Here is a 72,089-nt window from a genome sequence, read left to right as displayed (position 1 = left end):
TCATAGTGCCTGCAATCTCGCTGATGTTTCGATTGAGTCAAACGCCTTCTTGGATCTATGAAAGCTATGTATAGGGGTTGGCTGTATTCTGAAACATAGCATAAATAAACTGGACAAAAAATTTAATATTCAACTTACAGCACCAGGGCAAACCTCCGCAAAATGTAAAGGGCTACCGCCATGTGTTAGCCTTGCTTGTCTGTAAGAGATGTGCAATATTATTTTAATAATACACTCAACGTAAAAGTTGCCGGAAGTGCATGACAGTTATTCTCCTGTCCTTCGGCGACGTTGCTGTCAAAATCATGCAGCCTCCTCGAGGTACAATGTGCGAAAGGAAATCATAATCTGGGACGCAGCAGCCCTGTTTACCCTCCTCCTACAAGCCTCTTCGTTCCTTTATCTTCACATTCCCCCTCCTAACCCGCATTACCCTTTGTCTCTGCTTTGCTAGATTAAACTTTATATGGTTATGCTATGCTTCACTCTCCCCTCCTACTTTCTTTTTTCACCACACTAGCATCTCTGTCTCTCACCCGTAGTTTACCTTTCCAACGTTTTCTGTACCATACCAAACCAATTCAGTGCTTTATCACTTGCCCACCTCTATTTGACTTCTCCTCGGGCTCATGAAGCGCTTCTCACACTTACTTTCATTGCCTTTCTTGATTGAGCAAGGAAGGTGTGGGAGTGGAATAGTTAGTATTCTATTATGTTAACCTCCAGCTCGAAAAGACACAGTTGACAAGAAAACGACGTGGATAGTGCTTGTTCTTGTCGTTTTGTTGTACACTGTGTACTTTTCAGGCAGATGTTTAACCTTCTTGCACTTCATATTGCACATGACTCGGCTACGATTTATGCTCTGTCTTACTTCTGTATATCCTCTTCACATTCACACAATACAATTTTTCACCACCATGCTATACTATACTTGAAAACTTTATGTCATGATACGAGATGTTTCACACCAAGTAGTCGAGCAGTTTATGACACAAAATATAATAAGACGATAGTCCGGGCTCGTCAACTGTTCCACGCTTGCAACTTCACTCAAATATTAGTAAACGAAAATTGGCAGATTCCAGATACAGTGGCAATCGATGAATTGCGAAGCACTAATAATAAATGTTGATATGTCACTTTAAAACCAGCACAACGTTACGAGGTGGATGTAAACGATGCCGCACATGAACTCCGCGTCATGATTATCATGTTTGCATGTGTAGATTACACTCGTCATCTATTCACGTCACGTGATACCAAATTTAGCAAATGTGGAGCTAGCTAAACGGCCGTGAGCACACTATGAGCCTGGTATGTTGTCATGTTCTTATTGACACACGTGTCAGCATTATCATGTTTGCACTAGTCATACATTTCGTCATCTATACACCAAATTAGGGATATGTTGAGCTAACAAAACCGTCACGAGCGCCTGATGAAGGGCCCAATATACTCCAATGTAGCGTTGATGCGCGCGCACACTGGGCACAGCGATGGTACGTTAGCAAAACGCGAGCACTCTATAGTCTGACGCTAGGCGCGACCAGCGTCCGTCGGCGCGGCCCGACGGCAACCGGCACGAAATGCGACATGCTGCATTTTGTGCCGGTGCGTTACCCAGACAACACGGCTGACGCGCGGTGATCGGACGCGACGCTCATCGACTCTGTCGTTTTAAGTGTGAGTACACTTTATAAGCGACCCCAAACCATCCACCGCCGTCGGCGGCGTCCGCAGTCTTCTCTCTATCTTTAAGAGAAAGAGGACTTGGCGGGCCGCAGCGCGACGCTCTACCGAATAAGCCACGGACGCGACGCTGATATCGGTGTCAGTAACGCGCCTTATACCCCCTCCCCCTTCGCTCGCTCCTCCGCTCTCTTTGCTCGCTCGCTCGCTCTCCTCGCGCGCACCCCTCTCTCTCGCGCGCCCACCTTCTCTCTCAGTCTCCCGTCGAGAGCGGGTCGTGCGATGGATGTCCCGGAGGCAACGCTACCATCAACAACGAATGCAGTACAACCGAATGCCAGCACTGCACCCGTCGTTGGAGGTGACGGTACCGCGGTGGTTTCGCCGACGTTGGAAGACAAGGCGGCGCTGCGAAGGGCTCGTGAGACCGAGTGCAAGCGGGCGAAGCGTGCAGCGGATGCCGAACTGCGCGCTCGCGAGGCCGAGGACAAGTGGGCGAGGTGTGCAGAGGATGCCGAACTTGGCGCTCGCGAGGCCGAGGACAAGCGGGCGAAGCGTGCAGTGGATGGTGAACTGCGCGCTCGCGAGGCCGAGATGAGGCGTCAGCATCAAGCCGCGAACGCGGCCCAAGAAGCGGAACGACAACGCAAGCATCAGGCGGAGAAGGGCGATGAAGGCCGGCGTCAAGACGCCGCTCGCAATCGCCACCGGCGAGTGGACGTTCCCCAAACCATTCCAGCCAGTGAACGTGCCGCGCGGGAGAGGGTGCCAGCCCTGGACTTTGCTCGTCCGGACGTGTCGTGAAGTGTAAATAAATAATACTTCGTATATAATGTATCTGTGTACAAACGCTTCATGACAAACAACACTTAAATTCATTAATTACACTTTAATCATCATCATCAGTAATAAAACTCCCAATCATTTCCCCGAGGGTGAACATAGTTAAGGGCGCATGCACGGGGTGGTGCTATGAGGGGGAGTAAAGTTAAAATCCGTTGGCATTCACCAGTGAGTTAACGTAAACTCCCCCGTGTGATCAAATTGCGATTCCCAGGAACCATTACACCAGAAAGGCACCATAGTGTGATTAATAAATATAATAGTGCGAATTAATAAATACCCCTCATATTATCACCCCGTGCATTCGCACTTAACCATGTTCACCCTCGGGGAAAGGTTTGGGAATTTTTTAGGGGCGAAGCTCCTTATAGCGGCACCCGTTCGTCCCGCGTCCCGTCGTAGTATGTAACCAGTCTTACGCTTTGATCTGCAATGTGGTGCCGGTGGAAAATTTTTGACCTCCAAGGTGGTTTCGGTGTGAGATTTCTTGTGTGCGTTGTTGAACAATAAAAGATAGTGCTCAATGCACATGTTAATGGCTGCTAAGGGGGAACGAGAGACAGGAGCATTCGGCCTTTAGGTAACGCGCACGCTGCGATCCCCATTAGCAGCTATTGGCATGTACATTGAGCACGATCTGACAAGAAAGGGTTGCTATATTATACTCGCTGGGTGTAACCTCCTTGGTTTTAGAAAGGTTTAGCGAGCGTTGGGCCGCATAGCCATGATCACAGTGAACTAGTATATACCATGAACTCGAGGTGGTTAAAGGTGGTAAGTAAACCCGAAGCGCAAGCCGTAAGAAAGTGTGCATGTGCCACCTCCCATTTAGTCCTTGAATTGTCCGCTGAATGGCGGTGCTTCTATATGGAGAATATATGATGAAAAGATGCGAGATGGTGGTACATGAAGTGCTGAATAGATGGACGAACGGACACACAGACAGATGCATGGATGGACGCATGAACGGACGCAGGCGCGGATGCATGGACGAACGCAGGGACGGACGCACGAACAGACGCACGCACGGACGGGTGGATGGACGCATGGATGGTCACACAGACGTACGCATGAAAGGACGAAAGCAAGAACGAATGGACGGACGAATGCTTCGCCCCACTTCCCATCATTCACTCCGTGGATATCCTGCCATTTTTTTCGAATGGAACCGTGCTCTTTTCAATGTTGCTGCTTTAAAACTTGTGCGACTGCATTCACAAAGTCAGCAAGATTCTGGAGACACTCATCTTACCCACTTACGCCCAATTTTCGGCCACTTCGAGCAACTTTGCATCACGACGTAGCGAACAAGCTAAGCCTCACGGCTACGGCACCGCCACTGGTAGATGCTGAGACGCCCCTCGGTCAACTCCTCAACTTGGCACTGCCTGAACAACGTGGCTACGACCCTACGACTCTGTCGTGGTCATATATCCCGACAAATCAGTCAGACGACGGCCCACCCACCATTTCGGTGGAGCAAGCCGACATTTTTCAACTCGTCGAGGGACGCGGAAGGAGCGTCTGCACTGAAAACTCCTCTCAACAATTTAACCACTGGAGACGCTCGCGCTCTATCTCCTAAAGCTCCACAAAAGACTTCACCAGTCTCCAAGTGGATGCCGAAACCAACGGTTAGGATGAATTCCGGCGACTACGTGATCGTGCTCAAGCCACGCATCACAGTAGCCCCCAAGACAGCGTTTCTACAAGGTGAGCTCTGCGCCGGCATTTTCCAACTAATCAGAATGCAGCACATGAATGACATCACCATTTCTTCCAATTGGGAGCAAAACATCATCATCTGTGGCACGCAGAATAACGAGGTGGTTCAGAAACTGCTGTCGGACTTTCAAATCAACACCAGCAAAGGACCGCTGCCGCTTTGCGGTCATCTGAAGCTCACCGGTGATGTGTGTCGTGGCGTGACTTCTGTGAACAACCTCAAAACCAGTGCGTCCCTGAAACATTAGTGCAGTGGCGTGGCAGTGAACTAGTCTATGCGCGCAAGCTGGAGAACTCAAACATAACTGTGTTGACTTTGGCGGGAAGGAACGTTCCGCGTTTCGTCCACTATAACGCAGAACTGACTCCCGTCAAGGAGTACAAGAAGACAGTGCCAGCGTGCTACCGCTGTGGCGCACTGGGGCACCAGGCGGATATCTGTCCCAACCCGGTCACCGAAAGATGCAGCCTTTGTAGCCAAAACGTGGGCGCTGATCCTGAGGGGATGACCCCCCACGAATGCAACCCAACGTGCATAGTACGCGGGGGTCCGCACCTCCCCAGCTCCCGCGAACGCACCGAAAAATTCATCAGGCTTCAGCAACAAGGGTGCAGGACATCGGGGACCCCAACAAAACCGAAGCGCCGGTCAACTGGCTAGGCGCCAACCCCTGACAAAGCAGTAACGGCAACGCTACCACCTGGCGCGACGGAGTCTCTAGCTCTCGGTGCTCCATCTGGCAACGCTGCACGCAACCAACCCAAGGTAGGCAATTCGGCGGAGGTCGCGTCCTCTCTTTCCTCTCTACCTTCTTCTCCCACTGGTACTACCAAAACACAAAAACTCTGGCACAAGCTCGACCTTTTGTGATCTCAGAATGAAAAACTAGCCAGCGAACTTGACTCGCTCAGAACCAATCCCGCTACTCAGCCCTCGTTGAGCGACGAAGAGGAAAATATAACAGACAGGGAGATTCCTACTACTGTAGAGAGTCACGTCGCAGCCCTGGAGGCCCAGGTGAATGAAATAGAAACACAATTGGCTGACCTCCCCAAAATTATCCACGACACCATCGGGCATCAGATGGAGACTGTCATCGCACAGGTGACACAAACTGTAACTCACATTATCCAAAAGTGGATACAAGACAATCAACGCGTCCTTAAGTGCGTAGGGCCCATTAGGGACGTTAATCGCCCCTCAAAACTTAACAGGGTCACTCCAGATGAGTCTAACTTTTCTGAAGACTCTAGCACGTCAGCACAGGGTGCTAGTGAACTGAGTAATCTTAGCAACACAACCCCACCTTCCATCTCCAAACATGGCCCCCAACCCTAGGTCACAAGCCAGAGCAAGTCAGCCGGTGTTACTAACACAATGGAACTGTAGAGGTCTCAAGAACCGCAAGAAGAGGGCTCATTTCCGCCTCTATCTTGAGACATTTGAGTTCCTCGTTGCTGTGGTTGCCTTTCAGAAACCCGGCACGGACGTCAAACTCACAAAATACACTACCTTTCAACACAACCCAGAGACATGTATACTTGTTCACAAGCAATATACCGCCAAGGAAGTCACACTCCTCACAATACCACCTTTCCCATACACGACGGTGTTGGTGCTGCCCATTAGGCGATCTGACCCACCTGTTCATATTTTAAGCATTTACTGTCCCCCGAAGCATAAGAACGTCACGTTCAGCGAAACTTCCACACAATCTATGCTGGTGGTAGGAAGGGACCCCCTCCTGATCGTCGGCGACTTCAATGCCCTAAGCAGGTCATGGGGTTACCCGTGAGAGAAAACGCGTGGAAGGAAGCTTGCGGAACTTCTTTCTACACTCGGACTCACCCTCCCCACTGATCCAGCCAGCCCAACACGTGTAGGCAACTCTGTTCAACGAGATAATTGCCCGGACCTCACAATAAGGCCGCGTTCACACTGAGCATTCCGGCCGCCGAAAGTGCTCCGAATCCGGTTTGGCGGCGGCGAGATCCGCCGAAAGGGCCCTCTCCGCGCCGATCGCTCTCGGACCGATTTTTGCGGCGTCTGCCGCCGAATCGGTCACCGCGGACCAATAGGAGCGATAAGAAAGGGATTTTGAAAAATGTCGGCCAAGCCCTACTCACTTGTTATGCCGCAGTGCACGTAACTGAATGTTGAAACCAACGGGAGTTTAACCTACTCTGTGCCTACTTCACCTCCGTATTTCGTGAAAGAGGTTACCGAGCTTGCTGTTGGCGTGACCGATCTTGTTGCGGTATTGCAGAACAAAACGAACGCACCAATGCCGCTGGCGTCGGTGTTTTTTTTGCTCTTCGTGCATTACAAGACAGCCACTTGCCAGCAAAGTAAGCAGTACTGTCTTTTCTTAGTTCTTGCGTACGAGAATCATCGAAGTATACACCACCGGATAGCGTAGTGGCGTTTGCGAGCCGCGACAACAACTGGGTGACAGCGCATCCATCCCGCATTCGTCCCGTAATAGATGGCATATTCGGCGGCGCGGGGCGCGTCCAGTGCGAACGACGCTGCGTTTCGGTGGCAGGGGAATTTAGGTCGCCGTAGAAAGCGGATGTTTCAGTGTGAACTAGGCTTTACACGCAACATACACCATTGCCGACTGGCTGAACACACAGGACACTCTGGGGAGTGATCATTGTGTATTAAACAAAAACGTGTACATGCGTCCCTTAAAACGCCCACTTACACAAGCTCATATCCCAGACTGAACAACTTTCCGCACCTCTCTACCTATCGTAGACCCTCTCCAGTCGGGATACGACACCTGGTCTAAATCAGTGACGTCTACACTGAAACAACAAAAACGGCTCAAACAGCTCACGGAAACTCAAACTGACGTGGACAACATCCTCCTTCATCTTTGGCAGGCCCACCGCAGCCTCACAAAACGATGGAAAAACAGAAACATAACAGACGCCTCAAGAAACGCATCCTAAAACTCACGGACTAAGCTGCGGAATATGATGCTCAGCTAGCCGACACTAATTGTGTGGACAGGTGCAACACGGCTGCATGCCAGATGTCTGGTTGCAACACGTGGCGCCTGTTTCGCGCTCTCATTGATCCAACACAAACACGCACGGAAACTCAACGTCACTCACATAAAGTCATGCACAACTTTACAGGAACGACAACACAGCTGGCACACACTCTCAGGGACCGATACCTGTGCACCACCAAGGACCCCCGGACGGCCGCATAATCTTACGCAGGCAAAAAGAACACGCAGTTGGACACCCCGTTCCAGCTTCACGACCTCCAGGCGGCCTTACGCAAGATGAAGCGTGACACTGCACCCGGGCATGACCAGGTTACGGTCCAACTGTTGGCCAAACTTCCCGACGCAGCCTACGCCACGCTCCTCAAATACATCAATAATATTCGGGACGGAGACACTCCTCTCCCTCTTGAATGTAAATCAGCTCTCGTGACCTTCATCCCGAAGGCAGGTAAACCTATTGACTTGGAGAACTTTCGCCCCATCTCCCTCGCGTCTTGTGTCGGCAACTTGATGGAAACGATGGCGCACGACAGACTCTTCGAGCTTCCAGAAACACATCACACTTTTGCGGACACCATGTTGGCTTTCCGCCCTCAGAAGGCAGCCCAGGATATACTTCTACTGCTCCACCATGACATATTAGATCCTTGTGAATGCCCCCACAATGACAAGGCAGTCCTGGGCTTGGATCTTAAAGGGTCATTCGACAACGTGGAGCATGAGGTAATCCTTGACCATCTCAGTCAGACCAACTATGGTTATAAAACATTCAATTTTAATAGCAAGTTTCTCACAGACCGTCAAGCCTACATACGCATACAAGATGAGGAACGTGGGTCTTACGTCATCGGCTCGAAGGGAACTCCTCAAAGCGCGGTCCTCTCTCCCCTCCTATTCAATATAGCCATCCTTCATCTTCCCCCCAAATTGGCTTCTCTACCAGGGATATATGACGGTCTTTACGCGGATGATATCACGATGTGGGCCACGCAAGGTAACCTGGGTCACATGGAGTCATGCCTGCAAGCAGCAGCAACTGTAGTCGACGACTACGCAACCTACTGCGGACTCCAGTGTGCCCCGGCTAAGTCAGAATTTGTGCACGTACGTCCCTCCTCTCAGGACACAACTTGGCTCCATATCAGTCTTCCCTCGGGACCGATCCGTGAGGCCAAGGAGATCCGCGTCCTTGGCCTCTTCATACACCACCAACGCAAGGCTGACACCACAATAGCCAAACTTCGCACGGTGGGAGACCAGATGGGCCGTATGGTCCACCGGGTCTCCAACAAGCGGGGCGGATTGCGAAGCAGGGATGCAATGCGGCTTGCCCATGCTTTCGTAACGAGTAGAATACTATACTCGACTCCCTACTTGCACCAACGCAAACACGAGGATGAACAACTCGAGGTCATCCACCACAAAGTTACCAAGCGGGCTCTTCACCTCCCTATCACCACGTCCAATGAGAGACTTCTGGCCCTAGGCGTGGTGAATACCCACCGGGAGCTTCGAGAAGCCCACCCCGTTAACCAATACACGCGCCTTGCACAGACCCATTCCGGTCGCCGCCTCTTGGACCGAACACACATCAAACACAATTACTATATTGAGAAAAGGGTGAGAGTGCCAGAACCTTGGAGACGCGCCCTCCGGGTCCGACCCCTTCTCCGCAACATGTCCAAAGAAAACCACAGTGGTCCCCGCCAGGCGCGCGCGGAAGCGTTGCAGCGACACTTTGGTCAAGAGGAACACGTGTGCTACGTGGACGTTGCCGGCCCGCACCATGGGGGATCGCATACGGCCGCAGTCGTACACAACACAAACACCGTTAATGGGCTCACTTTCAAATCCTACAGCGCAACACAGGCGGAGGAGAAGGCCATCGCTCTGGCTCTCGCCTATCCCTCTTCTAAACATATCATCACCGACTCACGAGGGGCCTGTCGGAACTATCAGCTAGGGTGGGCTTCGCCGTTTGTTCAGCGCATACTGAAACCTAGCTGCCGATACGTTAATCCAACTCCGCGAAATCTGGTTTGGGTACCCAGTCACCAAGGACTCAGGGGTAACAAACAGGCCGATCAGGCCACCCGCGCACTCTCTTTCCGGGCTCCCCTTTCTTTGGAAGTCTACTCCCAATCAGACAACTCGGCCCTTTCATTCAAAGATATTACCAAGTACTACAAGGAGGAGCACCGACACTATCCAGACCCTTGTAAGGGACTGCATCACGCTTACGATCGCCTCCTTTTAAAACTGTTTACCAATACTGTACTGTGCCCGGCGGTGCTGAAACACTTCAATTTATCTTTTGATGGCACGTGCCAGTTCTGTGGTGAGGTGGCTGACACCTTCCCCATCATCTGGGCGTGTCAGTCTAATCCATGTATATCCCCCGACCTCAACCCCACGAGAGAGTACTGCGAGGTGGCCCTGCTCGGCTGTGAAGATCTGAAGGCCTCAAAGGCCCTAGTTCAACGGGCGCGGGTGGCGTTGTTTGCCAATGGAGATCCGGAATAGGGGTTTCGCATAGTGCTGCGAGGGTAGGAGGCCAATAAGGCCCCAACCCAATCACCTCTCTGAAACCAATTAATGGTTATTAAATGTTTCACCACCACCCAGACAACACAGCATCTCCCTCTTTTTGTGACGGGGGGATGCCGGACGCACTGAAACGCGCATGCGTAAAAACAACGCAGCGCGGCGCGCGCCTGCCAGTATATTGCAGGACCGGCGCCTGGCGTGGCAAAACCGGCGGGACGCGACGAAATGAACGCCGGCGAGCATGCGCACTGTGTCATGTCGAAATGTATTGGCGGCTTGACTGTGGCATGTTGTAGTGCTTACACATGACACGCATCTCATGACTGTCATGTTTGCGCCAGTCACATACCTTCGTCATCCATTGGCGTCACGCAATACCAAATTTGGCAAAAGTGAAGCTAGCGAAATGGCCGCCAGCGCATCATGAGCGTGAAATGTAGTTGTTCGGTTACATGACACGTATCTCATGATTATCGTGTTCGCACTAGTCACATACCTTCGTCATCCATTCACGTATTGTAATACCGAATTCAGTATATGTGACGCTAGCGCAATGGCCGCGAGCGCATCATAAGCGTGGCATGTAGTCATGATGTTACATGATACACATGTCATGATTTTCATGTTAGGGTCTGTCGCTTGTGTTTGCCATGCAAATACGATATACCATACCAGTTTTTCAACATGCCATTAGAACGAAATAAACACAACAGCTGCAGGACCATGAAATGTAAATCATGACATTCAAGATATATATTTCATAATTTTATGTTATGACTAGCCGAATAGGCTCTTCTTACAATCATGTTATACCATTTTAAGTTTGGTATCGATACCATTATCGAAATTGCCAGTACACCTAAAAGTCGTAGGCGGCTGGATAGATAGATGGATAGATAAATACGCCCAAAGTCGCCGACGTTCGCTAAGAAATGCTACCCATTTAAAAGCCTCCCCCCTCTTCCCTCGGGGGGAAGTCGAGTAAATGCGTCGCAGAGAGGAGTATCACGACAATGTTGCGTAGTGGGCACGGTTTGGGAATGCCTATATGGTATACCGTCTTTATTTCTTTATTATTCTCATTTATTCAATGAAGGAGAAGCGTTGCTTTCAACGAGTGGCGGGACAATGATGTTGGGTAGTGCCCCACTACTGGTTAAAGACATAGAGTTTCCAAAAAGTAGTCAGAGGAGACGCTGCCGCTGCTATAGTTAAGCGACCATGGGAATTATGGGTATGATATGAATTTGTCTAGTCTTCGTGCATGGGGTGGTGCGTAGCACTTGTGGCTTCGTTTGTTGCTGTGTTTCGGTTTTGCTTCAAACGTAAGAAGCCGTTTTTCACTTCGTGACCCTATTTGAAGTTCTAAGCCTAAAATATTAAGGTAGTGAAGCGTAACTACTGAACAATTGCCGATTGTTTTTTTTTTGTAACAAAGCAGCTTGAACAATCGTATAGTACGAGGACAGGGCGAAGTTTTGTCATCCCCTTAATTCCCATGCTCTCGGAACCACCATGTGTAGCGGCTCCCGAAGGGAGCCTTCATGTGCACGCGTGTTCGTGTTTTAGTTTGGTGTCAGTTTTTGACCCACCACTTGCCGCCACCCGCTAAAACATAATGTTGCCAGTCCCGGCTTCTATGGAAACAAGCGCCATGTTGGTTCTCGCGGCCAGGCATTCCTGCTGTGCCGCATTGCACCAGCTGCTTGTTGGCGCAGGTGTGAAAGCTGCAGTATACGAGCTGCGTTTGACTACACTGTAGACCTAGCTTCCGGTAAGACACCATCCTCGGGCTAAGCGTGCCTACAAGAATTTAGAGCATTTTATAGCGTAAATGGCAGGGTGCTGCGTGCAGCACTACAAAACCCTCTGGTGAAGGTCCCGCTTCCCGACCTGCTCTAGCCAACGGAAACGCTGGAAGTGAAGCGAGATTGCTTGGAGCGGCTACTTCGCCCCGTGTTATGAGGTGAGTACCCGTTGTATTGCGAATGGTTTGAGTATGTAACCGCATATTTAATGAAATGGCTGAATTAGTCATTCGATGAAAAGCAGTTGAGAGCAAAGTGAACACGACAACTTGCATAGTAAAAAAATAGCAGCATATCCACGGAATGAATGATGGAGAGTGGGGCGAAGCATCCGTCCGTCCATTTGTTCTTGCTTCCGTCCGTCCATGCGTGTGTCTGTGTGGCCACCCGTGCGTCCACCCGCCCGTCCGTGCGTTCGTCTGTTCGTTCGTCCGCACGCCCATCTGTGCGTCAGTCCCTGCATTCGTCCATGCATCTGCTCCTGCGTACGTCCATGCGTCCATCCGTCCAAACAGCCATCCGTGCGTCCGTTCATGCATCTGTCTGTGTGTCCGTTCATCCACCTATTCAACACTCTAAGTACCACCATCTCGCAACTTTTCATCATATATTCCCAATGTAGAAACACATTGCCATACAGCGGACATTCCAAGGGCTAAACAAGAGGTGCCACACGTACACTTTCTTACGGCTCGCGCTTCGGGTCTACTTCCCCCCTTTAACCTGCTCGAGCTCATGGTACATACTAGTTCACTGTATTCATGGCCCTGCGGCCCAACGCTGTGGCCCAACGCTCAATAAACCTTTCTAAAACCAAGGAGGTCTCACCCAGCGAGTATGACGTTGCAAAAAGTTCTTGTCAGATAGTGCTCAATATACATGCCAATAGTTGCTAAGGGGGAAACAGAGACTGGAGAATTCGGCTTTAAGCTAACGCGCACGCTGCGAATTTTTTATTTTTCAACAATGCACAGAATAAATCTCCCACTGCACCACCTTGGAGGTCAAAATGTGAGACTGGTTACACACTACCACTACGACTACGAGGAGCGAACGGGTGCTGCTATAAGTAGCTTCGCCCCTAACAATGGGTCAAGCTTCATTCAGCTACACCTGGTTATGCGAGCGAAAGCTGGCTAACTTTATTATGCTTGTTTATCCTCGTAGTCGAAGCGTAGTTCGCCATCGAGTTATATGACTGGTCGAAAATGTGGTCCAGCATGTATTCACTGTTTCCATTTTATTGGTTTTCGAAGCCGTCGCCGCATTCGTCACGAGAAACGCCAAGCCCTCAAACCACCAACAAGTGCTCGCGTTCCCCCCTTTCTGTGTTGGCAGATGTTCGCGTTCGGGCACTTTCACCTCGATCGCTGATGAACGGCATTTGTGGAGGTAGACATACAAGTGGACGAACGTGTTCCCTGTAGACTATTGTGTGGGACGGTATCGAGAAGTTTATTGAAGGCCTGACGATTAGTCCAGGACTGATGCTGGCTGCTCCCACGTCGCGACAAAGAAGTCAAGCTCCCTGCCGCCACGCGAGCTCTCTGAACAGCCCTGAGTTGGTCCGCCAGCGCGTCACTGTGCAGCATTCGCTGCCCCGGCTATTCACTGTGAGAAGCTGCACCGGCCATATCCGAGCAGCGTCAGAGCATGTGTTTAGAACCAGGCAAGTCCCCACACTTACTACAATAAGTTGAAACCCCACGAAACGTAACAATTTTATTCTTGACGACCAGTTTGAGGCACGTCCGCGTCTGAAGGTCTCAATGTGATAGCCTGTGCCCTGTTTAGTCTAGCATGTGGCAAGGGGAATCCCCCACGCTCTAAGTAGTAGTGTTTGGTTATATCTTTGTACATTAACAGCTGGTCCCTAAACACCGGAGCGGGAAATTCCGCTGCCTCAGGAATTGCATGGCACACTAACCCTCGTGCTTCTCTGTGCGCTACCTCATTGAGGTTACGTGGGGCTTCATCACTGACCCTATGTGCACCAGAAACCAAGTAATGCTACGCGGATTGATGTCCTTACCCTGCAGCAGTCTGTAAGCCGGTCCGCTATAACTCCCCTCAAGAAGGCCTCACTTGCAGAAAGAGAGTCCCTAAATGCGAAATCTCTTCCTGAATCAATGAGTGATAGGGCAATAACCACCTGCCCAGGGACCCTCGCATTTTTCGTATAAACAGATGCGGCATTTCGAACTCTCCCTTTCCCATCTACCACCACCACCGAGTAAGAATCGTTCCCGTTTCTCTAAGCTGCGTCAACAAACGCAGACTCTCCCTCCTGATCCTTGGCCTTGCGCAACAAGCTCTCACCATCTGCCTCCCTTTCTTATGCACAAGGCGCACATTTTGCGGAATCGGTTGAACCAGGATATTAGCCCTGATGTTCAATGTAAACTCATATAGGTGGGCACCGTCACGAGTCGCCACAATTCTACGATTGACTCTAAGACATACCTACCAGCTGGCGTACCAAGCAACCCCTCACTGTGTGCCGTACACTGATCCTCGGCACTTTTATGAAAAGTATTATGCAAGCCCAGCCGCAACAACATATCATTTCATGTACCCACAGGCAAACTGAGCGCCGCCTTAACGAATTTTTGAATGAAAGCTCCCAATTTGTCTTCCTCCCGTTTTTTGAACTTAGCACAGCAGCTACGTACAAAAAATGGCACAAAATAAATACGTGAGCCAAGCGCATCGCACCTTATTCTCATCATCCTCTATGCCTGTGAGAGATCCTCCGGATAAGTCTTATGGCCACGGGTGTCTTCTTGGTAATGCGCTGAATAGTTATATCATTCGAACCATTTGCTTTAATTACAAAACCAAGGACCGTAATTGCATCGGCCTTTGGTACCAATGATTCATTTTTAGTACGAACTGTGTCTTAACTTCCGATACCGAAGTCTTCGGCCTAAGACCTAACTTCTTGGATTCGAAAAATAACTCCGACTTTTCGGAGAAGCACTTGAGTCCCATACGAGCCAAACAGTTTTCCGTAAGCGTCATCACTTCCTGCAATCTAACCTCAAGCTCTCCGTCACTACCACCGACACTCTACATCGTGACGTCGTCCGCGTAGATAGAATAGCCAATACCCTCGACAGTGTCCAGTACGTTAGCTAACTTTGACATCGCCAGATTGAACAACATTGGCGATATTACGGATCCTTGTGGTGTACCACGACAATTTAATTTGAAGAGTAAAGAGTTGATTTCGCCCAACCTGAGACATGTCCTTTTAACCTCAAGGGAATCCTTAACAAAGAAAAAACGCCATTGCACCAGATTCAAGTCTCACACCACGTGTAGAATGAAGGACTGAAGGAGATTTTCGAACGCTTTTTTCACATCAAGAGCAAGTAGCACTTTAGTATCTCTTGTCTGTCGGTCGAATAGGTGATGCTTAACCCTAAGCATGGTATTCTGAGTAGACAGGCCGGGACGAAAAGCTATCATCGTGTGCAAAAAGAGCCCATTTTTCTCAACATAACGCGTTAGCCTATTAAAAATCACATGCTCAGCGACTCTCCCCAAACTTGATGTTAGTGAAAGTGGTCTAAGATTTTCCAGCCCTAAGCTCTTGCCCGGTGTTGGTATGAAAACAGTAGTTACAAGTTTCCCCTCTTCTGAGAAATATATTTTCTTTCATCGGCTATTTATCTCCCGTGTAAGAAACTCAATGGACCCCTCGTCTAAATTCCGAAAATTTCATTAGAAATGTCATGCAGCCATTATGTCATTCGACTATTAAGATCCTGCAATGACATTCTTATATCACTTTCAGTAATTTTGTTATTTTTAAACATATTCTCATCCCCAAAATATCCCATATGAACGTCAGGTATGTCCTGCCAGGTTTGCAGTGGAAGGTATCTCTCAGCCAAATTTGTCAGCACCTCTTTCTCTGATGAGTTTCAACACGCCTCATAGACCAGCTTACCTATAAACGTCCTCTGATTAGACATAAGATTAGCCTCATCCAGCAAATGTCTGAATAAACTTCAGGCACCCCCCCCCTCTTTAATATCACCAGCCACAGAAATACTTAACTTATCCTACTGCTGCTTGCACAATACGCGACAGGGACGACAGAAAATAGCGCAAAGAAACGGGGACACATGACGAAGACACACGGCACAGGCGCTAACTTAGTTAGCGCCTGTGCCGTGTGTCCTCGTCTTGTGTCGTGTCCCCGTTTCTTTGCGCTATTTTCTGTCGTCACAATGCACCAACAAGCCCAAATTTCGACAGTGTTGAACGCGACAGTGGTCTTCAATTTCTTTATTAATCATTGCTATATGCTTTTTAAGTCTTCTGTTCAGCCCGTCACCCTTCCATCTCACCAACAGTGACTGCTTTGCTTCCAACAAGTGCCCCAGACGACTATCCATTTTATTCGTGTTAATATATGTCTTAAGTTCCTTAGTGGTTGCCTGAACGTCACTCTTGAGCTGACTAGTTCATTGTTAAAAAATAAACTCTTTCCGCTGACCCCCGTTTCTCTGTTCTCTCCGTTTCCCAAATGCATCCCAGGCAACAAGATTAAATGTTCACTCCCTTATAGGAGCCACCTTTAAATTAAACATAAGTATGTAGTGATCGACGCTAAAATCTGAATAAAAATTTCACCAGGATGAATCCACCACCGCACCAACAAAAGTAAGATTTAGTGTCGAATCTTTACATGTCGACGTGCTGCAACCAGTAGGATACGAAGGGACTGTAATGAGAGGTTAATTTAAGTCTAGGGTCTGTTGCCCTAGTCTCTCACCTTTTGTTGTGCTATAGACATACTTCCACGCATCATAGGGTGCATTGAAATCCCCTCCAATAAGCAACGGTGCATCCTTAGCGAGATCGGCTACCTTTCACAAGAGACCTTTGAAACTCTGCTTCGTGTTGTTGAGGCTGCTGTACAAGTTAAGCAGGTAAACGCTCATCTGACTTTTCCCTTGCCGACCTAAAATCACCTCGACCATAATATATTCAATCCTACAATTCACTATGTGAAGATCATGCCTAACGTACGCCGACCTTTTGCTGATGAGTGTTGCGAGCCCTCTGCTTCTCTTATTAGCTTTAACCTCCGCTTTGAAACCATTTAAGGTTACGCTAGATGTCAGAGTTTCCTGCAACATGATAACCCGAGGTTTCACATTGCCCGTTCTAAGAAACTGCTGCTTGGGCACCTTCTTATGATTGAACCCCCTATTATTCTACTGCCAAATACTGAATGAAGGATTTAATGAAGCCGCCATATTGGCTGTGTAGGTTTGTCTTGGACACGTTGAGCTTATTTACACTAGGGGACTTGTCCTGCTGGGCCAGCGGCTGAGAGCATTCCTGCTCCATAGCAGGAACCTCCGTCTTATTAAGGTATACTTCAATTTTACCTAATGTCTTATCCGTGAAGTTTTCTCTCTCTTCTATCCGCTCCAATCTAATAATGATCTAATTCATACTTGCCTACATTGTCCCAATCATTTGTTTAAGCTCAGAACCGACATTGGCCTGGACCAGCGCAATGGAGAGCAACCTCTTTTTAGGAGCCGGTATCTTTTTGTCAGCCACGTTCTCTTTGGAAACCTCCACAGACCTTGGTACCTCAACTGAACTATTAGGTTTAATACCCTGGCTAGTGCTGTTACCGGACTGTAAGTTTCTCTTAAGGTCAGGTACCTCTTTTACAAGACCTTCAATGGCTATTTTAAGCTATGATTTTCTTTCTTCAATTGTGCTATCCTGTTCTTATCGCGATTACAACGCACATGCTGTTGGTTCTTCTTGCGTGTTCGGCCAGTGATGGGTCCACCCTTGACCTTGTCAGCCGAGATGATCCACCTTTCAGATGCACTGCCGCCTCCACCAATAGAGGCAGAGTGGTTCATGAGGCTGGACTCCCATACGATGACCGTCGTGCCGACTTCAAATGGCTCCGAGAGTGAGAGCGTCTCCCAAAGCGTTGAGAGATGCTTGCCGGCTGCACCACCTCGATTGCTTCTTGTTCCACTTCTACTTCCGCCCTGAAGTGCTCCGGGGTCGCTCAGTGGCTAACGCTTCGCCTTCACGACACAGAGTTCCACCCTGTCTCTCTCCTGTAGGCGAACACGCACGACGTAGGAAACTTGGTACCTTCGTCTGCATTGTTTATCCGACGTCAGGTGTCGACCCCCACAAAGCTTGCAAGGCTCACAGTTATGGTCCTCTGCAGGATTCCGGGCGCCGCATTCCTGACATTCAAAGCAATCGGGCGCAGGAAAGACAGCCGCCCGGTGTCCAAGCTTCCCACTCACGTAGCATACGTCAATTCACTTGCGGTACAAGTAACAATAGACCAAAGTTGGCCCATACCTTACAAACATTGGGACTCTTAAGCTGACGAGCACAATGATTACCGAGCCGGTATTCTTGATTCTTTTGACGGCCAGTGTTATAGATTACGATCGTTAACGATGTTCCGCTCAAGTGCAGCAGGTCCATTCATAATGTCCACATGGCAAAAGACTTCTTTAAACGTAGAGTGTGGGGCAGTCTTGTGTGCACTGACTTCAGTCCTTGTCCGCCAATCTTGCTGAATTGATTTTGACATAGCGTTCGTCGTTGCTCCTTCTGGCATACTAGCCACCAAGATATTTTAACACGATAGTGTTAGAGAGCTCGTATTGCAGAAAACTCACCACTGGCATCGGCCCCGTTAGTTGTGAGCGAAAAATCGTCTGTGCGTCTGTGACCGAAAAATCAAGTTGCTGATATAGCAGCGGGAAGGCGCTACTTGTCCACGTGTGCACGCGACATCACACTGAAACAACTGTAAAATCGATGAAAAAAAACTGTTCAAGGTCACGAGGCGCGGTAGTTTCTTTGCCCTGCCAACCCTCCCTGCTAAGCCTCCAGCGCTTTCGTTGGAACGAGAGAAGAGAAATTGTAAATGCAGGATGTGACAAGCCTTTTTAACTACACTCGCAGCGGCCGGATTCTTAAAATTTTCTCAGCGTTGAATTAGTGAGGCATAAACTCTTGTAATGAATTGATTCCATGGTTACTTGATAAAGTGTTTCAGGGCTCCTTTAACGCATTTTGTTCGACAGGTGTGACGACGAAAACGAGCTCGTTTAGCGATAATAGCGCGCTGGCCCAATCTACTATGTGCGTGTTTGAGTGCGTGCGTGTGTATGTAACAAAACATATTAGAAGTATGCACTTAGCTGTTGAAAAGAGCACTAGGAGCCGGATTTCGCTATCGCGTTCAACTCTTAAAGGCGAAGCTTACGGTTCCCCCGATTTCGTTGTTTGAAGTTTGGGCAAATAACGTGTTCTTTAACCTGCTCAGTAGTGAGGCCTGCCACCTTGACGATAGCCTTGCCTACAGTTGTGCAACCGACTTTCTCCGAATTCACTCCACCCCATGAACGAATCATAATCGTAATATGCTCTTTAGGAATCGGTGGCACTCCAAACGCCTTCACAATGCGTTGCTTATTTGCGAAGCCTCTGTGCCGTCTATCTGTGCCCCGTCGTTGAGCCAGCTCGCCATGTGAACCATCATCACCTCGTGCAGGCTTTGTCGTAAGTCTTCATTTTCAGTTGGACACCGTCCGCTATCCTAGATCTTCAGTAAATTCTTCTGCCGACAACGATTCTTCTCCTAATTGCATAGCAGCCTTGCCGGACGTGAGCATCCTGTCAGGTAGGGCTGCCAGACGCTGTGCCGAGCGCTTGATCAAGACGGCGGCAGCACAAAAGTTGAGATAATGTCCAGAAAAGCAGCGGCCCACCCCAAGTTTGGTATCTGCCGAGTACTGTCTCTTCACGGATCGGATGATCTCAAATATGCACAACACAGTGACAAAAAGTCACAGCTTTGCCGCAAAGGCGAAGCAATGAACACAATAGCAACAATTTGAAATATCACGCAGAGAATTAAAAGCAGACCTAAATGTGCCCCGTGTTTCTCGCACACAAATTATGCAAAAAACATACTCACAGGTACAGATTCACGCGAATTAGCGTCTTATTTGTTCGCCGAGTCTGTAACGTGCGCGCTTTTCGCAAATGAAGACTGCATTGATTGCACTGAACTTTGTGCGCCCGGTAACATAGAGTTTCCCACAATACTTACTAGAGGGAACTCTGGCGTTAGTGTCTATGGGAGTTGCAACACACGGCGCTTCAGCGAGCATGGGAATGATGGGTAGTACACACATTTGTCTAATTTTCATACTTCTGGCCTGCTTCTGGCTCCATGTGTGATCGTGTGGCTTGGAGCTGTTTTTTCACTAAAACAGAAATTAGCAAATGTTCACCGTTTGTGCTTCACAACCTTATTCTTTTAAGCTTACTATTTCGAATCAAGTACCAAAGTTCAAAAGGGTTTGTTCTTTCTTTCAAAACAAAACCGTAACCAGTAATAAACAAAGCCGCAAATACGATTTGCCGCCCACAAGTACGAAGACTAGGCAAATGTGTGTACTACCCATCTTTCCCATGGTCGCTGAATGATCGCAGCGCCAGAGTGCCTACGAGTTAATTTTGGGAAACTCTATGCCCGGTAACTACAGCAGAATTATTCCACGTAAAGCGCGAGGCCAGCCAAGGTGTACAATCCTCCCCTACTCACCACCGCGAGACTAGAGCGCGTGAGGGAGCGTCGGTCCCCTTCTCCTAGCCGGGCAAAGTACGCGCTGGAGATTAGAGCGGGTGCCGCTAGGTGATGTGGTGACGTGCGCTCATTGCGCCATTTTTTTTAATGCCGAAAACACAGCAACTGTAAGTGGTAGAAATAAATAGCTTAACGTTTGAACGGTGAGAAACGTCCTCCGTGGTAGCTCAGTGGTTAACACCTCGCTCTCATGACGCAGAGGTCCCGTGTTCGATTCCGTGTGCCGTAGTGCTTTTTTCTGGATTTTATTTCTTTCTTGCGTTTTCATCTATATAGATACGTATAGATACGGGAAATGACATCAACGCCGACGCCGGTGGCAAAATCCAGCCGAGAGTGTTCATAAAATTGCTATCGAAATACAATGCTGCGGAAACAATTGCAAAAAACGCAGCCGTAGTGGACCCGTCCGCTCGCATTGGCGGCCGCAGCGTCTCCCCTCTTGTACTCCTGCATAGTTGCAACACAACTAAACTTTGTGCAGCTTGCCATGGGGTATTCGCTCTTACCTTCAATGACACGCGGAAACACCGAAACTCACTCAACAATGGCATAAAAGATATACCTTTATTATTACGCTGTTACTCATTTTACCAACGATCCTTTTCGTGCTTTTGACAATAATTTATTTCCGTATAAATATTGTTATATTACGCTAAAGCCTTCAACACGGTTTTGCATACTCTTCTTTTTATAAAATGAGGAAGCTCAGTATAGGCCCTAACATCCTGAATTGCATTCAATGTTTCCCTAATAACCACTTATATTATGTTTGTGCTGATAATTATAACTCTCCTACCGTTCCTGTTTCATCAGGCGTACCACGATATTTTGTTTTAGGCCGATTACGTTCTTCAATTTCTGTTATTGATATACCGGTAGCAACTAATTCTACTACAGACGTGTCACTGACAATTGCGTGCTGTATTGTGTCATGTATAAGACGCATTATGTTTCTATTTACAGTCTGACATCGATGCTGTTTTCAACTGGTGCGACAAGCGGCTCAATAAACTGAACATTAGTAAGTGTGAAGTAATGAGAGCAGTACATGATTATAGAGCTAATAACAACTTTTCTTACACCATTAACTGTTTTAATCCCGTAGCCAGTTATCGTTATCTTGCCGTGCATATGACCCACAACCTCTCTTGAAGTGTGCACGTTCAACATGTAATTATTAACGCTCATCGCAAGCTAGCCGCTACTTTTCGCCGTAACTTTTCATCCGTACCTCTATATATAAGGCTTACACTGTACACAATACTCGCTGGATCTACATTGCAATACGCCTCATCTATATGGGATCCATCTAGTTCCATGTTAACCACAGCCCTTGAGTCTGTTCAGAATCGTGCACGTTGTTTGATGCTTTCTAATCATTGCCCCTGTGCCAGTGTTTCCGCCATAAAAGGTACCTTAGGTCTACAAACATTTAAATAGCGTCGTAAATTCTTCCGCTTAAACATCTTTCACAGAATTGTTTACATGAATCCAACACCAGAAATGAGCTTTTTCTTGCCCCAGATTACGATTCACCACGTTTAGACCATCATCTTAATAATAAAGTACCCTCACACCACACTAAAACTTGTTATGCTTATTTTTTGCCGCAAACAAGTAGTGACTGAAACCACCTTCCTGTCTTCTTTGCTGCAAACGAAAAACCTGCCGCCATAAAAATTGCGATCAGTGATGTATTGCAGTTACACCACTTTCTATATAATGCCCCAAGCACTGAGAGTATTGAAATAAATAACTAAATAAATAATGCAGCGGCTTTGTTCGTCCTTCCTTCTGTCTGGCTGTCGATCCTGAACGGTGCAGTATATTTACACTAAGCAAGTCGGTTGTAGTCCCATAACTCAAATATGCCCTATGAAAAAGTGGTGCTGCGTCAATATTTTGGTCGTTCTTTCGTTTTACAACAAGACGCCCTATGCAAGATTGGCCAAGTTTTGCGAAACTCTAGATATTTACGAGCTCTGGCGACACCCCCTTACGAACGAGCCAACAGGACGAAAAGTCAAATCCACCTCTTAGTGCACTGAGTTTCATTGGTTACCATGAAACCAGTCATCGTGTCAAGCACGGTCGACTAAGTTGGGCGATGTTTTCAAACCAGAGGCATCTTCGTTTATTTGTTTGTCGCTCCACTGACTGCAGAAGTGCACCTATGCAATAAATGTGTCCGAAATTTTCGTTATGATAATTTTAGAGGCAGGGGTGCCTAAATATATTTCGAAGCTTGTAATGCTTGCACTAAGTCTATTTTAGATAATCAGCACGGTGGCCTCTAAAATCAGTACTGGCCGAGCATCTTACAACATCACGATCACAGCTAAATTCGAGGCCACGTGTCAGTCTGTACATTCAAGCGAGGCCACGTATCAGCTTGTACTTCTAGCGCACTGCTCGGCCGATGCACGTGTCGTCTTTGTTGTTGTCACCTGCTAGCACCCGAGCACGTGCGGCTGGCTAATTAGCTTTTTGGCTGGGCAGTATACGGTAATTAGGGACATGCTCTGACCAAGCTAATTACGCCAAGTCATCTATCTATCTATCTATCTATCTATCTATCTATCTATCTATCTATCTATCTATCTATCTATCTATCTATCTATCTGTCTGTCTGTCTGTCTGTCTGTCTGTCTGTCTGTCTGTCTGTCTGTCTGTCTGTCTGTCTGTCTGTTTATCTATCTATCTATCTATCTTTCTATGTATGAATGCCCTTGTGATGACCCCCTTCACAATGGATAATCGAAAAAAAAGTATAAAAGGGTAATATCACTTGACAAATATGACTCGATAGTGATAAGACAAATATTGATTGAATCCCGTCGCATTAGTGTCAAACCCTTATCGCCAGATATGTGTGGCACATACACGCATGTCACGGGGGACATGTGCCGCAGGTATGCAGGTGTGTGCCGCGAGGAATCGGAAGCATATATCTACCGCGGGTCAGTGAGAACAAGCGTTTGTAGTTTTAATGCGAGAGTCTTCAGCAAAAGCGAGAATCGGAACCATTGAATCTACCAATGCAATGAATAAATATCAGAATTCCAGCAGGAACCCAACCCAAGCATTTCGCGCAGAAATCAAGTGTTCTACCACAGAGCTGTGCTAGGTATCCGAAGTGCCTTTGAAGTGAACGCTAATATCCGTGAGATGACATTTTGCTTGCAGGGATGGTTATACCACTTTATCAGCAATGCATGTGTACTCCTATGATACAGCCCTGTTACTTTAACGTTAATTGTAGCTAAGCGCCATCCAATCACATCGCTTTAGGAAGCAGTGTCGAGGGCTATCATGCTTGCCAGCACAAGCGCTACATATCAGCCTACCACTCCGGGTGTTGTGAATACGAATGGTGTAGTGAATATCATTGGGCATATTTGTGAACAACTGGTTATATAAAACATATACAATAGTTAACATATGTCTGAGCATTGATTCGTACAAGAAAAGAGATGATGATGATTGGTATATACAAGTGAGAGCGATGAAGTGCCTGAAATCTGCTTACAATATGTTTAGCCCCATTTCATAACATTTCACTCAGTACAAAATTATTACACAAGTGCTTCCCTTCACATGCTTCGGATAACACGCATTTTCGTATTACGGGTAGGGACCGAATTCTTCACAATCACGCTGAAGCGATGGTCAAGAAAGCACGTTGAAGCAGTGAGATAGACGGCGATTTACACGCGATGCCATCAATTGTAATATATGTCATTCACGCTTTCATATCCTGATAAAGGAAGCTTGGTATACATTAAGTCCACAATAAGGTATGTGAGCGACAAGGCGTAGGCGACTAAGCTACTTGTTACATGCCATGCATAATGAAACATCCCTGTCATGACCTATCGGTCACGCTGCTCATACGCTGATGCCATGATATGCAAATTTAGTTTGGAATGTCAAGTTACTGAAACGACCATTAGAGCGAACAGAGACAAAAGGCAAGTTCAATTTTTGTGCAATGATGGTCAATATCGCTTCACGATGCGTGTGCTTTGTACGCTCCAGCCACGCTATTCTTTTATGCACACATTACGTTAAAAAAGGCCATAGCAGCAAGAAGGTGCTGACGCCAACCTCAATATTGAACTGTGTGTCACGTATGTCATACGTTTTTAAAGAATTGACATGCATGCTGCTGATAGGCAGCTTGCATGCTCTACGTATTTTATAGTCGAGTGTATAAACTTTATCAAACAGCCATGACAGCCCAAAGGTAGAAGCGGCTAGATCATAAATTATCAGACATCCTTAGCATAATTGTAGTCAACTCATTCTCATTTGTGTTAACTACGCTACAAAACTTTCGGCACACAATCCCTTTAAAGCCCACGAGTTCCCCAAGAAGTAGACAAAAAAATATGTTTTACATGGCATGCCTTTCTTGGTTTTGTTGCTGTAGCATGTCGTTTAGGTTCTTCATAACTTCAAAAGATGCATATAAGGTTTCCCATAGTTTAAGCTATCAAAGTAGCCAGATAAACACAGTCACTGGCGGAGATGTAGATAGATAGATACATAGATAGATAGATAGATAGATAGATAGATAGGTAGATAGATAGATAGATAGATAGATAGATTGTAATCTTTTCTTAACTAGAAAATAATCGCGGTGAGCATCAATTGGTTAACAGCTCAACCATAACTCACCTTACTGACTTATTTTGTAGTTGCACTAGTTGATCTACAATTTTTAATCCTTTGTGCTGTAAGACAGTGGAAAAAGGCTCTGTGAGAACTAGCAGACACGCATGTTTCGAACATGTTTTTGTGAGGGACACAGTAGTTTTGTGTATGTAGCTCAATTTTGTCTCTCTTGTTAGACTGCATTCAATGTCGAGATAAAACAGTAGCCACTCAGATTCATGGCTGTTATCGCCAGAGCTGTTTAAACTCGCCATTAGTCTACCATTGGTGAACCAAAATAAGTATAATGATGAGCCAGCATGGTCCCTACAGCAACTCCGCTTCGACTGCACTCCAAAGACACATGCGCCTACTTGTAAGGTATTAAATGCATTGACTGTGATGAGTGAGAGCACGAGTACAGAGAGAGCGGGAGAGAAAAAACACTTGAAAATTAGAGAAAAAGTCACAGCATTGCCGGAATGGGAAAGCAATGAAGGCGATAGCAACAAATTGGAAGGTCACGCACAAAATGGAAAGCAGATCGAAACACGCTCCGTGTTCCTTACGCACAAATGACTGACAAAACGTACTCACAGGTACGGATGCAAGCAAATCAGTGTCTTATTTGTTACTTTGCTGTGCCTGAAAAGCGCGCGCTTTTCGCAAACGAAGACTGCAATGATTGCAGTGACTTTTGTGCACCCGGTAACTACAGCAGAATTGTTCCAGGTAAAGCCCAAGGACAGCCAAGGCATACGACATTCCCCTTCTCGCTGCTAGGAAGTAAGAACACGTGAGGGAGCGACTCCTTCTCGCCCACTTATCTCTCCGGGCAAAGTACGCGTAGGAGAATAAAGTACGCGTCGAGGCGCGATGTGGCAACGCGTGCACTTCGCGCCATTTTGCTGGTAGTGCTGAAAGCACAATTCGCCCCCGAAATACTCGTGAAAAGCGGTGAGCGGTAGATAGAAATAGCTTGCCATTAGAACGATGAAAGTTGTGCTCCGGGATGGCTCAGTGGTTAACTCCTCAACTTCAAGACGTAGAGGTCGCACGTTCGATTTCGCATGCCGGATTATTTTTTTAAATGCGAAGCATAACTTAGCGAACTTCAGCAGCATTGAGCGTATCTATCTACCTATCTAGCCGCCTACGACTCTACAGACCGTTTGAACATTGGCATCGATACCAAACTTGCTACGGCATATATGAATGCATGAACAGCATACCAGTCATACATTAAAATAATGACATGTATGTCATGAATATCATCATATACATTTCATGGTCTTGCTGCTCTAGCGGTGGTTTCGTTCACATGACGTGTTGCAAAACTGGTATGGTATGACATGATTGCATGGCGAACACAAACGAAAGATCCTAAAATAAAAATTATGACATGCGTGTCATGTAACAACATGACTACATGCCACATCCAAAACTTTTGTTTGGAGTATAAAAAAATTGGCAGCATATCCACGGAGTGAATGATGAAGAGTGGGGCGAAGCATTCGTCCGTCCATTCGTTCTTGCTGTGACAGCATTGCTGTGACAGCTCGTTCTGGCTGTAAGAGCATTCGTCCATCCATGCGTCCGTCTGTGAGGCTTTCCATTCGTCCATCCGCCCGTCCGTGCGTGCGTCTGTTCATGCGTCCATTCTGCGTTCGTCCATGCATCCGCCCCTGCGTCCATTCATACATCACTCCGTGCATCTGTCTGTGTGTCCGTTCTTCCATCTATTCAACACTCCAAGTACCACCATCTCGAATCTTTTCATCATATATTCCCCATATAGAAACACCGCCATCCAGCGGACATTCCAAGGACTAAACGAGAGGTGGCACATGCACACTTTCTTACGGCTTGCACTTCGGGTCCACTTCCCCCCTTTAACCACCTCGAGCATATGGTATATACCAGTTCACTGTATTCAAGGCACTGCGGCCCAACGCTCACTAAACCTTTCTAAAACCAAGGAGGTTACGCCCAGCGAGTATAACGTAGCAACCTTTTCCTGTCAGATAGTGCTCAATGTACATGCCAGTGGCTGCTAATGGGAAATGAGAGACAGGAGAATTCGGCTTTTACTTTCTTATGACTTGCGCTTCGTATCTACTTCCCACCTTTAAGCACCTCGACTTCATGGTATATACTAGTTCATTGTATTCATGGAACTGCGGCTCAACGCTCGCTAAACCTTTCTAAAACTAAGGAGGTTACACCCAGCGAGTACAACGTAGCAATCTTTTTAGGGGCGAAACTCTTTATAGCGGCACCAGTTCGTCCCCCGTAGTAAGTAACAAGTATAACATTTTGACCTCCTAGGTGGTGCCGGTGAGATACTTCATCTGTGCGTTGTTGAACAATAAAAAATAGTGCTCAATGTACATGTCAATGGCTGCTAATGGGGAATGAGAGACAGGGCATTCGGCTTTTAGTGAACGCGCAGGCTGCGATCACCATTAGCAGCCATTGTCATGTACATTGAGCACTATCTGACAAAAAAGGGTTGCTACGTTATACTCGCTGGGTGTAAACTCCTTAGCTTTAGAAATGTTTAGGGAGCGTTGAGCCGCAGTGCCATGAATACAATGAACTTGTATATACCATGAATGAACTCGAGGTGGTTAAAAATAGGAAGTAGACACGAAGCGGAAGCCGTAACAAAGTGTGCGTGGGCCAAAGCCGAATTCTTCTGTCTTTCATTCGCCATTAGCAGCCATTGGCATGTATATTGAGCACTATCTGAGTAGAAAAGGTTGCTGCGTTATATTCGCTGGGCGTAACCTCCTTGGTTTTCGAAAGGTTTAGCAAGCGTTCGGCCGCAGTGCAATGAATACAGTGAACTAGTATATACCTTGAACTCGAGGTGGTTAAAGGTGGGAAGTGGACCCGAAGTGCAAGCCGTAAGAAAGTGTAAGAAACACCGAAGTGCAAGCCGTAAGAAAACCGTAAGAAACACCGCCATCCGCTGGATGGCGGTGTTTCTATATGGGGAATATATGATGAAAAGATGCGAGATGGTGGTACTTGGAGTGTTGAATAGATGGACGAATGGACACATAGACAAATGCATGGATGGACGCATGAACGGACGCAGGGGCGGCTGCATGGACGAACGCAGGGACGGACACAGGAACAGACGCACGCACGGACAGGCTGATGGACGCAAGGACGGTCACACTGACGGACGCATGGATGGATGGAAGCAAGAACGAATGGACGGACGAATTCTTCACCCCACTCTCCATCATTCACTCCGTGGGTATGCTGCCATTTTTTTTTGTCAGATAGTGCTCAATGTACATGCCGATGGCTGCAATGGGGGTCGCAGTATGCGCATTAACTGAAAGCCTAATGCTCCTGTCTCTCTTTCCCCATTAGCAGCTATTGGCATGTACATTCAGCATTATTTTTTATTGTTCAGCAACGCACAGAAGAAATCTCCCACCGGCACCACCTTGGAGGTCAAAATGTAACAATTGTTATACACTAGGACAACAAGGTGCGGACGGGTGCCTCGCCCTTAATAATCTCTCAGTTTTGTACCCAACCAGACAGACTTCTGTCGAATGTTTACATTCAAGTCACGCTCATGACACTCAAGCCCATTTTGCTAGCGTCACATATACAAAGTTTGGTATTGCAGTACGTGAATGAATGACAAAAGTGTGTGACTGGTGCAAACATGTTAATCATGAGATGGGTGTCATGGAACACCATGACTACATGCCATGCTCATGAAGCGCTGGCGGCTGTTACGCTAGCTTCACTTATACCAAATTTGGTATTGCGGGACGTGAATGGATGACGAAGGTATGAGAGTGGTGCCAACATGATAAAAACGACATGCGTGTCATGTAACAACATGAGTACATACTACGCTCATCATGCTCTCGCGGCCATTTCACTAGCTTCACATGTACCAGATTCGGAATTACGTGACGCGAAAAGATGACGTAGATGAATGACAAATCAAAACAGGATAATCACGACGTGCGTGTCATGTAACAACATGACTACATGCCGCACTCATGATGCGCTAGCAGCCGTGCCAAAGTCGGTATTACGTGTTGTCAGTGGATGGTAGTATGTGACGTCAACACATGCCTAATTCGGTATTACATGACGTCAATGGATGACGAAGTTATCTGCCTAGTGCAAACATGATAATTATGAGATGCGTGTCGTGTGACAACATGACTACATACCACAGTCAAGGTTCCAATACGCTGCGATGTGACCCGGTGCACGTGCGCGCCGCCGTTTGTTTCGTAGCATCACGCTGGCGTTGCCACGTCAGGCACCGCTCCTGCCAAATACTCGAAGGCATGCGCCGCACTGCGTTGCTTTGACGCATGCACGTTTCAGCGCGTCCGATGTCCCTCCGTCACAAAGGGGACAGACGTAGTGCAGTCTGAGGAACGCATAGGCGCGAATTGCAGCATGTCGCATTCCGCGATGGTTCACAGCGGACCGCTCCGATTGACGGTGGTCGCGTCGGTCGCGCCTGGCGTGAGACTATATAATTCTCGCGTTTTGCTAACGTATAGTATCACTCTGCCCTGCGTGCGCGCGCGTCAACGTCGCATTGGAGTAAATTGAGCCTTTCATGATGCACTGACGGCTTTTCGCCAACTCCACATATACCAAATTTGGTGTTACCTGATGTTAATGGACGACGAAGGTATTAAGACGATGGCGTTCCAGACACTGCTATCAGACTCAACTCCGTCTTTAAGGTATAAGGCAAAAAAGATACTTGTTTATTTAACTGCGTTCGTAAGCGCTCTGCTGTCTTTTGAGCATCCCCGCGTTCTTCGCTCGCGCTCTTTTTCTTTCTCGTTTCCTTGTCCCAGCCCAGAACGTGAAAATCAATCAACATTCCCGGCCGCGCAAAGTTAAACACATAGTTCAAGTGGGTACAGTCTTTGTATCGGCCGGATCGCAAGGTGACTTAATCTTGCAAGAACGAATGAGACCGTCTGCACTGCGGTACACTTCCGTGACCCTTGGAAGCTTCCATAGCTGGCGTGGCGTGTTGTCCGCATGCACGAGAACGATGTCCCCTTGCTTCAATGCTGTATTTGATTTCGTGTCGGCAAAGTGTGCAGATCGTAAGTGCAACAGGTATTCTTTTTGTCAACGCTTCCAAAAACTTTCAACCAGCAGCTTCCTGTAGTTGTGTCTGCGTATGGCGTCTGATCGTTTGGAATTACTGTTCACTTCGTCAGCGGTCGCATACGGTATGGAAGTCAACCTTCGTCCAAAGAGAAGTTCGGCTGGCGTCAAAGTGCAAAGTTCTCCTGCATCTGTCTCGATGAAAGTCAGAGGCCTAGAGTTTACCACTGCTTCGACCTCCGCCAGCACTGTCGATATTTCTTCTTAGTTCAGGCGAGCTTTGCCAATCTTTTTTCGCAGCGGAAGCTTCACTGATCGTACAAGGTGCCCCCACCATCCACCCCACCAAGGAGAATTTGGTGCTATAAATTTCCACGAAATGCCGTTGGTGCTGAGGTGACCAGCGATGTCCTCTTCAGAGAACATTCGGTGTAGCCGCTTTATATCCGCCGATGTCTTGTGAAAGCTTCGTGCGTTGTCAGAATAGATCACCCTAGCTAATCCCCTCCGAGCTGAAAATCGTCGTAGGCACAGCAGGAAAGCCTCGGATGTCATTTCCGAGACAAGCTCGAGATGCAGGGCTCTAGATACGGCGCACGTAAAAAGTGCAACGTAGCACTTCGTGTCCCCTTTCTCCGTGCGTGCATACAGAGGGCCCGCTAAGTCGACTCCTACAACTTCGAACGGGTACGTTGGTGACACTCGATGACTTGTTAACGGAGCAGTCTCAGCACTTTCTGGGCCCGCACTGAAACGCTTGCATATATCAGCCATGCAGCACTCTTGTTAGAGCGAGCTCGACAAATCCAGTAGCGTTCCCGAAGCTGCATAAGTGTATCTCTAACTCCTCCATGTAGGACTTGAAGATGGGCTCTCTTTGCCAAAAGTGCCGAAAAGTGGAGGCATGACGGCATTATGATTGGGTGCTTGACATCTTCTGTGGAATGCATGAGGGATAAACGGCCTCCAACCCGAAGAATTTTGTCTTTGTCTATGTAAGGGCGTAGTTCAGCGATTCGAGATGTAGACTCGACTGGTTGGCCGTTGGTCAAAGTGGTGAGTTCTTCAAGAAAGCCTGGCTCTTGTGTACATCTTATCCAATACTGTTCAGCGTTCAGGATTTCTGTTGCCACGAGATGTCCTGTATGATTACTTCTTTTTCTGCATCGGTCAGAAAATCTGAAAATCCACGCAGTGACTCTGAGTAGGTGCTGAAGCCTGCTGTACCGTTGAATATCAATTATCGGAACTGAGAAGCGTGTCATTAGTGCGACGTGGGCTGTTGTAACTTCATCTTGGGTGGCTTCCGATATGTCTAGTTTACTGAACTGTAGGGGCCATTCAGATATCGGTTTAGTTAGCCACTCGGGACCATGCCACCATTTTGAGCTGCACAGCAGTCTTTCAGGCATCGCGCCACGTGTGAGTAGGCCAGCCGCGTTGTCCGTTCCCGGACAGTATCTCCACTTTGATGGATTTGTAGTGCACCTGATTTCATTGACTCTGTTGGCTACAAACTGTTTCCACTTTTTGACGTCACCTTTAATGCATGACTACACAGTGGCGGAATCAGTCCACATCGTGTAGTCAACTTGAACACTCCTCAAAGTGCCTTTCACGCATGCCAACATTCTTGAGCCGATTAAGGCAGCCAGCAGGTCCAATCGCGGCAGCGTTGTGTCCTTAATGGGTGCTACACGGCACTTCGCAATCTACAGTATCGGCTCCTCAGGACTTGATACGACGTATATTGCTGTTCCATATGCCGCTGGACTGGCATCGCCGAAAATATGTACTTGAAGCACAATGGGCTTCCTTGCTTCGCAGCCCAGATAGCGAGGAACGACGATGTCTTGCAGTTGCGGCAGCTGGAGGACCCAATTATTCCATTCTTTTTGCAGGTCATTGGGTAGTACTCCATCCCAGCCAATTCCTCGTATCCACAGTCTCTGAAACAATATTCGTATGGCAATAGTATATGGTCCTACAAATCCCAACTGGTCAAATATTCTTGATGCTGACTGCAAGACAAATCGTTTTGTATCCGTCTGTGCTGTCAAAAACCGGAGTAGATTTTCAACCGAAATGTTGAATTCATCCTTTGCAGGATTCCAAACCAAACCCAGGACCTTGACCGACGTTTCGTGAAAAATGACCATCTCATTACTAGTAGATTCCGCTTGATTTTCAAGCGTGCGCAGCAAATTTGCTGAATTTGTTGTCCATTTTCGCAATGTCATACCGGCCGATTTCATTATTGTGCGTGCTTCTCGGCATAGTTTAGCGGCTTCCTCTTCTGTGTCGGCACCAGTGACGAAGTCATCCACGTAAAACGAGTCTGAAGAGTTTGCGCTGTTTGTGCCATGACAGCCGGTGCTCTTTTCACGTGGTAGAGAATAGTAGTTGTGAGCAAAACTGGGTTACATGTAGCTCCAAAAGGCACTCGTGTCATCCTTCAGTCTTGCAGCTTGCCCTTGGATAAATCTCCTTCTGCAAACTAGAGAAAGGGAAAAGAGTCTCTGTCATCCTCCCGAATGGCAATCTGAAGGAATGCCTTTTCTATGTCCGCGATAACTGCCACCGGGTGCGTTCTGAAGCGTAGCAGAATTTGCACGAGGTCTTGGTGTAAGTCGCCACCCTTTTCAAGGCAGTTATTAAGGGACTTGCATCCTTTGGCATGTGACGAAGCATCAAATACCACTCTCATTTTCGTCGTGAGTGCTTGTTCACGCATGCCTTCCTTGTGCGGCATGTAATATAATTTCGTCACCTCTGCAGGTACGTCACTGATTACTTCGGCGTGTCCTGCCCTCAAGTACTCCCTTATGGTACGGTCATACGTTTCGAGCAGTCCTTTTCTGGAGTCGAGACGGTTGACAAGCTTGTCCAATCGAGTAACGGCTACTTGCCTGTTGCTTGCAATTTCAAAATTATCCTTCCAAGGGAGGGTCGTTTCATATCTTCTGTTTATAAAGCCAATCGTTTGCTCAAAATGCCTCATGGTCTTGCTCATTTCAGGTGGCTTGTTTATCGTGTCCGTAGTTCCTATGTTTTCAAGTTCCCAAAAGGAACGCAAAGTCTCGTCGGATTCGGTAGCTTGGGCTTTTAGCACGCACACCATCATTTGTGAAGTAGTTGGTCGGGACACCAAGTGCGATGTGCTTCCCTGGAAGGTCAATCCAAGCTTGGAGTTCACTGCGATCAATGATTCGTTGCTTTTGCACCGTGAAACTTCGCTGGTCAACACTTTCCACATCTGATCGGACCCGATAAGTACGCTGATGCCACTCTTAGTTATGATAGATGGATGTTGGAGCTCATCGGCAACATCGTTTCCCAGCTTCTTGAAAGGCGCAACGAAGGCTATGTCCATTGCAGTCTCTGCGATGTCTTGGCAGATGCTTGGGATTTCTATTGCAGTAAAGACAATTTCCGCGTCAGAAAACTGGCTTCGCAGTGGTAGTTCTACTATGCGACGCCTCTTAGCCTCTAGGTCCGATGTACTTGCGAAAGTATTGAAGGCTATTCGAGTTGCTCCCACGCTTTTCAGCTTGAGGTGCTTGGACAGATCTTCAGTTACGAAAGTACTCTGACTGCCACCATCAAAAAAGCCTCGTATGTAGCGGCAGGTGTCATCATTCATGGCTCATGCTCTGACAGTCTGAAGAAAAACGCAAATGGTAGGGCCTTCCTTGACGGGTCTTCTTCCAAGTGATGCGCAGACTGTCGTAGTTTTTTCGTAGTTCTTGTTAGCATAGTCTGACTTCTGCGAACACCTATCGGGATCGCACATGTTTGTTGTGTGTCGAGCTTGGCATCTGGAGCAGGAAATCCTCTTTTGGCAGTCCCGTGCCCGATGTCCTTTGGTGGTGCAGCGGAAACACCTTTTGTCGTTGGAAAGCCGTTGCTTCTTCTGCGTCAGTGACAAGTCAGCTGTGCTGGCTTCCGATCCGTGTTGGCTGAACGAGCAGAATACGCAGTTGTCCTTTTTTTCTCGTACCGAGTTGCTGTGAAGCACAGATGACGTCGGTTTCCCACGCCGAGAGTACGTCGACTGACTGGCCACGGGGAGTGTTCCATGTTCTCGTTCTTTGGCATCCTTAAAATCACTCTTCCCCAGGCTTTCCAGCTCGATACACAGGAAGTTGAGCACACGGTCCAGTCCCACAGGTGTAGCTTGAGCTCTCGAGTCATATGCCAACTGGACGGCACATGATCGATGATACTGCACGACTATATCCCGTGGAAGAGCACGCAGTAGGATGTCGCAGAGCATTGACGACAATGACGACTTGTGACACCCAAAGTCCCTAAGCCTCGGATATTCACGAGAACTTGGCCGTACCAGCTACGTAGCGCTTTGGTGTCAGTCAATGAACGGACAGGGCTTAACATCCGTAGCTTGGCAAAATATTCTTGCTCCAGGCGCGTATTGTCCCCAAATCGCTTCTGTAGCATTTTTATGGCGTCACTGTAGCAACTTTCTGTCGTCGGAAGGCCCGCAGTTACTGATGCAGCATCTCCTTTAAGATACAGTCGCAGGTAATGAAACTTCTCTGTGGCAGTGATGCGATTGTTACTAGGAACAATTTGGTAAAATTGTTCCCAAAATTCAGTCCACTTGCAAAGGTCTCCAAAAAAAGGAGCTATTGTCAGTTTAGGCAATTTAACTCCTTTTCCGTCTGACGTGCTGCGACTGTCTGGGCAACTATTTCTTGAGTTCCGGTCGATGTCCTTAGCATGTGATCTTTCTTGCTGAGACTCTCTGCGAGAATGCGCGTAGCACTGTCCTCGTATACTTGACTTCGAACTCCTCGTCAGGTATATGCGGCTCAATCTCCTTGTTCAGGTTTTTAGGCTCTTCGTTATTAGCATTCAGCCTCTCATATATGGAGTTGAGCTGGTCATATAAGGCAGAGTCGTTAGCGAGGAGCTCACTTGCTTCGTTTATAATCCTCGTGTTCTGTGCTCGCCGCGATGTCCGATTTGACTTCAGTCGCTCCATGCCGCTGCAGTTGACTGGTAGCCATCCGTAGGGTCCTGATTTTCAATTCCGGTTCTTCGGCACCAATATTAAGACGATGGCGTTCGAGACACTGCGATGAGACTCAACTCCGTCTTTAAGGTATAAGGCAAAAAAGACACTTGTTTATTTACCTGCGTTCGGAAGCGCTCTGCTGTCACTTGAGCGTCTCCGCGTCCCTCGCTCGCGCTCTTCTTCTTTCTCGTTCCTTGTCCCAGCCCAGAACGTCAAAAATAATCAACAAAGGTATATCACTGGTGCAAACATAATAATCATGACACGCGTGTCATGCAAGAACATGAAAACATACCACGTTGAGTTCATGCCCGCGGCCGTTTCGCTGGCTTAAAATACACTAAAATTGACATGACGTTACGAGATTAGATGACGAAAGTGAACGACGCACCCAAACATGATAATCATGACACGGAAGTCTTGTACGGCATAATTTACTTCCGCCTCGTAGCGTTGTTGTGGTTTCGAAGTGACATATCAGCCTTCTTAAATTGTGCTTCAAATAGCATCGATTTCTACTGTACGTGTGATCTGCCAATTTTTTTTATCTGGATTTTTTTTCTTGTTTTCATATATATATATATATATATATATAAATTGTAGGGTGGATGACATCGATGCTGTCGACAGTTGGAAAATCCAGCCGAGAGTGTCCATTTATTACCTGTCGCATTAAAAAAAAACAAAATATCGGAGCGGTGACTGCATGCATGCAGATGGAAGGTAGAACAGAAAAACAACGATCGCGGGTGCGCTCGTGACACGTGGCTGCCGCTGGCAGCGGGCAGTTGGAACAGAAGCTTAGAGGAATGAACAAGGTTTCTGGTCTGGCTCCGCGTCTTCTCTGCAGGTTCCGGGCCAAGCCGCCTCGAAACCCCTACAATTGGCGGCCGACGGGAAGTTCCCCGCCCCGGGTCATGGAAATTGAGCCCAACAATAAGGACGCAGCTGCAAAATGTGCTCGTCGACATCCATCAGGCAGTTCTACTCGGCTTCCGATATTAGCCTCTTCGAATATATAGCAGCTGCAAGGAGCTCTGACAACTAGAGTCGGCCTGCTGGATATCCCGCTTCGTAACTTGCGACCAGTTCCGGCTGCACCGGCTGGTTCAGATACTTCATGGCCTTTATTACTCCTCGGCGATGATGCCCGACGAGATGCGGCGCGTCTCCGTGGCGATGCGATACATCGCTCCTTTCATCGGCGTCAGGCTACCCGTGCAGGCATTGGAGGACGTGGCAAGCTCGTCCACCCGGGCGGGAGACAAGCGAAGTGGTGGTGAGGTGGTCGCAAACGACTACAAAAGTGCGCGCCGCTGAGTGCTCGTGGCTGCGACAATACCAGGCGCCATTGCGCCACGACAAAAGGCGGCACAATAATGAAACAAGCATCAAAGGTACCGCGTGTGCGCCTTCTCTCTTCGTCGAACGTGCCGCCTCTACAGTGAACAACCTTCTTTCACCTATCGACAAGCGAACTCCTTGAACATAGAGAAAAAGGCGCGAGTCACTGCCTGTTTCTGTCACGGGTCGCAGAAGGTTCGAGAAAAGTCTTGCCCCTTTTCTAGCGTTTGCTGTGCTGCGCACCGACAAAACTTACACATCCCAGGTTGAACGTATATATAAGTGAGCAGCTGATGACGGTGATCAGAAGATGAGTTTCGCGCCAGCGTGCGAAAAAAATGAAGATATTTTCCACCCGCGGGTGAAGGCTTTTATTACAAGCAGGAGAAAAGTGTGGGACTTCACACTAGTGGGTGAAGGCGTGATCTGCAGTCGCAGCACATGATTGGCAGATGTGTTACGGCTAAGAAGTTTCGTATAGTAGAGTGCCGAGATTTACGACGTGAAAGTTTCCAGAAAGAGAAGCCTTGGGCACAATGGGTCAACAACAAGCGCTAAAATTTGAGAGTTTTTCCTTTAAGAAAAGCATTCAAACTTATGGAACTTCTAGACGCGTAAAAAACACCGCAAGAAGACACACACAGAAAGAGCGTGAACACGCAGCTGATTTCAAGAGTTCGACGACTGCCACATGGAAGAATAACCCCCACCGATACGCAACCTGTCTGGATAGCTACAACAGAAACGACACACAACAGTTTAGGATTCGTTGGGACCAGCGCTGCACCATGAGCATCGCTGTTATGTTAAGCTATCGCCGACGACTATGTTCGTCAATCTGAGCGAGTCCTGCTTGCCGCTATCTTTAGGTGGCAGTGGAGTTGGCCCCTCTGTGTGGACTGACTGAGCTGGCATGTTGTGTTGTGTGCCACGTGCGGTCCGTCGTGGCCAGGGCTAGCAGCTACCACATCACCAGACTTTCTCCACTTTCTTCGAAAGGAACAGGACAGTATAAGAGCGGCAACAGCAAGTGCCGATCGGGGGGAATAGAGAAGAATGACGATCGCGGGTGTGCGCATGGCAAACTTTCGCCGATCAAATCATTGAATGATTTGCTCGAAAACCACCTCTATAGCCCATTGATAAGTTCAGTCATAGCCACAAGTGCTTCCAATAATGCCGAGAAAGCAGGAGAGGGCATCTATTCAACAGCTATAAATCGGTCTTATTCACTGCGACTGCCCAATTTTACGCTGGTATTCCAGGCAGAATTAATGGCAGTGAGTCTGACCATACGCAAGCTCTCAGCTTATATCTCTTCAGTTGTTACACTAACCGATCGTACGTTTGTTTGCACTGCCCTGACAGTACGAATGAGATCGCCTTGTTTAGTAGAACTTTACACAGATATATCCAATCAAGTTCTTCTTGTTCGTTTGGTTTGAGTGCCGAGTCACACTGCACTTACACGAAATGAAGCCGCGGACACACTGGTGGCAGCGTCAATTCAGGGTCCCATCCTGAATATTTTAAGACCCTGCTGCCTATATGTAAATTTCTGCATACGACACGAACACACGAACTCTTGTATACGGCGCAAATTTTTAGCACCTTAAATTTTTTTGGTACTGCGTATGATACGCAACAAGACAATTTGAAGAGATATTTGCTGAATCGTGATCAGAATTCCACCTTTAAATATTTATTTATACAGACCCACCTTTGTATGTTCCCCCAATCATACTATTGTACACAAACGCTAGCTAAAGAGCGCTAAAAATGTGGCAGATCCCACATAAGTGGCAATCAATGATATGCAAAGCACGAATGAGGAAGGTTGGCATGACACTTTAAATTTACCACAAAGTTACGAGGTGGGGGTAAATTATTCTGTACACGACTTCCATGTCATCGTTATCATGTTTAGATGTGTCGTTTACCATCGCTATTTATTCACGTCAAGTGATGCCAAATTTAGTGTATGTGAAGCTAGCGAAACGGCCGCGAGCACGCTGTGAACGGGGTATGTTGTCATGTTCCTGCATGACACGCGTGGCATGATTACCATGTTTGCACAAGAGATGTACTTTCATCATTATTTATCGTCTTGTAGCACTCAATTTGGTATATGTGGAGCTCACGAAATGACCGCGAGTGCATCATGAAGGGCCCAATATACTCCAACGTGACGTTGACGTGCGCGCAGGCTGGGCACAGTGACGTTATACATTAGCAAAACGCGAGAACTCTATAGTCTCACGCCAGGCATGACTAGCGTCCACCAGCGCTGCCCGATGGCAACCGGCGCGTAATGCGACAAGCTGCATTTCACACAAATGAGTTACCCAGATAACACTGAGTCGGCCTCTTTTCGCGACGGAGGGACGCTGGACGCGCTGAAACGCGCGTGCGTCAAAGCAACGCAGAGCGGCGTGCGCCTGCGAGTATATGGCAGGACCGGCGCCTGGTGTGGTAACGCCCGCGTGACGTGACGAAACGAACGCCGAAATGTATTGGCGCCTTGACTTTGGCATGTTGTGATGTTCTCGCATGACACGCACCTGATGATTATTATGTCATGAGTTAGGCACGTAGCCATATCATGAGTGTGGCATGTAGTCATTTTGTTACGTGACATGCATGTCGTGTTTATATCATTGGATGTGTCATTTACCTATGTCTTCCGTTCGCGTCACGTAATACCGAAATAGGTACATGTGAAGCTAGCGAAACGGCCGCGAGCACATCATGAGCGTAGCAAGTTGCCATGCTGTTACATGACACGCATCTCATCATTAGCATGTTTTGACCAGCCACATGCCTTCGTCATCCATTCAGGTACCGTAATACCAAATTTTATGTGGCGCTAGCGAAACGGCCACCGGCGCATCATGAGCGTGGCATGTAGTCATGTTGTTATAAGACAACGCATCTCATGATTATCATGTCTGCACCAGTCACATACCTTCGCATCCATTCAAGTCCCGTTATACCGAATTTGGTGTATTTGACGCTAGCAAAACATCCGCAAGCGCATCATGAGCGTGGCATGCAGTCATGTTGTCACATGACACGCATGTCATGATTTTCTTGTTAGGGTCTGTCGCTTGTGTTCGCCATGCAACCATGTCTATCCACACCAGTTTTGCAACATGTCATGTGAACGAAACCATCGTAGGAGCAGCAGGAATATGAAATGTGAGTTATGACAATCATGACATACATGTCATGATATTCATGTTATGACTACTCAAATACGCTCGTCATGTAGTCGCGTTATGCCATACCAAGTTTGGTATATATACCATTATCTAAACGGCCAGGGGGGGATGAACAAGAGAGAAGGCAGAGAGGTTAACCAGGCACATGTCCGGTTTGCTACCCTACGCTGGCGGAATGGCAAGGGGGCAAAAAGAGGAGAGAGGAGAAGAAAGAAGAGGAAGAGAAAAAAAGACGAAAAAAAGAGAAAAAAAAGAGGATGCAGCGGTGGCACTACACAAAAGTTAAAGTTTGTCAGCTAGGCCTGTAGTCTTCAAAAAGCACAAGACAGCTTTTACTACTTTCTGAGCCGACGAACGGCGAGGACGGTGTTCCGGTAGCATCTGCATAGAGATTGGCCAATCGTCCGATTGTTGCGATGCGTTCGAAAGCTTCTGTCTTTCGGAGGCTAATCGAGGGCAATGGCATATCAGATGGTGCATGTCTTCTTTGGCGCAGCAGACGTCGCATTCCGCATTTTCGGTCAATCTGATGAGGGTTCTATATGCTTTTGTGAAGGCAACCCCCAACCAAAGGCGACAAGGAAGCGAAGCTTCACGTCGACAAAGTCTGGATGGAGGTCGAAGTTCCAGCCAAGGGTTTATTTGGTAGAGTCTCGTATGTCTTATGCTTGGGGTGTTCCACTCCTGCAGACACAGACTACGTGCCAGGTGACGAAGTTGCTTTCCAGCGTCAGTCCTTGACAATAGAATCGTAAGAATGTGCTCTTCTTGGTGTGATGTGCGAGGCGCGTTGTCTGCAGAATCATTGCCACTGATCCCACAATGGCCAGGAAGCCACTGAAAGTTGACCTCGTGGCCTGTTTCTGTGACGTGGTGAAGAAGCTTGACCACTTCGTAAGTTAACTGTTCATGGCAACCTCGTCGAAGGACTGACTGCATGCTCTGTAGGGCCGGTTTTGAGTCGGACAACGCAGCCCATTTACTCGGTCTCTGAGATTTGATGTACTCTAGGGCGCCACGCAAAGTCGCAAGTTCTGCCACCGTAGACGTAGTGACGTGTGACAGCTTGATTCGCAAAGCGATTCCTCTAGCTGGAATCACCGCCGCACCGATAGAACCAGGCGCTGTGGTTGAGGCATCGGTGTATATGTGCACGTGGTTATTTTACATTTCGTGCAGGAGGTTCAAGCTCAATTGTTTAGGGCTGATGAAGGCAACATTGATTTTTTCTGTATTCCTGCAATTGAAACACGTACTTGCAGAAGTGTCAGGCACCACAGTGAATACACCAGTTTCTCAGCAGAAATTTTAGCAGGAATACTAGGATTTCTTCCCACCACTTGGAAATCCTCGCTACTGAGAGGCCCGCGCGAAATTTAGTGCAATTATCTGTGCACATCGTGCGTCGTTTACGTCAGGTTTTGAAACGGCCAGGAAAACTAAGAGTCCTAGGCGTCTAGATAAATAGGTAGATAGATAGATAGAAAGATAGATAGATAGATAGATGGTTAGATAGATAGATAGATAGATAGATAGATAGATAGATCTTCGCTCAAAGAAGCAGAATATCACTGATGAATGTTTGGCAGATGAATCGCTGGTATGCTACACTTCAATATTTGTCGAAAATGTATATTTAGTGACAACTTTTTCACAGCTTTAACATTTACGAATGTGTGGCAGCTCAACAACAAAGTCGAATAATCAATCGTGAGCGGGTAACATTGACTACGGTTAGATAAACTTGGAATAGGGAAGGACTGTCTGCGAATGCGCAAGTCTAGGAAGCATCTCGTAATATCAACTCAGGGGTGCAAAGAAAGAGTGACTCTCACGATTTCCCCACTTATGGCTTCGTTCAATAACTCTACTGAATGAGAAAATGCGTAAGAAGCCACTCACATCAGAAAAAGTAAGTAAGAACGATGCAGAGGTTGACATCAAAGCGAAGTCTTTAACGCTTACATATTAACCACCATGTAGATTTAGCGGTTCGCGTGCTCCACTGCTCACGGAAGGTCACAGGATACCGATTCAACGGTAGAGATATGACAGGACCTAACTAGTTCAATTTTGGTGCGAGGTAAATAAAAACATATTGTAAAAATTCGCATTGGCTGCCGGTACTGCGTTCATCAGAGTCAAATCATAAATTAGAAACATAAAGCCCCGACGAATTACTTCGATAACTCTGACATGCAGATACACCTCTTGACGTGCTGGTAAACAACCCATATTACGCCATCTAGAATGTCCAAACATGATTGCCGCCTAATTAGCACGCACATGTGCCGATCTACGAGATAAAAAAGCCTTAGATCATGTTATGAGGAAATTCCAGCTCTAAGGGAAGTCCAGCTGCAGGAATGCCTGATCCGGCTAAGAGTTGCTTTTTCTGCCGGCTGCAGCACCGAATTTTGCTTTGCCATATTTGTTTGCCAAAAACAAAATGAGAGCAGTATAACAGGATATTTTTTGAAGCTATTTGTTTACATCTCTATTTATGCACTCAGTATAGAATTCTTGGATGCTTTTGTCTTTATTCCAACACTATTCACAGCATGAAGTTCCCAATGCGCGAAAGCGTTTGAAGAACACAGACAATGAAACGCAAAAATGATGTGATGTGATGAGCTTATCCTAGTTTCTAATTGCTTTTTAGTAGGTCAACTTATGCCAAAGTTCTGATAGCACATTTACTTGCTTGAATTGGCAGTTCCGCAGCTAAATGTCACATCACTAAGCACGGGCGCATGTTGAGTAGAAGGCGAAGGTAGACCCATTACCCCAGCGACGAAGTGCTAACTGAATCATGTAACTTGTTTAGGCCAGTGTTAGAGAACCCTGCCCAATAAAAAGTATGCTGTGGCATCGACATATCTGCTTCCCTTATACGAATAGTTTAAAGCTTTTTTGCGTAAAACCCAGTAATAGGTGGCAAAGAGTGATTAGGTTCGCGGCAGTCTAAGACAAACCAAAACAGCAGCAACTGTATATATTAGCCGCACACGTCCTCACTCACTGAGTAATTTGTGTATCCAACAACCGGTATGAGTTGTTTGCTGCTTTTCTCATCAAGAAACAAAACATTAAAACCGCCGTGCCTGGCTTATACGAAGTTGTCGCTTCTCATCTACGCCCGCCGATGGGGACAAGCCCCGCAGCCGCCGCGCTGAGTCTGCCAGCTGCACGAGCAGAGTGCGAGCAACAAAACTAGGGAGGTGCGAAGCATGTCGGGAGTGCATGTCGGGAATGTCACACCACCATTGACCTTACAACTGGGGATGAACGAATAAAGACGTCCGAAGGACGTCGTACGCACAAGCTGCGGATTTTTATTGTTCAACTACGCACAAAAAATATTCGAGTAGCACTACACAGAAGGTCAGCATCTTGTGCCTATATATACGGGGCGGATGGTAAAAGGTTGTGTAGTGTGTAGTCTCACGTGGGTGATGGAACGTTACTATAGTGGACGCGCATCGTTCCTGTCTCTGGAAACGCGTCGAATGTTGAGTCGAGAGAGAGAGAGAGAGAGAGTGAACCTATTTCTTGGTGGGACAAAGTGGCCCCTGTTTTGCGCTCAAGTAAATCGACGTCACCGCACCAGAGGAAGGATAATGCATGCTGACATGCTGGGACTCAAAAAAAAACAATACTGTTATCTACTCACCTCGCAATTACTGGCTGCAACATTCGCACTTTTATTGTCCCCAGCCAACAACAGGCATCTGTGACGGAAAACAATGCTTTGACCAGAAATGCCATGAATTCCTTTTTCCATTGGAAGTGCTCTTCGTAAGAAGTACATGTTCATGCTCGAAGTAATGTTCCGCTATTCACAAGCAACTATCCCCAAAATTTCACAGGCGTCCTCCTTTGTTGTTTGTCATGGTGAATGTGAATGCGCTTTTGGTTAAGTCTTGTAGTTCCCTTATACTTGTGGCTATCTTGTGTGTTAATTCTGTTAAAAAAATCGAAATGAATATAATATTTCCGGCTACCAAGGTTGATATCTGGGCTCTTTGGTATTCAAGCGTTTATTTTATGAAATATTCGTCTAATAGGCCTTGCTTTATGATATTTCACTGTAATGATTAAGCACAACGGGTGCTATCTGAACTAAACAGACTAATTCTTCTACCAACTATAGTGTTTTGCAACGTATCGCAAAGCGCAGTTCTCTCACGAGACTGTTCCTCGTTACTACAATTTATGCGTACTTATTCTGAGGTCTGTTTTTCTGATTTTTATATCTAATGCAGTTATTATAATTTGTTTTTTCATCTCCTCAGTTGCTTATCAATCCAATTTCACCAGTGAATTGCACTTTACAAAAGTACTCTCCATTTTCTCCTATCCCTTACTCTTCCCTCTCTAGAGCCCTCAAAACTTGCAAACATGCGGTTAGTAGAATTTTTTAGACCACGTCTCTCTGCCTTAAATCCTTTATTTGGATTTTGTCACTTTCTTAAATGAAAAAAACTTCGTTGGTTGTTCATCCGTTCTAGGACTCTACCAATGTATTTATATGTCTTTCGTGGACGGCCTGATTGTAATGTGTGTCCATGACTGCTAAGGTATGACTATTAAAGTATTTGTTATTATAATTTGTTTAGGGATTTTTTTAATCCCGTCTGGGATTCCACAAGAGTGGTTTTGCAAAAATACAAACATAGTGGTGCTTACTCAGAAAGGTTTAAATTGCATCTATAGGGTTACAGAGTTAACAATAAGGCGTTACATCATTATCCCTCTATTTGTTAAACAATGCAAAAAGTTAACGCAATAGCATTGTCTCAGTTTCATAATCAGCGTAGTAATAGAATAAAATTTGAAAAAAAGCCAAACATATGATACAAAAATGATAACTGTATCAGTTTGCATCACCAACATTAAACACGCAGCTCAGAAAGACAATGATGAACACAATAGTTATAGCGTAGCTTACGTGTTGCTGATAGAACGGCTTCACCAGCAAGTTCCGCAAATTTTTAAAAAGAGGGCTCTGTGACCGCCGTTTCGGATAAGACGTTCCACACCCTAACAGTCACAGAAAGGAAGAGAAACTAAGCGCATTGTTGGAGCAAACGTAGTCTGGGAGTTTGAAGTGCTTCTTATGACGGGTTTCGTTGGAACTGTTGTGGAAAATCAAGCCATTTTAATTTATTTTATTTTTGTTATGCATGATGAGGTACTTAAAATTTGAGTCGGAATAGCACTACACGACTAGATATTGTATGAACAATCAGCACTGATAGCATCTGCATAGGCTTGTCAGTGCCTCTGCATCTGATAGAGATAAAACGCATATATTTTTGTTGCAAATACTCAATAATAGCATTGTGATTTTAGGTGGATGCGAACCATGCCACAAATCCATATTTTAAGATATGATCGTCTCGTAGGGCAAAAGCTGGTAGATAAGTAGGTTGATTGATTGATTTGTGCGGTTTAACGTCCCAAAACCACGATATGATTATGAGAGACGCCGTAGTGGAGGGCTCCGGAAATTTTGACCACCTGGGGTTCTTTAACGTGTACCCAAATCTGAGCACACGGGCCTACAACATTTCCGCCTCCATCGGAAATGCAGCCGCGGCAGCCGGGATTCGAACCCGCGCCCTGCCGGTCAGCAGCCGAGTACCTTAGCCACTAGACCACCGCGGCGGGGCGTAGATAAGTAGGTTGTATTATACCAATTTCTTTATACTTTAATGATATTATTAGTGTGATCACATGTAGAGATAGCCTGTATGAAATCCATGAACAGATCAAGGTGTTAGGACAGCGCACCTGTTAGTCAAATCCTGAATAGGACTCTCATTTGGAGAAAGCCTGTTTCATGCATGTCATTTCCTCTGTCCGTGTGTGACTGTACGCCGTCCCATTATGAAGTGTCATTATCTTTCAAGAGGTTGATGGCGTCTTGCTGACAGTTACATGAGACGCCGGAAACTGGAAAAGGTTTAACTTAAGCTATGAATGTCCCACCCACTATGTTAAGAAAATTTGTAACCTTGAGTGACAGAAAGAAAGAATAGCGAGTCAGGAAACAATCCGGCTTAAAGATATCACAGCTGAAATCAAAAGCACAAGAATTGCACCATCTTCCGCTCCAGCAATCTATGTGTAGATGCGAAGCAGTGGACGCTGACGCTAACGCTGACAAATGTAGTGGCGTTAGCGCTGGGGCTCATCGCAGCGTCGTGCAGGAGGGAAACCTAAGTAGGGGCAAAGAACTCAGTGATTGACCTGTGTTTGCTACTCGAACATGCCAATCGCTACTAATGGGCAATGAGAAAGAGAATACTCCACTTGGACACACAGATCCACAGTCCGTATTTAGTTAACGCGCATGCTGGTAATTTTTAATCCGAAGCATTTCTTAGCGAACTTCGGCGACTTTGTGCCTGCCTATCTATCTATCTATCTATCTATCTATCTATCTATCTATCTATCTATCTATCTATCTATCTAGCTAGCTAGCTATCTATCTATCTATCTATCTATCTATCTATCTAGCCGCCTATGACTTTTAGCTCTTCTCGCCGTTCTGATAATGGTATCGATACCAAACTTCGTATGGCATAACGTGACTGTATGTAAAACATTTATGACAAGTGATAACAGGAAAATCATGACATTTGTGTCATACATAACATGATTTACACTTCATGGTCCTGCACCCCTTGCGGTGGTTTCGTTCACATGGCATGCTGCAAAACTGGTATGGTATGGTTTGATTGCATGGCGAACACAAGCGACAGAGCCTTACTTGAAAATCAATGATTGATATCTGGGGTTTAACGTCCCAAAACCACTCTATGATTATGAGAGACGCCGTAGCGGAGGGCTCCGGAAATTTAGACCACCTGGGGTTTTTTAACGTGCACCCAAATCTGAGCACACGGGCCTACAACATTTCCGCCTCCATCGGAAATGCAGCCGCCGCAGCCGGGATTCGAACCCGCGCCCTGCGGGTCAGCAGCCGAGTACCTTAGCCACTATACCACCGCGGCGGGGCTTACTTGAAAATTATGACATGCCTGTCATGTAACAACATGACTACGTTACACGCTCATTACGCGCTCGCGGCCGTTTCGCTTGCGTCACATGTACCAAATTCGGTATTATGATACGTGAAAGAAAGACGAAGGTATGTAACTGTTGCAAACATTGTAATAACGACATGCGTGTCATGTACTAATATGTCAACATGCCACGCTCATGATGCGCTTGCGGCCGTCTCGCTAGCTTCACATATACCAACTTTGGTACTACGGGACCAGAATGAATGACGATGGTATGGTACTGGTGTTAACATGACAAACATGAGATGCGTGACACGTAACAACATTACTACATGCTACGCTCATGATGCGCTCACGGCCGTTCCGCTAGCTCCACATGTAGCAAACTCGGTATTACGCGATGCCAATTGATGACGAAGGCAGGTGACATGTGCAAACCTGATCATGAAGTGCGTGTCATGTGAGTGCATGACTTCATGCTAAAATCATGACGCCAATAAATTTCAACGTGACGCGGTGCGCGCCCTCGCTGGCCGGACTACATAGTTCATATTGTCGTGTCGCGCCGGCGTTGCCCCGCCAGGCGCCGGTCCGGCCGTATGCTCGCAGGCGTGCACTGCGCTGCATTGCTTAGACAGATGCGCGTTTCAGTGCGTCCGGTGTCCCTCTTTTCGGAAAGTCAGTGTTGTCTGCTTAACGAATCAGCGCGAAATGCAGCAAACGGCGCGACGGACACCGGTCACACCTATAGCGCCACACTATAAATGCTCGCGTTTTGCCAACGTAGCGTTATTTGCCCAGCGTGTGCGCGCGTCACCACTATATTGGAGTATATTGGGCCCTTCATGATGCGCTCTTGGCCGTTTTGCTAGCTCCACTAACTTTGGTGTTACGTAACGTTGGTGTTACGTGGCTTTAATGAATGACGAAATATTTTACTGGTGCAAACTTGATAATCTTGACACGCGTTTCCTGTAGAAACATGACAACATACCACTCTCATAGCGTGCTCGCGGCCCCTTTGCTAGCTCCACATATACTATATTTGGTACACACATGGTGTAAACAGATGACGAAGGTAAAGGACTCATACAAACATGGTAATCGTGGCACGGAAGGCAAATACGGCATCATTTACCTCCGCTTCGTAATGTTGTGCTGATTTGAAAGTGACATATCAACATTTCTCATTCGTGCTTCGCATATCATCAATTCCCGCTGTACGTGGGATCTGCCAATTTTTTATTGCTTAACAACGCACAGGAGTAATTTTCCGCTGGCACAACCGTTGAGGTCAAGAGCTAGTGCCTATAAGTACGATGTGGCCAGTGAACGGTTGTGCAGCGCGAGCCGTCGGTTTTTCTAATAAATCAGAACTCGCTAGAAGACGCTGGCAGAGTCGGTGGGTACACCCTCGTTTGCCGCGACCCTGTCGATGCGCCCGCTGCGGTCCTTTCTGTAGTGCCACTGCAACCTGCTCGCGCAACGAGTGCTGCCTCTGTTATGGTGGCAGTCACCGTAAGGCACCATGTACTACGACATCGCTGCGCAGTCTCAACTGAAGCGGCAATCACTCAGCAACGAGCCGCGCTCCCCCTCCTGGTAGCCCAAGCAAAAAAATTGCCCGCAGCTTCCCTCGGGGGAACACTGAGGAGGATGCGGACCATATAATTGGTTAACGGGGTGTTAAAGTGCGACTTACTTGGGTCGATGGCTAAATTGGTTAACGTGGTTGTGAAATGGGGTGTTAAATTGCGACTTACTTGGGTCGATGGCTAAATTGGTTAACGTGGTTGTAGGAGGGGGTGTTAAATGAGTGAACACGTACACACGTATGCGAAAGGGCGGCGCTGGTCGAAGGGACGTCGATCATTGTGTTTGTGGATTCGTTGGAATTCATTTCACCGCGACCTTGGACGTCGACGCGCCGTACAAACCAACCGACGAGCGGCAACTGAGCGAGCGAGCGCCGACCTTGAGTATATATACAGCACGACGGCGCATGCACTGTCAGCTGTTGAATGTTCTCGAAGCGCGACGCCACATGCGCGTCCACTGGAGAATCAGGAGAATTGTAGATGTCGAATGCGGTGTGTAGAGGAGGAAGGGTGCACAGATGGTGGAGGAGTGAAGCGCACGCGGTGTGTAGAGGAGGAAGGGATGCACAGATGGTGGAAGAGTGGGCGACGGCGCGACGGCGCATGCGCGCGCGTCAGCTGTCGAATGTTCGAGAAGCGGTGCGGACGGCGCGGACGGCGCGGACGGCGCACTACAAGGCGCGAATATAAGATGCTCCGCATCTAAAAGCCGCCGTTATTCTCGCCTCCTCAGATGGCTCTATGACCCACTGCCAAGCGCTGGAGTGTGTCGACACTTCAGTAAACAACACCGACAAGCGGGATGGTGCAGCTGTACTTAAGGTCCGCTCTTTCCGCGACGCTGTCGCCGGTGGCTGCCAAATGACCTCAGATACCACCTTGCACCCTTCCTCGAGTGCGCACGCCGCCTCCTTGAGTCCTATGACCACCTCCACCTCTTCTTCACATCCACCAGGCTTCGTCGTCGACCCGGCATGGTGTCGTCATCTGCGGCTGCTTTTTAACGAACTGTCTCGCAGTCTCAGATTGACCAGTGCTACGTACTCAGGCGTGTGCTTCGCACACTGCTGTTTTAGTAACGTGCCACTCTGTCCCAATGTGCTTCTTCTTGGATGAATATTTTCCTTGGCCTACTCGGAGCCTTCACTTCTGCTGCATCTGGTGCGTTGCGACTCAACCCTGCATAAGGATGATTGGTTCCTTTCTTTTTAAAGATGATAGTGTTTCTTGGGGACCTTCGACGGGAAAAAGTTGGTCATCCTGTCTGTCTATCAATCTGTCTGTGTATTAGTCTGTTTGTCCGCCCTTAACGGTACCCCAAATGGCACCAAAGCGCCCAAACGATGCTCCAAACGGCCGACCCCATCCGCAGCGCCCACCAATATTGCTCAAGGTTCAGCGTGCATACTTGTGTGATGGTCAATTAAAAGCAATGATTGTGTACATCTGAGGCACCATAGGAACCGCTCAATATTCTGTATGTGTGTCTATTACTAGAAAAGGCATACATAATACTTCTAAGGATTGTAGCATTTATCACGTTGCGCTGATCATGCAACGCTTGCACGAAAAGGCAAGTGTTTCCAACGCTTTGCTAAGAAGACATTGTGGTGGCACCTACCTGTAGCTTGCTTCCTCCACCTTATCACCTCTGAGACGAGCGCGTAGGGCGTGCGCGCTTCGTTTTCCAAGATAACTGCTAGTTAGCGCTAATGTCTCACGTGTGACGTGACTTGAATCGCTAGTTCGCCTCCACTGAACGCTCGATGCACTCTAACGCAGTGCCTCCAGAATACCATTTACCAATTTTCTTGCACAGGACATCAAACAAACGTTTTCTCTCTCTCTCTCCAGATGCAAGACTATCGTATTTCGTCGACATTTGCAGTGTAACATCCAGATACGGGGCCAATTTTCAATCTCTTACCTTTTCTCTCTTTACATGTCGATCACTCTTCACACCCCTACGCCTGTGCACTACTGATAACATTTCCTTTCATGCAGAGACAGTTTCGGGGTGCACTTTTGTTTTTATAACCCTATACAAAACTACTTCCTCTTACCCGCAATCAGTGAGTGGTGAATGTAGAAGAGAAGGAGGAAACGAGCATTCGCATTGAACGTATAAAGCCTCTGGGAGGAATGTCTAGAGGAGATAGAGGGAGAGCGAGCGAAGACCAGAAGACGCTGCTTGCGTCAGCGTTGCGAGACGAGAGAGAGATGAGAAGTATACGCATGCGCAGTGGAGCGTGGACGCCACCGGATGAAGCTCACTCAAAAGATGCATCAAAATGAACATGGGCCGGCCACGCATAACATAGGCGAGATATCCACTCCTCATAAGGGTAACTGATCGGACTTCAAAGAAAGGCAAACATGTGAGAGGACGACATTTTTAGGTGAGCAGAAAGCGCAAAACCCGACTGTTGGCGGAACCTGGGAGAGACATTTGCCGTGCAGTTTGCTCACTCAGACTGATGATGACGACGACGATGTTGATAATGATTAACATTTGTGTTCTGAACGATTCGTTTACATGAAAAAAAAGTAATTGTAATAGCGCATACTTCAAAAGTAATCTTTTTTGAGGTAGATAACAAAGTTCACACAGACGTATACATGAGCCCAGTTGGCAAACATTGTATTCAGATTTTTAAGAACATTTGCGTGAATACATACCGCAAGACAATGCTTAAAAATGTGAAAGATAATACAGCTTTCATTATGAATGGTACGTGATTTCCACAGGTCGGCAGTTATTGGGGGTTTTAGACGTCGATTTATTTGCTTAACCTGCAAAAAGATTGATACAATATGAAACAAAACACTAAAATTCAACTCATTTCATTCACAAGCAATTCATACTTAAGTTCAGTGACTCACTATTGATTGACAGTTCATTCACTTGCCTTATTGATAAACGGCAGTAGAGTGTGTTAGGTGTCTATTGGTAGTTCTTTTTACGTACGTTTTAGTTTGCCGTGTTCACTCTCTGCAGCCTTAGCTTGTTTTAAGAGAAAAGCTGTTAGTTAAATCATGAAAAGGGCTGATGCGCAGAGAAATGGTTACCCTATCGCTGTCTTAGCACCAAGCCATACATGCACTGACGATATACCATCACCATCGAGTCGACGAAGAAGTACCCACACCTGAATACCACAATTTTGTCTGTTCGCTGTCTCACATGGGCCCTAAACATTCTTCTAGGATATTCTGCAAAGCACTCAACGTTGCACTCTGCGTTCCTCCTCCTTCGAATTCTTGATTACTATGTGGGGTTTAACATTCCAAAACCACCATATGGTTATGAGAGACGCTGATGTGGAGGGCTACGGAAATTTCGACCGCCTATGGTTCTTATACGGAAACGTAAATCAGAGCACGCCTTCGAATGCTTGCATGTGTATTTGTGTCACGCCCATTTTACAGCGAAAGCTGTTATGAGATCATTTTTCGGTTCAGGCGCAGTTGCATCTTTGTCCACCACCGCCGGTGTCCGCAACCACATCGTGCGAAATGAGAAAAATCTTGCACCAGTGCTTGTAACTTGTCAAACTTGCCTTAGGGCAGGCTTGACCTAGCACCAATGGCACAGTGGGGCTAGAACTCGGGTCCACTGGGTGCCAGCGCAGTATTCTACCACTCACCTACACCGGTGCTTGAAAGGTTTGCCAAACTTGCCTGAGGAAGGCTCGATGTCGGGAAAGCAATTGCGTTATTACGACTTATGAAGCGTTTTACAACAGTGAAAGAGCAACCAGTCGTCGCACAATGCTAATGCTGTAACGAGTGGGCCGTGTAATGCTCATACCCATTACAAAATCTTGTTCTTGTTTCCCTTTTAACTGTGGTGCATACCCACTTCAGCCTAAACTTTTTAGCTTCGTCAGCACCTGCGTGTACTATAGGCAGAAAATTCCTTGCAAGTGTTTAGCGAATACCACGCTCCTCAGAAGAAAGACGAAAAATAGCATAGCGAAAGCCAGCTTACTACCCAAAAGCTTATCAATAATGCCCTAGTGTTTAACAAGCAAGTGTGCTTGCTGTAGTGGCTCAATGAGTGTTTTGAAAAAGCTCTGAAAGGCCGCTCTTCTAACTTTTGCAGTGACTATGCTGCGCCTGCCGCACAGACCTGGCGTTTTTTGGAATCCGTATTTCTGTATCGTGATACGTTCCAAAATGCATTTGTATCTCTGTAGAAAAATGCTTTAAAGATGCTTCTTTTATAATGCGATACTTCACAGGACAGAGATGGCTCGTTACTTTTTTCTCAAAAAAGGGCTCACCGCTTTCTAAAGGTAAAGGAATACCTCTGTGCTACACTAAGCAAGGATACGCCGTTGGTCACCGACACAGTGAGAAAAAGCTAAGGGTTCCCCACAAGCAGAGACTGGCCTATGTGATAATGCACCTGATGCTGTGATATAATAATTGCGGAGGCCATAGTCGTACCCTATCGATAAATGTTACAGCTTTTAGAGGTAAATGAAACATCTCCAGGGCAGCTGTTTGGAATCGTTAGTTTGACATGATACAAGGTTAAAGCGCATAAGACCGGGACAGAGCAGAGAAATGAGACTTCCAAGCACTGCGATGGTATTTATTCAAGCTTCTTCCCAGTCTTTGTGCTATGCGCTCTTACCCTACGTTATGACACAGACATATATTTGCTGAATGACAAGTCATTTCGGAGCCTTGTATTGACGTTGAGCCGACGTTGTCTAAACGACAGCCTATTTTAGAAGCTGCTGCTCAATAAAAAAACAATCATCTGAGCAATAATAAAATTGTGCGAAGAAAAATTGCATGATGTTTTCTAGCAACACTTTCTCTGCTAGCACTGCGCAGCAGCTGTGTACAGACCGCTTGAGATTTACTACTGAAATCGCTTAGCAAGCGCTATTGTCATAAATACGTGGCCTATGGGCCAAGTAGCCGTCAACGACGGAAATACTTAGTATAAAATATCATTATCAAACGCCGGAAGAAGAAGAAAGAAGACTGCTGCCTGGAGCGAGCTCGCGCTACTTCGCTTCTTCTAATAAACCGTATTCGTTCGAAGCAGTCCCTGGTCTCGATCGTCTTAATAATGGTGCCGTGAACCAGGATACTACCTCTTTGCCGGCAAGAAAGGTCAACCTGCCACGGAGCAGCAGGAAAGAAAACGGCGGAGGAGCAGAGGATCGACCTGGATCGAGCGACGAGACCACGGTGGACAGTACGAGCATCAGAACGAACGATTGACAAGTAAGGAGTCATTGTTAACCGCCTCAATATGAGCAAAAAAGTGATAACGAAGAAAAGGAAAGCGCTTCGCTCCCAGATCACGCGACTGATTAACGCAGCCGAGCAGCAAATTAATGATGGAGCTAACCGGGAGCAGCTGCTTACAACGCAAGCGCAGATTAAAGCAATAAGCGACAGTCTCAAGAGCGCGATCGAGCAAATGGAAAAGTTTCTAACAGAAGACAAAGCCGAAGCTGAATTCGAAAGCGTCATAGACTACGACATGAAATTAACGACGATCTTATCTGCAATAGAAGTGAGACTTCGACCGCCTGAACAATCGGATTCAACCGATAGGACAAGGCAGGTGACGCCCTCAAGTACGGGACAAGAAGCAACGGAACTAGTTAAGCTACCAAAGCTCGAAATGATAAAGTTTGGGGGAAAAACTTTGGAGTGGAACCGTTTTTGGTCTCAGTACGAGTCGGCAGTTCACCTGAGACCGAACATGAGCAAGGGACAGAAGTTCAATTACTTGTTAGCATCACTAACCGGAAAAGCTGCGGCTGCTATTGAAGGACTTCAGTACTCGGCAGAGGAAAATATGATAACGCAATCAAAATACTGCAAAAAACGTTCGGCAATCGAGAACATTCCATTGAAATGCACATGAATGAGCTATTAAGTTTGGAGAAAGTGAGGTCTGTTCAAGATACCGATGAATTAAATAGGCTAGTACAGAGAGTGCAAGTTAACATATTGGCACTCAAGTCACTAAAAGTAGAAACTGGGAGTTATGCGCCGATGTTATTACCGGTATTGAAAAGAGCAATTCCACCAGAATTATCAGTGCAGTTCAAGTCAAAAGAGGCTATGAGAAACAGCTCAGCTTCAGAAAACGGCGAGCAAAACAACGCAACGGGAAAGGCGTGCGAGGAAAAGCTGGACAGGCTTATGTTATTCTTAAGAGAGCAAGCGGCTTTTCGTGAAGAAACACAACGTGAACAAGAAAGGATAACTGCAAAACCAAGAGAGAACCGCGGACAGATGCGCACAACTTCAAGCTTCTATAGCTCAGCGGACAGAATATGCTTATTATGCAAGCATAAATCCCACGCAACCGAAAACTGTCGTAGGAGCACTCCAATGGATGAAAAGAAAGCTATGCTTACCGAAAATAGAGCATGCTTCAGATGCACGCGACCAAACCACACTGCACGCATTTGCAAGGCCCAAGTAAAATGCAAGCAATGCAAGGGACGACATGCCACGTCAGTATGTAGAACGGTGATGCAGAAAACAAGGGCAGAGCTGGTCTCAACAGCGCAAGCCGAAGCGACGACGTCTACGCTACAAGCAACCGAGAATATCAAGCATAAGTTTGTGCTTTTGCAGACGGCTGTAGCGTGCGTAGAAGGAGAAACATGTGGCCGACATTGCCGTTTGTTATTAGACAGCGGAAGTCAACGTTCATTTATTGAAGCGAGATTAGCGAAAGAAATAGGTGCGAAGGTGTTGCGACAGGAAAGGCTGACGATTGGTTCATTTGGAGGAGACGAAAAGGTCAAACTAATGAACGTGGTGCAAGTGACTGTAGGATCACGAGAAACAAGCACGACAACAGTGATTGAAGCGTTACAAGTCGACGTTATCTCGCACAGTTGTATACCCACTCCAACTAAGAAACTCAGCGAGAAAATGAAACAGCTAAATATGCAAGTGGCTGATCACAGGACCGTGACGACTGCAACAGATTCTGTAGAACTACTAATTGGCTCAGACTATTATTGGGAATTCTTTACTGGTAGAACTCAAAGAATCGAGGACAAACTGATGGCTGTAGAAACTATACTGGGATGGGTACTGCAAGGGCCGTCAGAGCAAAGCAAGACAAAACTAACGCATAATCAAGCAGTCATGGTTCTGAAGGTAGAAGCTGCGGAGACAGAACTCCAGCAAGAGCTACAGAAGTTCTGGAGCCTGGAGTCAATGGGGATCACAAGAAATAGTTTGGATAACACCGGAAATGAAGTGGTCGAAGAATTCGAGCGCAAGATTGTACAACAAAACGGTCGCTATCAAGTCAGCTTGCCATGGAAACAGAACGTAAACTTGGAAAGCAACAAGGAAAATGCGATAAAAAGACTACAGCAACTGACTAAAAGGCTGCAAAAAAATGAAGGCATGCTGTATCGCTACGACAAAGCTATATCAGAGTACATGGCATTAGGAGTCGCAGAGGAGGTCCAAGAGCAATCGGAACAGCTAAATGCACTTTGCTACTACATGCCACATCATGCGATCATTAGAGAAGACCGAGCCACAACAAAGGTTAGAGTAGTGTTTGACGCCTCATCACATTCTAGAAAAGGCATGTCTCTAAACGAGAACCTAGAGGCAGGACCCAATTTGAATGAGGACATGCTATCGCTGCTCATTAATTTCCGAAAAGAAAAGGTGGCGTTAGTTGGAGATGTTGAAAAGGCATTTCTACAAATCTCTATACATGAAGAGGATAGAGATGCAATGAGATTTCTGTGGTGGAAGCATGACGCTGAAGGAAGGTTAACGAATGAAGTGCAAACATGGCGCATGACAAGAGTAACGTTTGGAACAACACCAAGCACATTTATACTGGCAGCTACAATTAAACACCATTTGAAACAAGTGGAAGATCAGTTTCCTGATACGACAAGGACACTGCAGAAAGCGATCGACGTGGATGATGTCATTTTGGGAGCAGCAACGCTTGATGAAGCAGTTAAGTTGTACAAAGAGGCAAAGCAAGTGTTCAGAGAGGCAGCGATGAATTTGAGAAAATGGACATCCAATGAAGAGCGATTAAACAAAATAATTGATGAAAACGAAACAGACGATTCTCACATAGATATTCGATCTAGAGGATTCACAATGCTTCTGGGCTTGATATGGAAACACTCAAAGGACATGATTTGCTTCCCTATTGAAAAGTGGAATTTATTAACAGATACAAAGCACACGACAAAAAGGGCTGTGTTACAAATCACAGCGAAGATATTTGACCCACTCGGTTTGTTGTCGCCATTCACAGTACGCGCGAAAATAGGACTGCAGAGACTGTGGAAAATGAACGTCACGTGGGACGACCAGCTCCCTAAAGATGAATGCGACAAATGGAAGAACCTTATGTCTGAAGCGGAGGACTTTCGAGTTATAGAAATCCCACGATGCTACGCAAGCATCAACCAGTACAAGCATACAAGCTGCATGTATTTGCCGACGCGAGCCCATTAGCATACGGAGCGGCAGCATACTTGATAGTAGTATACCACGATGGAAACAAAGAGTCAAGGCTAGTAACAGCAAAAAGCCGCGTAGCTCCAATTAAAGAGCTGACATTGGCGCGACTTGAACTGATGGCAGCGGTGGTAGCATCAAGATTATGCGACTACATGAAAGGTCACTTCAACGAGAGTTTTCAGGAAATACACTGCTGGACGGACTCGATTATTGTGCTGCACTGGATCAAGGGAACAAGCAAAAGAGATCCGTTTGTTGCCAAGAGAATCGCAGAAATTAGAGAAAAAACACTTCAAGCAAGCTGGTCATTTGCTCAAAGTGACGACAACCCTGCTGACCTTCTGACACGAGGAATAAGCGCAAAGGCATTGATAACGTCAAAGTTATGGTGGAATGGTCCCGAATGGATAACATCACTGGAAAAGAACTTAGTAAGCATAATTGGCACAAATACAGACGTGGAAGACCAGCATAAAACACAATGTCACCAATGCATGGAAAGATCCGAAATTGCGCCAATCTTGGAAATCGAAAGGTATTCATCATACGGACGGCTTATAAGAGTGACAGCATGGGTGTACAGATTCATGAACAACACAAGAAAGGAAAATCACAAAGGGCTGTTGACAAGAAAAGAGGTAACAAATGCAGAGAAATACTGGATAAGACAGGCCCAAATATTACTGAGACAAACAAAGGGTGAGGTCTTTTCAAACAATCGATCATTTGAAATTAATGGACATGAAGTCTACCTTGATGACGATGGAATCATCAGACAGAAAGGACGATTGCAGTGCAGCCAAGAATTCAACAAGCACGTAATAGTAATTCCAAATGATGAGCATTTCACGGAACTGCTAATACGTCATGTGCATAAAATGGTATCACACGGAGGAGTTCAAGTGACGCTAGCGCAACTTCGAACTAAGTTCTGGATATTGCAGGGTAGACAAGCAGTGAAAAGAGTTCTAAACAAATGTGTCGTCTGCAAGAGGCATAACTCCAGACCGGCAACTCAAGACATACCTCCACTTCCGGCAGACAGAGTCACTGAAGCAGAGCCATTCAAAGTTACGGGAGTTGACTTCACAGGACCTCTTTACGCAAAGGACAAGTACCAGATTGTGAAGCAATATGTACTGATATTCACCTGCGCGGTAACAAGAGGAGTACACTTGGAAGTTACCAACGATTTGTCATCGTCGAGTTTTCTACAAGCATTCCGACGATTTACAGCTCGACGGGGAATACCAGCCGTAATATACTCGGACAACGCCAAAACATTTATAAAAGCTGGAAAGGAAATCAACAGAATGCTCGAAACAATTAACAACGAGGTCTTAAAGAATTACTGCAGTGGCCAACAAATTAAATGGAAAACAATAGCCGAGTGCGCGCCATGGTGGGGAGGATTTTACGAGCGCCTCATAAGAAGCTTGAAGACGTCGATGCGAAAAATAATATCGAAAAGCACAGCTTCGGTAGAGGAGCTACGCACTATTGTAACAGAAGTTGAAGGAACACTCAACAATCGACCATTGACTTACGTATATGGAGAGCCTGACGAGCCAATGCCACTAACGCCGGCAGACATCATAGGTGGACGGCGACAGCTTCAAGGCGGACAAAAAAGACTATACAACGGTGACATTGAAGACGCATGGCGACGCAGATGCAAACTCGTGCGCACTTGGTGGAAAAGATGTCATCAAGAATATATCAAGGAAATAGGAGCTACGGTCAAAGCCAAGACACGGCAAGCAAAACCACTCTCACAGGGTGACATAGTGTTGGTTGAGGACAAGGCTCCAAGAACATTTTGGAAAATGTGCCGGATTGAAAAGCTCTACCCTGGGCGAGACGGAATAACAAGAGCTTGTCTCCTTCGCACAGGCAAAAAAGAGCTTCTAAGAAGATCGGTGAACCACATATACCCAATAGAAGGTTGTTTCAAATGGCTCGCGAGAGCTTATCACATTTCAACTTGGGCGGGCGGGAACCTATAAAATATCATCATCAAACGCCGGAAGAAGAAGAAAGAAGACTGCTGCCTGGAGCGAGCGCGCGCTACTTCACTTCTTCCAATAAACCGTATTCGTTCGAAGCAGTCCCTGGTCTTCATAGCTAGTCGGAATGTTCATTGAAATGCCTGGGACCGATCATTGCAAGGTCGAGAACTATGTAATGTCTCCTAAAATGAACAATCTTGCAGTGGCCACGCAAGACTTCAAACAAACAATCTGGTCAATTCATTGGCCATTGTGCGCGAATAAAAAATGGAATATTCCACGTACAGTGGAATTAAATGATATGCGAAGCACGAATAAGAAAGGTGTATATGTTCCTTTCATATCCCCACAACGTTACCAGGAGGAAGTAAATTATGCCGTACACAACTTCCGCGTTATGATTATCATGTTTGAATGTGTCGTTCACCTTCATCTTTTCACGTCCCGTGATGCAAAATTTAGTATATGTGAAGATACCGAAATGGCCACGAGTATACACTATAAGCGCGGTATGTTGTCGTGTTTCTACATGACAGGCATGTCCGGATTATCATGTTTTCACCAGTCATATATTTCGTCATCCATGGACGACACGTAACACCAAACTTGGTGTATGTTGGGCTAGTAAAACGGCCGCGAGCGCATCATGAATGGCCCATTGTACTCCAATGTAGCGTTGACGCGCGCACACGTTGGGCACAAAGACGCTATCTTAGCAAAACGCGAGCACTGCACAGTCTGACACTAGGCGCAACCAGCGTCCGTCGGCGTGGGCCGACGGCAACCACCGCGGAACGCGAGATGCCAGATTTCGCGCCGATGTAATACCGAGACAACACTGCGTCTCCTTCTTTTCGTAACAGAGGGATGCCGGACGCACTGAAACGCACATGCGTCAAAAAACGCAGTGCGGCGCGTGCCTGCGAGTGTGTGGCAGGACCAACACCTGGCGTGGCAATGCAGGCATGACGCGACGAAAAAAACGCCGGCGAGCACGCGCACCACGTCACGTCGAAATGTCATTGCGCCTTGACTGCGACATGTTCTGACATGACACGCATCTCATGATTTTCATGTTTGCACCAGTCACATACGTTCTTCCTCCTCTGGCGCATGGCACAGCACGTGCTGTGTGCCTCCTGTATGCTTTGTGTCTGTGTTTACCCCCGCGCTCCCAGTTCGCTGAGCCATCATGAATTACCAACTAGCCCACCTTTACATCCTACTGCTAGTGAAACGGCCGCGAGCGCATCATGAGCGTGGCAAGCGGTGATGTTGTTACATGACATGCTTGTCGTGATTATCATGTTTGGATGAACCATTGACCTATGTCGTCGGTTCGCGTGACGTAATACCGTATTTGGTACATGCAAAGGCAGCGCAACGGCTGCGAGCACATGATAAGCATAGCATGTAGTCATGTTGGTACATGACCCGCATTTTATGTTTATCATGTTTGCACCAGTCTCTTACATTCGTCATTTATTTACGTACCGTCATACCACATTTGGTATAAGTGAAGGTAGCAAAACGGCCGCCAGTGCATCTTGAGCGTGGCATGTTGTCACGTTGTTACATGACACGCTTCTCATGATTATCATGTCTGCACCAGTCACATACTTTGGTCATTCATTCACGTACCGTAATACCAAATTTTGTATATGTGACACTAGCGAATTGGCCACGAGCGCACCATGAACGTGGCACGTAGTCATGCTGCTGCATCACATGCATATCATAATTTGCATGTTAGGGTCTGTCTTTTGTGTTCGTCGTGCAATCATGTAATACCATACCAGTTTTGCAACATGCCATGTGAACGAGACCACCGCAAGGGCAGCAGAACCATAAAATGCAAGTCATAATATTCATGACATAAATGTCATAATTTTCATGTTATGACTGGTCATATATGTTTTTCATACAGTCATGTTGTGCCACACCAAGTTTGGCATCGATATCAATATCATAACGGCCAGGAAAGCTAAAAGTCGTAGGGGGCTAGATAGATAGATAGATTGATAGATAGATATGTTCAAAGTCACTGGTTAAAATCTAGCCACGTTAGCAGCATGACCATCCTAGCAGCAGCAGGCTTCACACAAGGTACCCGCCAGGTTCAAACTTTGCGTCAACCAAATTTAAGCTCACCTTAAGCTAAGAAGCGCCAGAGGATCGACCAGCTTCACTGTTTCAAATCGTGCAAGGTCAGTGCAACATTCTTTATTTTTCAGATGTAAAGCGCGTTAGGGTCGAGCTCATTTCGGTGTGTGGTGTGACCACCCTTACTACACATGCGCGTACGCCCCTCTTCTGTGTCGCTCTCTTTCACCTCTCCTTCTCTCACCCTCTTTCACAATGGAACGCCGATGCAGCGAGTGTTTGCTAACCGACACTCGCTGCCTTGCTCTCCTCTATGCATTCCTCCCTGCGGTGTTTGAACCCTCATTCCGCATGTGCGTCACCTTCCTTTCTCTCTCCTGTCCTATGCTGCCCCATCTCTCGCCTTGGAACGCCGACGAAGGCAGCGCCTGCTAGCCAGTTAATAATTGAAAAAAAAGGCAGATCCTACGTACAGTGAGAATAGATTATATGCGAAACATGAATGAGGACGGTTGATATCAGCACCACTTCAATTTCAGCATAACATTACTAGTCGAGCGTAATTAATGTCATACATGACTTCCTTGTTATGAATAATAGGTTTGGACATGTCGTTTACTTTCGTCGTTTATTCACGACACACGATAATAAATATGGTATGTGTGGAGCTAGCGAAGCGGCCGCCAGCGCGCTATGAGCGTACCCAGTAGTTATGTTTTACCTGACACGCATGTCCTGATTATCATCTTTGAACACGTCATTTACCTTCGTCAACCATTCGCGTCACATGGTACCACACTTGGTATATGTTAGCTAGCGAAATGGTCGCCAGCGAATCATAAGCGTGGCACGTAATCTTGTTCGTTCATGACACGCATTTTATGATTATTTTGTTTGCACCAGTCACATACCTTCATCATCTATTCACTTCCTGAAGTACCAAATTTTGTATATGTAAAGCTATTGAAACGGCCGCGAGCGCCTCATGAGCGTGGCATGTGTTCATAGTGTTACATGACATGCATCTCATAATTATCATTTTTGGACGCGTCATTGACTTTCGTTATTCACACACGTCACGTAGTACCAAATTTGGTATTAGTGAAGCTAGTGAAACGACCGCGAGCGCATCATGAGCGCTGTATGTTGTCATGTTCTTACATCACACGCCTGAGATGATTATCATGCTTGAACCAGTCATATACCTCGCTTCATCATGCATTCACGTCCCGTAATATTAAATTTTAAAATGCGGAAGAGTTTTATCTTCACTCGTTGTAACGTCGGACTATGTGCATGGAGCGCTTTATGGTTATCTAAAAGAAGTAGTTGGTGCATTCAATTTTTATTGACACGCTTCTTTAGCGAAAATCTAGCGGAGTAAAACGAAAAAGGTTGTATAGAGACCTTCTCGACGTTGCTTTACCAGTACCACGATACAGGAGCTTGCATCCTGCTGGACGTGGCCAAAATTTACTGGCCTAAGTAAAAATAAATGGCTGTCCCATCTAGTTCAAAATCGTTTTTAACCCCCCCCCCCCCCCCTGCTATAGTGCCCTGACTGTCCACCGCAGCGCCTTCGGCGCGAACAAAGTGGAATAAACATGGTTTCATTCATTCATTAATCTCCATACAGGGACTCCAGAAGTTAAATAATGGATGCAAAAAAGGACACTGTTTGAATCGTAGAAAACGCACTGTTTTCTCTCTCGTAGACATGAAACCATGAAAGATGTCTTTCTGGACTGTTCGGAAGAGCGGTACTTCTGTGAGATTCCGCAGAGAACTATAAAAAAAAAAAATTAACGGTGGGTGCCTATGAGATCAGGTTTTTACTCTCTAATGAAAAAGACGATGTAGCACCCATGATAATGTTATGTTGCTCGGCCTTCACAGTATGTGGGAAAAGTATATAGCAGTCCACCATGCCGACACCAATACACTGCCCATTCGTGAATATTTCCGCCAAATGATCACGAAGTTTATTGAAAAGCGTAAAACTAATGACCCAATTCCAGATTGGCTCAAACATCTTGAGTCTTTTGTCCGTATAAAAAATTCCAGTCACTATGTAACAATTCTGTTCGTTACCTCTGTATGTACTGTTTATGCACGGTAGTGTAATTGTGTAATGTGCGAAAGTAAGTAATAAAGAAAAACGCTAGCAAAACGACTGCGAGTGCATCATCAGCGTAGCATGTAGTCATGACTCACGACTTACATGACATGAATGTCGTTATTTCCACGTCAGGGCCTGTCACTTGTGTTAACCATGCAGTCATATGTCATGCCCTACCAGTTTTGCAACATGTGAACAAAACCACGGCGAGAGCAGCAAGACCATGAAATATATACCATCACAGTCAAAACATACATGTATCTATATTCATGTTATGACTAGCCAGTGATGCTCGTCATACAGCCATGTTAGGCCATATCTAATTTGGTATCGATATTATTTACGAAACGGCCAGTAGAGCTAAAGTTAGTAGATAGATAGATAGATAGATAGATAGATACATAGATAGATAGATAGATAGATAGATAGATAGATAGATAGATACGCTCGAAATCGCCCAAGTTGACTTCGAAATGCTTCGCATATAAAACCATATAGGCACCTTCAGGCACCTTCAGGCACCTTCAGCTGACTAGAGAGCTGCGTTGCTGGGACTAGTCCGTCATACGTTTGCGGACGTTGGCCGGTAGAGGATGCAGAAAACAGTTGCGCGCACTCGTCCGCGTGTATCCTTGCGGAAATCCACCCGCTCACCCGGGCAAGGAGACGCGGTCATCACGTTCCATTTTGACTGACCCCAAAATTATTGCATTTATTCTCCGCTAGGCATTCCATTCTTGCACTGCACTCACACTGTAAAATTCGACTGCATCTTGCCTATATATTAGTGCTGCATTTTGACCTTCAAGGTACTGCAGTTAGATGATCTTTACTTGACGTTGTTCATCAATGTAAATGCACAGCATCCGCGTCATTTAAAAGCAGACTGTGGGTCTTTGCGTCCAAATGAAGTCTTTTGCATCTCATTCCGCATTAGCAGCGATTTGCATGTTCCAGTAGGAAACACCGCTTCATAAGTGCGTGCTTTGCGCTTCTTGAGGTTTCTCGACACAACGCAACTATGATTACTAACCTCTATGTCACCGCGAGTGTAAGCGTTAGGGCCCTCTGCTTCGCATCTACACACGGTTCCTTTTAACGAGAATTTAACGAAAAACACATTGACTATCGTAGGGTCATTGAAAAGTTCACTTTTGCAAGATTTTGTCACGCTGGTAAAATGCTTGAGTGCAGAATAAATACGTTTAAGGACACCCCTAAGTACGTAAGTACGTTTTCTTCCTCACTCGAAATGTATAAAGACCGACACCTATGTTTGCAATCTCCCTTACGCTTCTGTACAATGAACCTCTTGTGGTGGTATGCACAGAATTCGTATACCATTTGATCTTATCATTTATAGCAACTACAGTATCTAGAAAAGAACTAAGATATATGTTCGAACCCCCTAACTTTCACCTCATATTAATGTTGTGTTCACTTAACTACATTTCAAAGTATACTGTTACATATTATCTTTTTGATGAAAGTACAACCACTTTTTACAATTTATTGAATATGCCGCTTCCTGCGAGCAACGTAAGAAGTCCAATCAGTTCATCAGCAAATGAACAGAACCAAAAAGCAAGTTGCACTACATATCACATTTTATTTATGCCGAAATAGAGTTTAGATTTACTTCATAAGCAATAGCAGAAAGGTTATTATGGAAGCGTCTGACGAAAGAATAAGTAAAGAAGGGTATAGGCGAGCCAACGTTTAGACAATTGAACTTGTCTTCCACAAGGCTAGAACGGAACTCTTCTTGTCTAGTCTTGAGAAAGCAAAGTCTGCTTGTCGAAACATCTGCTCGACACAATCACTGTTTTAGGTGTTTTAATAATAATAAATAGTTATTTTATTTATATAAATAACATGAATTGATTAAAATGACACGCGTAAATTACTACATGACAAAAGTTTGTAGCAGCTTAAGGCTGGGTGCCTTGAAACATCGCTTTATCAAAAGGACACGTTTACAGACCGCTTCTGACAGGTGACCCCTGAAATTGTTAAACTGGACTATCGCAGCTGCGCGCATGTTCTCTCTAAACACGTATATTGTGTTACGCGCTACGAAGAAGTCCGTATCTATGCACTCTGCAGAGAATGGGACCCCTTGTGAAGTGAATAAAGAGAAACCCTGCAGTTGTCCTAGATGGCATGCTATACGTTAGCCCTTACATCGTATGCCATAAGTTATGAATAAAAATACTTTGTCTAACTAGTCTTCTGAGATAAATCATGTCCAGTGGCAATGCAAGCACCTAAAAGCTGATCAATAGAAAAATTTTTCTACCCATTTTTAAGAAATAGCTTTATTAGAAAGCATACGCAATCAGAATGAAAAGTTTCTTCCTTGACGAAGAAGTTTACCTCGTTCGTGCTTCGAATGTGGGACCAGCGTCTTTGGGGAGAGGTACCTCCGCAAATTGAACTAACCAACATTGAAGACATGAGCAGCACACAAGTTAAATAATGCACTGATCGAAGGATATTGGCACTGGGTAGGTATAATCAGTTGTACAACGTAGACGGAAGGTTTAGCGACCAAACCGGAAACGCATTGAACGCTTGGCTGAAGCTGTGACTTGGCACGCTTCTCCTGTCAAAGGCTTTTTCTCAGCAAAATTGACATACTTTTTTATTGGCAGCTTTCTTCTACCAGCGGCTTGACGGCAATCGTTCTTTCAGTAGCTCTGCTTTGTGATTGCGTGTTTTCACAAAATTTATTATCCGCTTTTGTATCGACGTGATATGAACTGTTCATTCATTTGTAATGAAGCTATTTACTGATAGCCTCCTCGATAGGTCAGTCGATGAAAATACTGCGCTGGGAGACTTTGTTCCCCGTTTCAAAAGCGACCATTATATAATGCTGTTCTGCTGTGCCGATTTCAGTCGCACTCCATTTTATTTTAAAAAAAACCAGTTTTAAAACGTTATCTTCTAGCTGGGGTATCTGCTTCGCCAAGTGTTTGGTGAATGCGTCGCTACGGGCCCCGCCATTGGGTATCTTTGAGCCTTACCACACCTAGTCAAGAATTGTCGAGTCGCGTAGGTGGGAAAATGATGGCCTCTTGTTTGCACAAATGAGTTTCAGTTTGAGTTTAGTTTATTTACGGCATACAATTGTACAGTAGGTGGCTGGGACAGAGGAAACAAGCTGTATAAAACAGCTTGTCAAAGCTTCATATCCCCATGGCTACTGTGGCAACGAAAATGGCAAAATCAAATTAAACACAGGACAGTTTAAACCACCAATGCATATGCTTTGCATCAGAACAAAAAATTTAAACAAACTATACTAACTGAAAACGCACATGCTATACATCGAAATAAAGAAGTAATCAAACAGAAAATAATACTACACACAAAAATAATAAAGCATATATAAAGTAAAAATATAAGAAAGCACACGAAAATTTTCATAATTAAGTCCTAATTTATTTAGTATATTCGGCAAGCAATAACTCAATGTCTGAAAACCATAATTTGTGCGGGGTCTCAGCACATGCCAATATTCAGAGTATTGATCTGGCCGAATGTCCTGGATAACATTCGGCCAATTTCGCTTACTTCAAACCTAGTTAAAATAATTGAAAGAATTCTTCATAGAAGGCTCAGTGAATTCATCGCTCGTCAGGACATCCTTTCACCAAGGCAAGTAGGATTTAGACAGGGGTGCTCTATATGGTCGGCTCATGTTGATTTGGAAAGCCGAATTCGCCTTGCAAAAGTATCTGGTGAGCTTTCTGCATTAGTCACGTTAGATATCGCAAAAGCCTACGATAGTGTGGAATACAGTACATTAATTTCAAGATTAGTGGACTGTGAGGTTCCCAAGTACATTATATCTTGGATTAAGGAGTTTCTCTTTGAGAGGCAATTCTTTTTTTGCCACGAGGGAATTACTTCGGCTTTATATAAGCAAACAAGAGGTGTTCCGCAAGGATCAGTCCTGTCACCTCTTTTATTTAATATATTATTATCATCTATTCCCGTTCATAAAAATGTTCCTCTTTACGTCTACGCCGTTGATATTGCTGTTTTCTCGTCATCCCGAGATATCAATAGTTTGTATCAAATCTTACAGTCATATTTGAGTGAGCTTGAGGTATGGCTTGGCGGGCTGTCTTTTTCCCTTAATGTTAGCAAATGTGCCCTGCTTGTATTCCCTCTATCCGTTCCCGTATTTTTTCACTGCATTATCGAAATGTTCCGATTCCACAAGTAACAGCGCTAAAATATCTTGGTATTGTTTACGTGGACAATTTAAATTGGCAGCAACAAATAGAATCAAACACCCGTAAAGCAGAAAGCGCCGTAGGATTGCTCCGCCGGTTTTGCAATAGGAAGTCAGGGATGCGCAGGGATACGTTACTTATGATATACAAACTTTACGTACGCCCAATTCTGGAGTTTGGCTGCGTTCTGTTTTCTGGAAGTGCTGAGTACAAATTAAGACCTCTTATATTGCTAGAAAGGCAAGCTCTGCGGCTGTGTCTCGGGCTACCTAGGTGTGTCGCGAATAGCGTGCTTTATTTGGAAGCTAGAATCATTCCACTTGATGCTAGATTTCGACAGCTTACTGTGCAAACATTTTTAAAACTTTAAGGTGCACCCTCCTTCTGGTCACAGACAGTTTTCATCCAACATCCAGTTTCTTTCTTTCAGCGCCCGTGGTTTAGTTATCAAAGACCCCAAGTCATTTTCGTCGAGTCTCTGTTATCAAATCTTAACGTTTCCCTACGGCATTTAACCCCCCAAACCCAATGCTCGGTGCCAGTTGACTTAATTTTCGATGATATTTTTCCGAAAAATGCCAAGTTACTTCCAAAGCATGTTCTGGAGGGCCTCCTTCAAGACCATCTCAGTCATTTTCCTAAATACGTAGTAATTTCGACGGACGCAACGCAAAATCTTCAGAAGGCTGGAGTAGGTATTTTTTCTCATCAGCTTAATTGGACTTTTGCGCTCCGATCGCCTGACTTCACACCAATTTATCTTGCAGAATTCCTGGCTATTACATTGGCTCTCCGAAAACTAAATTATCAGCAATCAAAAGCTATTATTATTTCGGATGCTTTGTCTGTACGTACACATCTCACGTCGCAAAGAATTCTCCTCTTCTCAGGATATTTTGGTCTCTCGTACCGCATAGTCTATAGGAAGTTCGGTTTATTTGGGTGCCCGGGCATGCTGGAATTGAACTAAATGAAATTGCTGATTCGCTCACTTTGGCATCTTTAAATTTCCCGGTGGTGCTTGTAGCTCCACAGTTTCCTTTTATTACTGCCGAACGATTCAAACGCCTGTTAATCTTAAAAATCAACGAAACGTCGCTTCTATAATCTGAAGAATTTCGCCACTTGCAATTCACATGGAACACCACAAAATGCCTTTCCCGTCAATGTGAGGTGACCCTCACAAGCTTTCGCTGTAGAGTTCCTCTGTTAAATTTTTATCTCAACAAATCAGGATTTTCAATAACTAACCAATGTGTAGTTTGCAATGAACCGGAAACAATAGATCACTTTCTTCTCACATGCCGCCGCTTCGCCTCACTGCGCCGAATAATTCTTGAAAGACCGATTGGTATGCTCGGATTGCCAGTCAATACATCCACCCTATTATCGTTTGGAGCCAGTCAGTTGGGTGTGGGCCGCAGTGCTATTCTGTTAGCGCTACATAAATTCATTCAGGCAACCGAAAGAATACGCTGCTAGTGGTACTGCCAGATATATACAATTCTTTTTCCCCCTTCCTCATTCTTGTTAATTTGTTTTATATAATCTGGTTTATCGCATTCTTCTGCAATTTTTCACGTTTTTCGAAGGAACATTGATATTGTTCCTATCTAATTTATCTTTATTTTTTTGCGTTGTAAAAAATGATCTATTATGAGGTACAGTGTGGCCAATCCCCCATGTGGGTATGAGCCAAGATCTCCTAGGAGACGAGACAAGACAAGAGTATTGGTTTAGGTGCGTTGAAGGATTTAATTGCAAGTTATCTAAACTACGTATATAGGCGCGACCTTTTATGGTATCAGATTTGAAAGAGAGTGCTAAAGAATATTCGTAGAGCAGGTTTAATTTATTTTTTTGTATTTAGCAAATAATTGTGAAGTATGGGCATCAAAAGGGACAATAAATGTATAGGAAAACGCATGGGCCTTAAATTTGTAGTGTAAAACTTCAAAAACCTTACCAAGGTGAAGAAAGCAGCTTCTTTGACCTGTAGAAGACCTAAACAGCAGCCCAGGACAAACGTACAAAAGGGGAAGTAGTAGTTAGGCTTCTGACAATCGTGATTGGCTCCGATAAGAAGCTGCACCTCCGTAACAATTAACGCCAGTGTCATGAACAGACCCTTTTTATTGCATCCTAAGTCAAGAGTGGTGGAAACCACCTACAGCAAGAAGTATGTCTAGTTTCGGGAACAAAATGTCACAACGAAGAAAATTAGTAAAGAACTGCAAAGCTTGAATTATCACCTTTGAAGTTCTTGGAATTTGTTCCGAAGCCCTCCTTGGAGTGAGGCAGAAATGACAGATTGAAAAACTTGTGATCTCATTAGCAAAGACGCAATAGTTATACAACGCATAGGTAATTAGGCATAGGCTGACTTATTTAAAAAGAATCTTCCAACCATCATAACATCAAAACAGTTCAAAACTCAGAGTCAAAGCGTCAAAGTTAGAAATTACCAGTCGAAATATCTGACACACGAACGCTACCAAAACACCTATCAGTGACGTCGTGCAGTATTGAAGTGCCCGAATTCCTTGAAGCTGGATATGAGAAGGTCAACATTACTACACTCGTATGGCTTAATATGACGACTTATGTGCAAGAAGCTTCGACATGAGTCATAGCCACGCAGAAATGGCAACTTATGTCGAATACAGCGCTAACGTTATTCCGTGGAGCCGTATTGCCGCTCCTCCTAATCGACAATCTGAAAAGGCTACGCTTAAGTCCTGCCTAAAGCACCAGCCTATTGCCTGTAAGCGAGATGAAAAATCTAATACCTATCGGTGGCGTACCAACACTTTTGCGAGGGGGGGGGCGAATAACCTACGTCACTGGTGAGGCAGAATATATATATATATATATATATTTATATATATTTCACAAGGTCGTGACGTGGACCAAGGCTGCAGGCTCAATGATGAGATGAAACTTTATTCAAGCAAGTCTTGTGGCCAACAAACAAAAAGTAAGAATAAAGCGATACACACTGGCACCGACGGTGGCGAACGTGCGTCGGCATTTATACCATTGCCATTGAATATTCTAGTGTTATCCCTAGCGGCGACGTATGTTTCAGAAATATCTGTAATGTTCAACAAGTGAGCTTAACCTTAAGAAACCAATCTAATACAGCCTCGAAGCTTCTCAAACATTGTAGGCGCGGTTTGCGCTGAACGTAATGTAATGGGCGATAACAAAGCTTGAGAAAGGAACGTGGTATTTCCTCCCTCTGAAAAAGGCATCGTCCAAATGTTTTAACAGAAGACGAAGATACAATAATAAAGACAATAAACAATAAATACAAGCGATAAAACAGAGCAAAAGCAAATTACAGTCGTCAGATTCATGCATGAAATGGCTTGAGGAGCACGACAAGGATGACCTCTGGTCGAGCGCGGCGCCGTTGCGAGTTCGTAATGCCGTCTGGAACAACCTCGTAGTCGAGTGGGTAGAGACGTCGAACTACTTCGTACAGTCCGAGGTACCGTCGCAGAAGTTTTTCACTGAGACCTCGTCGGCGTATTGGCGTCCATATCCAGACACGTGCCCCGGGCTGGTACTCCACGAAGTTTCGTCGAAGATTGTAACGGCGGCTGTCGATCGCCTGCTGATTCTTGACGCGCAGGCGGGCGAGTTGACGAGCTTCTTCAGCGTGCTGAAGGTAGGTGGTGACGTTGAAGTTTTCTCCTTCAGCGACGTTAAGACGCATAACGTCAAGCGTCGTCGCCAGGCTCCTTCCATAGACCAACTTGTACGGTGTGATCTGCGTCGGTTCTTGAACGACCGTATTCAACGCGAAGGTCACGTATGGGAAAATTTCATCCCACGTCTTGTGCTCGACATCAAAGTTAATGGCCAGCATATCAGCGATGCTCTTATGATGTTCGATGAGACCATTGGTCTGTGGATGGCAGGCAGTGGTCCGGCTGTGACTTGCCTGACTGTACCTCTGGATCGCCTGTGTTAGGTCCACCGTAAAGGCCATTCGTCTATCAGTAATGAGGACCTGTGGAGCTCTTTGACGCAGAACAATGTTCTCGACGAGGAATCTTGCTACCTCTGAGGCACAGCCTTTGGGCAGGGCCTTTGTCTCGGCGTAGCGTGTGACGTAGTCAGTAGCTATGACGATCCATCTGTTCCAGGAGTTTGACGTCAGAAAAGGCCCCGGTAGGTCCATGCCGATTTGCTGGAACGGTAGGTGAGGTGGCTCGATGGGCTGGAGAAGTCCCACTGGCTTAGTCAGTGGTGTCTTTTGTAGCTGAAAGTCGCCCCAGGTCCTAGCGTAACGAGTGACTTCAGCGGCAAGTCGTTGCCAGTAGTACTTTTCTTGTGTTCTTGCGAGCGTACGAGAAACGCCGAGGACTCCAGCCGTCGGGTACTTCTTGTCTCACCGCTGAAGGAACCACGAGAAGGTGATCGGCTCAAAAGGGCGAGATGTTCTTCTTTCAGATAACTCTGTTACGCAAAAAGAACGGCTCCAGTCCTCTAATTAAAACATTCGGAACAGTCGCGCTGTTACCTTCAAGGTATTCCACCAGCCTTTTGAGTTCCGGGTCAGCTCACTGTTTCTCGGCGAAGTCGTTGAAAGTAATCGAAACGTCGCAAAAAACGTCGCAAGTTATCATTCCTAAGAAGCTGTGTTCATCCAGGCCGTCAGGCAGCGGTGGCTCAACCAGGGCGCGTGACAAGCAGTTGGCGTCAGAGTTTTTTCTTCCCGACTTGAAAATGACGGTCACGTCGAATTCTTGAAGTCTGAGGCTTCAC

Source organism: Rhipicephalus microplus, chromosome 5, assembly GCF_043290135.1.
Source record: "Rhipicephalus microplus isolate Deutch F79 chromosome 5, USDA_Rmic, whole genome shotgun sequence".
Lineage (NCBI taxonomy): Eukaryota > Metazoa > Arthropoda > Arachnida > Ixodida > Ixodidae > Rhipicephalus > Rhipicephalus microplus.
This window is presented reverse-complemented; position numbering follows the sequence as displayed.